The 68200-nt window shown below is 46.1% G+C and overlaps 8 protein-coding genes and 1 long non-coding RNA gene across 14 annotated transcripts; 6 read left to right on the forward strand and 3 right to left on the reverse strand.

Annotated features, from left to right (window-relative positions):
- Positions 1-300: 300 nt before the first annotated feature.
- LOC112876075 (beta-1,3-galactosyltransferase 6-like) lies at positions 301-1428 on the reverse strand. Its single transcript, XM_025940116.1, has one exon. It carries the CDS (start codon positions 1398-1400, stop codon positions 426-428), a length of 975 nt encoding a protein of 324 aa, XP_025795901.1. The 5' UTR covers positions 1401-1428; the 3' UTR covers positions 301-425.
- A 733-nt stretch (positions 1429-2161) lies between these two features.
- Positions 2162-3987, forward strand: LOC112894075 (60S ribosomal protein L35a-1-like). Its single transcript, XM_025961705.1, has 4 exons — positions 2162-2328; positions 2424-2652; positions 2762-2805; positions 3711-3987. The coding sequence occupies exons 1-3, from the start codon at positions 2261-2263 to the stop codon at positions 2801-2803; spliced, it is 339 nt and encodes a 112-aa protein (XP_025817490.1). The 5' UTR covers positions 2162-2260; the 3' UTR covers positions 2804-2805; positions 3711-3987.
- A 637-nt stretch (positions 3988-4624) lies between these two features.
- LOC112878847 (peptidyl-prolyl cis-trans isomerase CYP21-4) lies at positions 4625-8555 on the reverse strand. The gene is made up of 8 exons (XM_025943080.1): positions 8380-8555; positions 7800-8006; positions 7570-7609; positions 7163-7213; positions 6394-6479; positions 5661-5798; positions 5391-5538; positions 4625-4978 (listed from the first exon to the last, which is right to left on the reverse strand). The coding sequence occupies exons 2-8, from the start codon at positions 7949-7951 to the stop codon at positions 4892-4894; spliced, it is 702 nt and encodes a 233-aa protein (XP_025798865.1). The 5' UTR covers positions 7952-8006; positions 8380-8555; the 3' UTR covers positions 4625-4891.
- Positions 8556-11014: 2459 nt separating this feature from the next.
- On the forward strand, positions 11015-19505 carry LOC112901515 (anaphase-promoting complex subunit 4). Of its 2 annotated transcripts, none has more exons than XM_025970449.1 (19): positions 11015-11203; positions 11924-12035; positions 12221-12312; positions 13212-13295; positions 13488-13727; positions 14592-14669; positions 14783-14919; positions 15236-15396; positions 15500-15600; positions 15680-15754; positions 16025-16204; positions 16484-16566; positions 16654-16743; positions 17342-17446; positions 17713-17851; positions 18024-18233; positions 18328-18477; positions 18664-18745; positions 18842-19505. In XM_025970449.1, exons 1-19 carry the CDS (start codon positions 11114-11116, stop codon positions 18952-18954), a joined length of 2322 nt encoding a protein of 773 aa, XP_025826234.1. In that variant the 5' UTR covers positions 11015-11113; the 3' UTR covers positions 18955-19505. The 2 variants fall into 2 exon arrangements, with proteins under 2 accessions (XP_025826234.1, XP_025826241.1); XM_025970456.1 differs by lacking the exon at positions 11015-11203 and adding an exon at positions 12866-12922 and having other exon boundaries at positions 11991-12035.
- Positions 13578-18809, reverse strand: LOC112901531. 2 transcript variants are annotated; one of them, XR_003230319.1, is made up of 4 exons: positions 18611-18809; positions 18313-18471; positions 17689-17789; positions 13578-13713 (listed from the first exon to the last, which is right to left on the reverse strand). It is a non-coding gene; the product is annotated as an uncharacterized LOC112901531 (long non-coding RNA). The 2 variants fall into 2 exon arrangements; XR_003230318.1 differs by lacking the exon at positions 13578-13713 and adding an exon at positions 13920-14204 and having other exon boundaries at positions 18611-18805.
- Positions 19506-19971: 466 nt separating the features above from the next.
- On the forward strand, positions 19972-29268 carry LOC112885334 (RAB6A-GEF complex partner protein 1-like). 4 transcript variants are annotated; one of them, XR_003227224.1, is made up of 23 exons: positions 20119-20364; positions 20453-20601; positions 20696-20777; positions 20906-21321; positions 21678-22107; positions 22213-22436; positions 22741-22936; positions 23028-23170; positions 23240-23414; positions 23517-23570; positions 23747-23923; positions 24499-24611; positions 24717-24899; positions 25516-25573; positions 25833-25892; positions 25989-26030; positions 26113-26243; positions 26318-26453; positions 26537-26614; positions 27238-27354; positions 28297-28359; positions 28440-28791; positions 29014-29268. XR_003227224.1 is itself a non-coding variant. In XM_025950975.1 (22 exons), exons 1-22 carry the CDS (start codon positions 20119-20121, stop codon positions 28539-28541), a joined length of 3375 nt encoding a protein of 1124 aa, XP_025806760.1. In that variant the 5' UTR covers positions 19972-20118; the 3' UTR covers positions 28542-28942. The 4 variants fall into 4 exon arrangements, 2 of the variants coding, with proteins under 2 accessions (XP_025806760.1, XP_025806769.1); XR_003227223.1 differs by having other exon boundaries at positions 28440-28787; XM_025950975.1 differs by lacking the exon at positions 29014-29268 and having other exon boundaries at positions 19972-20364; positions 28440-28942.
- Positions 29269-32418: 3150 nt separating this feature from the next.
- Positions 32419-38689, forward strand: LOC112881670. The gene is made up of 10 exons (XM_025946474.1): positions 32419-32775; positions 33427-35925; positions 36003-36113; positions 36195-36347; positions 36535-36698; positions 36776-36923; positions 37033-37155; positions 37261-37348; positions 37890-38267; positions 38347-38689. The coding sequence occupies exons 2-9, from the start codon at positions 33547-33549 to the stop codon at positions 38054-38056; spliced, it is 3333 nt and encodes a 1110-aa protein (XP_025802259.1). The 5' UTR covers positions 32419-32775; positions 33427-33546; the 3' UTR covers positions 38057-38267; positions 38347-38689.
- Positions 38690-45918: 7229 nt separating this feature from the next.
- LOC112873235 (transcription factor CSA-like) lies at positions 45919-48605 on the forward strand. The gene is made up of 3 exons (XM_025936244.1): positions 45919-46293; positions 47143-47272; positions 47508-48605. Exons 1-3 carry the CDS (start codon positions 46158-46160, stop codon positions 48442-48444), a joined length of 1203 nt encoding a protein of 400 aa, XP_025792029.1. The 5' UTR covers positions 45919-46157; the 3' UTR covers positions 48445-48605.
- Positions 48606-53652: 5047 nt separating this feature from the next.
- On the forward strand, positions 53653-54376 carry LOC112882206 (pathogenesis-related protein PRB1-3-like). Its single transcript, XM_025947204.1, has one exon. It carries the CDS (start codon positions 53680-53682, stop codon positions 54220-54222), a length of 543 nt encoding a protein of 180 aa, XP_025802989.1. The 5' UTR covers positions 53653-53679; the 3' UTR covers positions 54223-54376.
- Positions 54377-68200: the final 13824 nt, after the last annotated feature.

The raw sequence follows: 68200 nt of genomic DNA on the forward strand, positions 1-68200 counted from the left end.
TGGTCTAAAGTTAAGTGATAAACTTTAACACTTATTAGCACTTATATCTCCACTAAAGTTTTAAAGTTTTAGCTAAAGTTTAGCCCACCCATTAGTACTTCTGTTTGGATGAGTTAGTGCTAAAGTTTAACACTTTTAAGCATTATTACCACTTGAATCCAACAGTAACGAGCTAGTTTCTCTGTCAGAGGGTACGCGCAATTGGGTACTATGCATGGCCCACATTGCTGGGGCTGAAGTCGTTGGGCACTTGGGATTATCTTCTAACCGAGCTAGCCCTGAGCCCCTGACAAGTCAATGTAGAGCTCATATTTGTTCACTTCAGAAGCGTGAGCCTCGGATCCAGACATTGGAGGAATTAGACTAGCTAGAATTCTGCAAATGAAAAGAAAGCTAAGTAGTCTAACAATGTATAGATCTCTACTCTACACCCGGTAGATGTTGTTCTCCAAGTCTAGATGGTACATCTTGGAAGGCCTGAGGCCCTGGGTGGCGTTGAAGAAGTGGAGCGTGCGCGCCCACTTGAGGCGGTCCTTGAGCTTGTGCACGGCCACCGTGTCCGCCCTGTGCTCGTGCCGGAAGCAGTTCACATCGGCGTCCATCTCCCTGTCCCAGTAGTCGTACATCCTCGGCTCCTCGTTGTACACGTTCTTGTACCTGCCCCCCTTGCGCAGCCACCCGCCGAAGTTGACGTCCTCCCAGTCGTCGTGGTCGTCCCGGAGCTCCGGCGTCTCCGCGATCCACGCCGCCACGTCCCACGACACGATGTACCCCATCCCGGACATGTACTGCTTCTCCGGCCGCCAGTGGCAGGGCGTCAGATACCCGTGGTACGCGTCGCGCCGCGCCTTGCCCCGCAGCGAGTCTGCCAGCGACGCCACCCGGTAGTAGGTGTCGTCGTCGGTCTTGCCCACGTAGTCGTAGGGCCGGTCCGCGAACAGCCGCGGCACGGCGGAGAAGTAGGCGTAGGTCTTGCCGTCGTTCATGTTCTCCGTGCAGTTGAGCACCAGGATGTCGCCGTGCGCGATGACCTCCAGCGCCACCAGGATGCGGTCCTCCTCCTTGTCGACGGTGCAGAGTACGAAGCGCACGTCCACCACCGCGCGGACGGGCCGCGGCTGCAGGGAGTAGGCCAGCCGCAGGAGCGCGCGACGCTCGTACGCGCCCGGGACGGTCACGATGCCGATGAGCACGCGCAGGTCCACCGCGTCGGCGTCGGCGGCGCCCAGCTGGACCGCCGACGACGTTGTCGTCGACGCCGCGGAGCCATTGTCGCACGATGGCGGCGACGACCCAGCAAACACCTCCGTGAGCTTGAAGTCGTCGGGGAAGACGACGAGGTAGATGGCCGCGAGAAGGATGACAGTGATGAGCACGAGAGAGATGGGACGAGATGCCATCGTTGACTCAGGCTGATTGGTAACTGGCGGTGAGCTCTCTAGCTGCTTTGCCGAGCTGTTAAGCGGGCTAATTAAGTAGGAGATGCACTGCGAGCACCGTGCTTAATTACCGGACAAGGTAGATCAACCGTGGTAATCTTTAAATAAATCACCACTCATGCGAGTATTCTATTTTTGTAGTGATTGGTGGAAATCGATGCCTTGAGCTGTCCACACGCAGCGTTTCTTACTTCAACATGTGACTATAATTGGCTTAGATCTAAGCCCGGTCAGCTCGTGGCTGCCGCCGGTGCAATCGTCTTCGCCGGAGCTCTTCGATCGCATTTATTGCGTCGATCGGGAGCGAGCAGGATCCGAGGAAGGAAACGTGCACTTGTTGACCAGTACCACTCTCTCTCTCTCTCTCTCTGTGTGTGTGTGTTTGTCTTCTTTTGAAGTTTTTAGTCCAAAAAATGCTAATGCATCACAAAATTAACGGGCCAGATTTTTGTCCTTTTTTAGAAGCGCTAGTGTTTTGGCCCATTCGTACTGCCGTTGTACTCGGAGCCTACTACTCAATCCACCACATGGGCCTTACAAATACCCGGCCCATTTACGATACCGGGTCTGAAGTGTAAACCCTAGACGCTAGACCACCATTTCCGCAATAACTCTACTGAATACATCGATCAGGACCGTCGATACATCAACCATCCAATCCCAGCCGTTCACCAGCGAAACTGAATGATACTTAACCCCTGCTAGCGCCGCCTTCTAGGGTTTCTTCCCTTCGTGGCTGCGCCGTCCCCCTCCCCTCCGGCCCTCCCCAGCACTCCACCTCCGAAGCTCTCGGCTCCGGCGGCAGAAGCGGCAGCGGCGAGATGGTGAAGGGGCGCACTGGGCAGCGCGTGAGGCTCTACGTCCGGGGCACCATCCTCGGATACAAGAGGTGAGCTCTCTCTCCCCACCCCGATCGATCGCCCCCAGCTTGCTCCTCCACCGCGCTGTGACTCACGGGATGGTGTCTGGCGGTCGTTGATGCAGGTCCAAGTCGAACCAGTACGAGACCACGTCGCTGGTGCAGATCGAGGGGGTTAACACCAAGGAGGACGTCGCGTGGTACTGCGGCAAGCGGATGGCGTACATCTACAAGGCCAAGACCAAGAGCAGCGACACCCACTACCGCTGCATCTGGGGCAAGGTCACCCGCCCGCACGGCAACTCTGGCGTCGTCCGCGCCAAGTTCAAGTCCAACCTGCCGCCGGAGTCCATGGTGAGCTACTGAGCTGGGCCGCCGTCACCATGTCCATTCAATATTTGTGTTCCTGCTTGGCATTTTTGCGTTCTGAGCTAATTCTGTTGTACTGTTTACGCTGTTGCAGGGGCGCAAGGTCAGGGTCTTCATGTATCCCAGCAGCATCTAAAGGTTAGTATCAATTGCATTTCACTCAACTTTCTGTTATGGATTACCGAGTATGCTGCTTCTGGCCTATAAGCGACACAATGGACTTGTGCTGGATGATTATTTTTTTGTGTGTAGTAGTCGGCTATTATTCATCAATGGTTAACATTGTTATAGTTAAGCGACCTGAGTCTTGTTGAATACCTCGAATCTATCTGGTAGTGACTTCCGTTGTATCCTGAACAGCTTGTATAGTTTGGTAAGGATGTAAATATTCTAAATGATCCTTTCGCTGACAATCGTGCCTTGTGCATAACTGTGATTGAACATCACAAGAAAATATGGTGTCATCCGATATTTATAAATGCAGTGATGAGTTTGTTTTATATAGTTGCACCCTGCCCAATTAGGGATTAGTTGATTATTATTTGGGGTTGTTTTCAAATACGCACCACTGAATAATGAAGCTAACCAACCTCATTTTAAGAGAGCCTTTCATTTTGTATTGCTAAAATTGCATTGGTGCCACATTGTTGGAAAAGGTTTCAAAGAGACAGCTTACAGCTATTTCTATGCCCATGAATAAGACTTGAAAGTCATTGGTGTGGTCACTAACCAAGTGAAAAGCACAATAGCTGGCTTGTTTGGTTAGGATTAAAGACATTTACATTTTGATATTCTTTAATCATATCTTCATCCATTTGTGCCCTCAACTTCACCATTTCCTAGGCAGGACTCTTTCCAGCTAAACCCATTTCCCTGTTTTGTGCTGTATTCTGATTGCTGCACAGAGTTAGAATGACCTTTTTGTCTTTCTTCCATAGTGCATTAGTTTAGTTATTGAATCTGAAGTTCTCAGGAAATGTACTTCCCTGACTATCTGTTCTTGCCATCATTAAATGTTCTAATCCATGTATCTCCCATTGCAGATAATTTCAAGATGGGGAGGATTGTGCTTATCTGCTAGGTTTTATCTTGAGCTAAGAAGTTCCTTGTAAGGGGTCTGTAATCTGTTCAGGTTGAGAGTTAGCAACATGAACTGTCTATTTGAGAACCCTTTGAAGTTCTCCCGGGTTTTGGTGTTGTGGACCACTTAAATCTTATATGGAGTTGAAGTTAGAACTAAGTAATTTGTCATATTTTGTTCGTTGCCCACATTGCATCAGTTGTCTGGGTTCTGAGTCAGAGATGATATACTTCTGTTTTCATGTGCATGCCTAAAAACATTGGCATTGTGGACCAAAAGGCTATGCCTGCACAAGCAAATCATTTGAAATTCAGAAGAACCCAAATTGCACCGCCGCTCATATGAACACCTGATTTGAGGCTGAGGGTCGCAGTACAATAGTATCTTTTTTTTTGTCGAGGGTATTACAATACTGTATCTTAGCAACCGTTGGAGCCATAGCTGCGAGGAGCGGGCGATGTTGAGATGCAGCGGCAACCAACAGGGCCATCTCACCATCTGCATCCAAGGTCCTCCATTTCGTAATCAAAGCACCATTTCCAAATATAAGGACATCCTCGATGAAATGGAATGATACACTTTTCAGATTTCTTCTCTAGTTAGCTTAAGTACGTTCAAACTAGAGTTTCACTTTGTGCTTTTGTGCACATTGCACACTACTTCTAAAGATCTGTAGACATTAAGCTTAACCATATTTCAAGTCTATGACCCACTTGATGTGCATACATAACAAGTTCCACAATTTTGTTCAGCTAAAAGCAACGGCATTGTGATTATATGGAATTGCCCAGATTGATTTCTGAAAGTGGTAGACGGCGCGCGACCATCACAATGGGTCAACGAGATCCTGAGGGGAACTGCTTACGGTAAGTGGGGTAGCTGCACAACATTTATGCTCGCAAGTGACGGCAAAAAACTGCAAAGGTGATGTTTACACACAAATACCGCACGGAACTCATGGAACATGCCGTCACAATCTGCAACTCATGGACGTCCAAAGGAAGGATCCCATCAACAGGCACGGCATCAATACAACAGCAACTCAATGAGACGTATGGACCTTTTCATACTAGTGTACTACAGAGAGTAGGGAGGCAGGTAGTTAAGGTTTTCATATACATGCGCCTGCCAAAAAGTATCAGCTCATGGCTCCTGTTTTAGTATTATATTCATGATGCCTATGGGAGTCTTTGGCTGATAATGCTCATCGGTGTCAACTTCTTCAATCTCCTGTTTGTGTAAACAAGCAGACAAAAACAAAACATAGTAAGTACATGTTAAGTTGATTTTACTGAACTACAATGAAAACATGTAAACAGGCCAGGCACATGCACATGTCGATACTCCATCCGAGATAACCATTTCAACATGCTCAGGCTGATATCATTAGCGCATTGTGTTATATACTTATATCCCCATATAAGTTGGCATATTACAGACATATTGGTATATACAACTTAGAAAACACAAGTTATAAAGTTTCTGGAGAAAATCACAGCCATATTGAACATTTATTACTGGTTCAGTGAGTAAAGGAACCACCGAACACAAAAGGATGACTGGAAATCGGAAAACATGTTCTAATTTAATACTCAAGGCAAACAACTGAAGAAAGTTTCCAGAGAGAATTTCAGATAAGTACCTGAACAATATCTTCTCCCTTGATGACTCGCCCAAATACAACAAGCTTGTCATTCAAATCAGGAATTGGGGCAGTCGTGATAAACAAATCAAATCCTTTGTTATTAGGATTCTTAGCAGTCCCAATCATAAATGCCTCGTGCTTTGGACTGCAAAACCATAGAATGTTTTGTTAATGTTAACTGTTAAGGAAATTGCTACTGTAAAATATCTGGTCTACAAAAACCAAGATCCATGATAGTTTAATATATGCACTATTAAGGAACCAGACCTGAGATCATTCTTCCCACTGGCTTTAGCTTTTTTTATCCATTCTTGGGCAGCTCCATCAAAATCGAAATCACCACCTTGAATCACAAAATTTTTTATGATATGGCGGAATGGCATTCCTTTGAAGTGATTTCTCTTGCTGTGCCACAGGATCAATGTCAGTTGATATACAAAGTGTTAATATATTGATAGTTTATATTGGAAAACCCTTAACTTAGTGGTAGCAATATTTTCACACTAGCATTAAAAACAGCCACGAGTGCATGCCATATCGTTACCTAGTTTATCACTACAACCAAATTTGTTCATAAGTTAATGGCAGATTCAAAATGAGCACATTGACTGCCAATTAATTAACAGTGTTAAGACTTGTTTTCCCTGTGAGGGAGCATGCAACCACTTTCCAAGTTGAATTTTATGCTTCAGATATGACTGTATAAAAATTCTATGCGGATCTTGGTCCAAATTGCTGCAGGCTAGCAGGTATTGTTTGATCCGTCAAATTTAAAAAGGTATACTTTATACCTATAGGCCACGTTGCAGATTTGTAGTTATTGAATATTGATAGTGCATAGATCGACCACTCTCAAATTTTCAAATATTAATTATGCTAAAATTATTTTAACTTCGAATCTTTCAAACTTCTGTGGATTAATCAAATATGGTGAATATGTCACAGCTAAGTTGTTTTTAACCAACAATGTACAGCTATGTTACAAATTTCTGGTGCTTACCACAAGTTGATAAATCTATCCACAACATGAGCAGAAGCATCTTTGTATATTTCTATAGTAATTGGGCCTTTTCCAGTGTTCATTACCTGCAGAAAAAGTTAGGCAGTGGCATTATGCTTCTATCCAAATCAAAGATTGTAACAACCCCAACCCAGGAAAACGGCTCATGCCCACTCTGCACGCTGAGTGGGCCACACCTACACTGCAACCTGCTTACGCTTTCGTCCTCGCTTCGCGTAAAAGGGTTAACCCAAGGTTGCAATGCTTCCTAGAGTTGGCTATTTAAGCTAGCTCATCCCACTCTCAACTTCCCATTTGGGACTATTCTTGAGGTGGGCTGGATGTTACAAAGATGGTCAGCTGCAGTAACTCAGGTGGTAAAAATACTTCATATGTGCAGAGCATTATCACAACAAAAATTTGTATGGTAGCTACTAGTCGCCCCTCAGCAAGTACTATACAACTACCATCTATCTTGCTTGGGCTTCACACACATGGCCATGTCTCTATGCTACAAGAAATTAAGCAAAGTTGTTTTCTTGTGCACAAATTTATACATCCTCAGCAGAACAATATTTGCTTACAGAAATTTCAAAGGGTTATCATGCTTGAAGAAAATAAATCATAACTCGATTCAGCCCAGCAAGTACAATGCACATTTATAGGAAACATAGATCTCCAAGATGTATCCAAGCGATAATTAAATATTAAATCAACACACATGAACTGATCAGAAATTGAGCTGAGAAGAGAGAACAGAAAAACTTACTGCAAATCCCGGTCTACTTGTCATTTTTGAATCATCTGGTCTCACAGCAAGCTTGAAGTCATAAAAATCCACAAGAGAAACAATCATGAGTTTGATCATTTGAAGTACAATGTCCCTTAAATTAATAATACTTTATCAAAATCTTATTAAGTATTCAAGATCTCTTCATTAGCTGTTTCAGTTTGTCGCAAATGAACATAGTCACTTGGATAAGTTAAAACACAGATGGACAATTACGATACCAAGCATATTATCACTAGACAAGATATAAAGTTAGAAAATAATCCAAGGAAAAAAAACAGATAATGCATGTCAGTTACATAAATAAGGTATACCTACTTGGAGTTCGGTAAGCATAAGACAATAGCACAGTTGCATAAAAAAGATTGTGTAGTTGTATAAGGTACCTCAGCTTGATGAAGATCCATTTCAATGTCTTGGGCCGACCTGCAGTTGAACACATCGATTGAGGAATATTGAGTAGTAGTATATATAATTACTTATTGAACAACTACGAAAAAGATTGGCATGAGCATTGTTCATCTCCATGTAGTGTAGTATTGACTAGATTAGGTATGCTCGGGACACCAAACAGCAAAAGAAACAAAAAATGAAGGATGCATGAAAGGACACTAACCTTTGATGCCAATGCCTGTAAGTGGCATAGAGGGATAGCACAACCAAGACGACAATCAGGTTCCATGTGATGATAGTTGAGTAACTGATTCGAGAAGGAGCCTTCTTCGTTTTGCTTTGAATGAGCAATTGCTTGGGCTTTATCCTTGCCATCTGCTACTCGTGCAGGTTAACAGCTCTATCTGGGAACTAAGAAGCTCTCCCTTGTCTAGGAGTTGAAAACATAAAGTTTGAGTGATAGCAAGAGAAGAGAACAAAAAGAAAAACAGCTCGAAATCAATCAGACTATGATCTTCCCAGCAATGCAAAAAAAGGCCACATTTTGAAGAACATGGGAAAGACTGCGTAATTAAGCATGGCTTCGAATAACCCTGTTGCCAGAGATATCTAAAGCACAACGCCAGGGGCGGACCCAGGCACCCAGCATAGGACATGGGTGTACACCCGATAATTTTTTCAAACAAAATCGAAGTTAGTAGGTAATATATTGTAACTAGGTCAGATCCGAATACAAATAGCTTTATTAGGGTTTGGGGTGCTCCGTTTCGCAAAGCGGAAGGGAAGAGAAGGGGCGGGCATACCTGGTGGATGCTCGTCGCCGGCAAAGAACCGGGCGAAGACGTGACGAATGGCGCCGCCGCTTGCCCAGTCGTCGCCGCCTGGAAAGTAAGACCAAGGGAGGAGGGAGACAGGGGAAAGGAGGCAAGAAACAGAGACGACGAGCCTGAGGGGGGAGGGGACCTGGATCAGGGGCAGTGGTAGCTTCCACTGCAACGTCCATGATTCCACCACTCATGCCGTCATGCGTACGTGTTTTTTTTATGTAACATGCATAAGTTATTGTTGAGTAAGCTGTTGCACTTGTACAATTTGAAATGATTGTGTGAATTGTTACCAGCAAACGATATTTCAGCAGTAATTATTCTGCATATATTTTCTAAATTAAGTGGTGATAGGTACCGATATGAATCGGCAAGAGGTGTTCCGATCTACATGAAAGTAGGTTCACGGACAAAGGATAATTCGCTGAGAACAGCGGGTAACTAGTTTTATACCTGATCAAGGTTGGATGCAACCAAGCGACGGGGAGAGACGCACCGAAATCTTGAGGGCTTCGACTCACACAATCCGGAACTAATCCACACAAAACGGTGCAGCCAAACTGGAAACCGTAGAGCACGAAGTAGGGGTCGCCAAAGGGATCTCTTCACAAGTCCAAGAAGAATAAGGAAGAACAAAGGTGTGCAAGGCACTGAGCAGCTCGGTTGCAAAACCGTATAGAATCTCAATTCATCGTACCATCAAAGTTATTTTCTGGTAGCGTATAGGTGATATTTATACTAGGAATAATCCTCCTAGTTGCTTATGAACTGAAGTCACCACGTTAGGAGGTGGAAGGTCAACTGATTGAGGCATTCACGAAGTGGTCTTCAGTCCCCACGGTCTCCTAGATCTTTGCGCAGCTTCAGTAAATTGGGCATTATTCTCTACTTGGAAGTCCAAATGATGTGCCGTTTACTGGGATCGTACTTGACAAGTTTTCCATCCATATATAACTTGTACCATGGAACATGACAGATTAATATAGACTTGTACAGAAGTTGTACCAACATTCTATCCTAAAAAGACTGTTGACCTTCTGAGCGATCTTCACTAAATTGATCATAACATCCTATTGGAAACTCCAAATTGCAAGATGTTGCTTGTATTGGAAAGTAGACTTCATAATCTTTCGAAAGTATGTTCAATGACCTTCATAGCTTTTGGAAATCAAAAGTTACAGCTGTTTCTTTTTTTTTCTGATCTGGTGGTCCGTTTTTGTCCGATCCTGCTTCTTCTCTTCATGCGTATACCTAAGTACAACCAAAGTAGAACACTTAGGTAGTATAATATTCTCATGTATATTGAAGTTAATTTTAGCTAGGAGTGAGTTCACCTTTTTTTGGAGTAGTTTTGTACGGCTATGTGTAATTGGTCATTTATGCACTTGCTTACGTGTAACTTAAGTAACCGCTGACATGCCCTCATCAAGTGGGTAATGTTGTTTATATTGGAATATTTTTACTTGCAAAAGTAGAAACACAAAAAAGCATATACTAAGCAGCAAATTAAGTGCTAGAAAAGAGTATCAAGTAAATTAAAAGCCATTTAATGTTCTTTGTTCCTAATCCCAAGTAGAAGCTTGCAAAGTGTCAAGCATAACAACGTCAAAGGAAATTTTATCTAAAAAAATATGAAGGTTGTTTTGAAAAAAATGATGAAGAAAACATATGGAAAAAAATCAGAGGTTAGCAGTAATACTCGACCAAATGTTCCACCACTGTACTCTAGTCATCAACTCATTATATTGTTTGTAACTAGGAGGGGTATTCAGACGAGTCTTTCTATTAGTAAGTTGTTTCTTGGGTGTTAGGTTGTCTTTTTTTATATTAATTATGCCCTGTCATGAGCTCTCTCGGCACTGCTATCGCCGTCTAAACGAGCCATCCCGGCATGGTATGGTAGGGCCTCGTCGGGGTCTACATTACTGGTCATCGACATAAAGCTTCTGGAGATTTTAGTGTAGTCATGCTCCTCCTCTACACATTGGGGTTCGTATAAAAGTTTCTATTTAAAAATTATGTGTCTTTTGTGCTAAGGGCAATATTTATCTGTGAATATACTTTTTAATAGTGTTTGTGCATGTATAGAATCAACATTTTCGCGGGGGGCCCATATTTATTCAATGATTTAGTTTATATGCTTTGATCTAAAACTACAGCCTGCATTCTTTTAAAATCAAATACCAAGATTCAATTCTCACTTTATTTTTCTTTCTTCATATTTATTTTCTTTTTTGGCTGGAAGCTAGGGAAGTTTGTTTGTGTTTGACTTTGGACTTCAATCTGTTAGTCAAGATATAATTTCAGTAACAAACTCAAGAGTGCAAGTGCCTGCTTGACCGGCAAGCTTATGCTTATCTAGGATATGTCATTCGATGAGCTTTATTGATCTGAAAGAATAGTAACATCGTTCATCAACATATTTTTTGAATAAAAATCTTCCTTAGAAAGCTCGTAATTAGCTATCTGGTTGGATAACAGCATGGGAGCCTCGTTGAGGCCTATTGATAAATGTTGCTGGGGAACACGACAGTGGGCCGTAAACACTGGGCTTTATATTGGTCCGACCATATCGCCGACAGCCTGCTTTTGGCCCAAACTCTGCTACTCTTGGTCTCCCGGACCCCGTCTGGGTGCCGTCCAGGCTCGCCGTCGCCATTTGTTCCTCCTTCGCGCCCGCCCGCTCAAAATCCCCCACCTGCATCAACCGAGCATGGCGGAGGAGCAGATGGAGGAGGCGTCCACGGCAGCGGCGGAGGCCACGCCGTTCCAGCTCCAGTTCGACAAGCCCATCCCGTTCCAGGTTTCGTCTCGTCTCCGCTCCCTCCCCTGCCTCTCCTCTCTGCATAGCCAAACTCAGTGTGCGCGAGCGCGTGGCGATGCTTAACCAACAGTTTCAACCCGTACCATGTCTTCGAAATAGTGCGCCGTCGCTTTGTTTCAGGCAGTCAAGGGTAATGCCTAGTTCACGAGAAAGCGCGGCTGGATCGGGTAGGTCCTCGGGCTGCGGCAACTAGCGTTTCGTGCGTGCCAACTGTTTGCTAGAATTCCTGTGAGATTACACCGATCTTACTGTCACTGCGCGGGTTGAGAGAGGGATGCTTCTGGGGTTTGGTGGAAGTTGGTTGGTGTGGTCTGAACTCTAGAGGAGTCGTGAGGAGCCATTTTACTGGTATGGAGCACTGATTTCAGCTTTGAATGCTAATTTTTGTTGGCAAGTATACTTTCAGTGACTGTAATGTTTGCCCCATCGTCATGCTTGATCTGTCTCATTTCTCATATATCCCGTTCATTATTCAGTACTTAGTAATCCTTCAGTAACAGAGAAGTTAATAGCAAGTGCACATACCAGACAGTTGCTGATGCTGAATTTCATTTCCTGTCACTTTGTGTACATTTCTGTAGTCCATAATCGATCGAGGACATCGAAATTCAAATTTTCCATTGTTTCTTTGTTCCTGTTTATTAATTTATGCTAAACGAGGCATTAGGTACTGATGTGCCCATGTTTCACTACTCGTAGATAAAAATGGCAGCATGGAATCCAGAGAAGGATCTGCTTGCTATGGTTACTGATGACTCCAAGGTTCTCCTCCATCGCTTCAATTGGCAAAGGCTATGGACAATCTCTCCAGGTTGCTCCACGGCGCTTGTTTTATCTCTCTCCATTTGCCTCCTTCTACTTATCTTTTCAATCAGAGTACACACAATGTCAGTGCATATTCTTTTCCTGTATACCATTGTAATCTGTAGTTAAAGTGGTTATATCTGCTTTGAATGTTCAAAAGGTAGTGAGAACTGAGATATTTTAATTTTTCAGGGAAGTGCATCACATCTATTTGCTGGAGCCCTGATGGTAAAATAATAGCACTTGGAACAGAAGATGGTTTGGTGCTTTTGCATGATGTTGAGGTGTGCATGTGGATGATAAATGGAATCTCTTGGTCCTTTTTGTGTCTTATATGGACATTCGTTCATACTTCATAAAAACCTGATCCAGCCATCTATTTGCCCTTTACAAACGAACTATTAGCAGACAATTTGGGGGACACAGACTCCAAGGAATTCTTGCCCAACTATGTTTCTAATGGAGGCATTTGAATACACTCCTCGAAGAATAATATGTGTTGGCTATACTGATTGTGTTCGCCACACAGGATCACCCAATCACATACACTTGGGGCTCTTGCAGCAGCCACTACTTGATCATCTATACAGATTATCAAGACCTCACTTTTTTCTCTTTGTGTTCTCTTGAAATGAAACATTCCCTTTTTTTGAAGATGCTCTCTGTGTATATTGCATCCTCTGCAGGGCTAGTTTGTTCTCGCTCCAGCTAGCCATGCACTGCGTATATTGCAAGGAGCTTTTACAAATCTACTGCCTCATTCAACAAATAGTCAGCAATAGGCAACCCCTAATCTTTTCTTTGACCACCTTTCACTGACTAGTTTTCTTTTCATAGGATGAAAGCATTGGAAAAATGATTTGATTGACACTATAACTCTGCCTACATGGAGAGGTAGTGGTGATTGATTGGCACTATAATCACAGGGCAATCTATCCAGTTTTGTTGAATTTTCTCAAATTCTTATTAATGCTGAAATCATTGGCAGTGTTTGTTGTAATATCTTATACTCCCTACCAGTTTTGATTGAGTACAAGATCTATTTATGTTTGGAATTCTGTTCAGCTTCCATTTTTAGTTACTCTTGAATATAAAATTCTCTCATGCTACCAAGATCTACTTGTTACTTTTCTTTTACATTGTCACTTTGTGCATCTATAACTGAAAGGAAAGCTTATTGCAGAACGGGAAGATGCTAAGAACTATAAAGTCCCACGATGTTGCCGTTGTATGTTTGAACTGGGCAGAAGATGATCTACTATCAAGGGTACACTATTGCCTTTCTCATATTGTTGTTATGTATATATAATACCATCCCATTTTAAATGTCATAGAGTAACCCATGCTACATATAGTCGTGAAATGTTCAGTTCATCCATGAATTCAGCTCTAGTTAAAATTAATTCAACTCTCTACTGAAAAGTTCTCATTACTGAGTCTTCTGCTATTTTTTTTTCAGCCTGACAAGGATGAGTTTTTACCCTATGAAGACCGCACCGCACGTTTCTTTCCTCCTGCTCCTGTGATGCCTAGGATAGGTGGATTAAGTTCTGGAGATACTGGTCTTGCGGATGAAAATGAAGAAGCCATTCCACAATTTTGTAGTGCTTCCTGTCAGCGTTTTAACATCCTATGCAGTGGTGGTACAGATGGTTGTGTTTGCTTCAGCATTTTTGGAATATTTCCTGTTGGAAAGATAGTAAGTAAATGACTGAGACTCAGTGTTGGAATATTTTTGGAATAGTCAGTGCTCTCCCTAATTTGAACTCAATAAAAAATAATGTCATGCACGCTTTCTCCTGATTCCAACGTTTCCTGTTATCAGTCCCTGAGACCTTTGTACCGTAACAGGAAACATGATACAAACAACATGGAACAGTTCTTCCGGCAAGCTTTTCTACAAAATTACATTCATACTGTAGGTGTGCATTATACAGTTGAACAGTTCTAGTGCATCGTTTTTGCTTACTATTCTTTCTATTCAGTCATGCTATACCATGGGGACAAGACAGTTACATATTTTTTTTGTTATTGTCATGCTTTGAAGTTGGCAACTTGGCATCCAGAAATATTTTGTTAGGATGCCCATTTTAAGCAAAGCAAGCTGAAATTCTGCTCTAAAGTCTTTTAGGCTTGATTATTGTTATCAATGGCTGACCCACCATACATCTGTGTCCTGCAAAACCAACAAGTGTTTGGTGTCATCATATATAATGCTTACGCAGCTACGCTCTTCTGGAAACATGTAATCACTATTCAGTATTAAGTATTTAAACTTTGAACTTATTCACAAAATGCTGGAAACATCCCTGATTGTTGTCAATGATGCATTTTCTTATCATGTATGATTCATCTTCTTTTCCATGTGTGCACAAGCTGGTGGTGTAACATGGTAGGAGTAGTGACGTTTCACATCTTTTATTCATTTAGCTTTTATCCAACGGCTGTCTGTATGGACATTTCAACCGCTGCTGCCTAATTCTTTTGTGTTATTTTTTTATGAATATTCTTTATCTTGTTCAAGGCTCTATGAATCAGTAGCTTTATGCCTTTGACATTTCAGAACATAAATAAGATTCCAATCAATGTTGAATCCTCTGGAAAAAATAATTATCAACTCCAGGATGCTTCAGTAAGCAAGGTAATTAATTCTTAGTATCCAATGCACATCTTAATCTTCTACATATGAGATGCTGTGTACTTCCGTTTAAGAAAAAAAGAGATTCTGTGAACTTATTTTTTTTCTTATAGCAGGTCTCTTTATCAAGAAACCTCCAGAAATTGGTTGTTCTGTGCTACGGAAAGTTGATTGACACTGAAAACCTTTCTCACAACTGTGAAATTGCTGGATTACATTGTCTCTACCTAGATACATCTATCTTTTTCAACCGGTAATGGCATAACCGTTTCATTGAATTTTACTTGCTTGTTCAGAAACCATATATCATTGTTGTATGCTGACTTCTAAACTAAGATCCACATTTAGCGCTAGAATTACCTATCTTTTGATGGGCTCATTCAGTCGCTTTACAAACCACAATTCAGCTCTGTGTAGACAGGTGCAAATATTCATTACTAAAAACATACCAAAAATATTTTGTTACTAATTTTTTGTAAAGGATCTTAACTCTTGTTCTGTGTGTCAACTTTTGCTTATTATTGTCATGTACTAAAATTTGTATTTTACCATCCATAAATGCTGTAAAGAAAAAATGAGCTGCATCAGGTGTCCCAACAAGCATCGAGTATTCAAGATCTGGTTGAAGTTGTCCGTGCTTCCATATCTTTGATATCCAAACAATGGTCAAGTACCATGAATTTATTTCATGAGAAATTTAATACCTTGCCCAATCTGATAGCTGCACATGGTATGATTGGTTTCTCTTGAACCATAGCCATCAGGAAATCCACACCTTCATTCTGTCTCCACAATTGGAAGTTTCTAACATGAAAATTTCTATCTACTTACAGGAGCGGAATCTAGTTCTGAGGATGAATTTCTAAGCCTTTTGTTTGGGACACGAACAAGTCCAGCACTTCACCAATTTTTAGCGAGTTCACTTGGCGAAGCAGTAATTGTTGCTACTACCACAATTCTGTAGCTTATTTTCTGAGTCAATCTGCCTAAATTGCCATTTCATATGTGGGTAGGGTCTCAAGAGGATAGCCAAGGCTGTTGACAGTGCTGGAAGAGAAATTCGTGGCGTTGTCAGTGAGCATCTTCAGGTCAACCACTACCTACTGATGCCACAGAAATATGCACTTGGACTATTGTTTTCTAGTTTGATTCGCTTCGCAGTGACACTGTAGAGTTTTCTTAGTGTTTTACTAGTTAGGGATGCTTAACTGGATTTTTTTGCATGTAAATATAGCTAGTTATGTGGTTCCCTAAATTCATGGTCATCTCATTTTGCTGGACTACCATGTATTTATGAGTACCTTTTATCTTGTTTCTATTAAAAAGTTGAACGTCTTATTTATATTCTTTCTTCACAGCCTGCTGTCGAGATTATTTCATTCAGACTCGCAGAATTAAGAGGCCTTGCAAGATGGCGTTCACGGTTTCAAATTATCGGGTTAGATGAAAAGCTTGTGGATGGTGTAACTGAAAGTATAGGGATGTTAGTTGTTCAAGTTGAGCGCTTTTCAAGGGTTGCAGCTACTGTTCTTTATCTGGTACTTTTTATTATCCTTCTGCATATTTCAATACATCCATTTGGACTTGGCTTTTTTCTCCTTTGAAAATGAAGCTCCTGCATCCTACCTAAAAAATGATCAATTTCTTTTGATGTTCAGAGTATGCTAAATAGTAGCATCCTATTCACTGTGTTTATTAGATTATTAGGCTGAACGAATATTCCTGTTAGTTTCTTATATGCATTTATGGCTAGTTGTAATTTTATTTTGTTGAGGATTTATTCTATAGTAACTACCATTTATTAATATTTTTCCCAGTTTCAAAACTTCTTCACCTGGGTTTTAAAGTGTGTTAAGATATTACTAAATGAACCAACTGATCAAGTTCCAGCAGCAAACAGGTTAGCCTTTTACTTTCTGTATTCCCTTGATTCATAAATCATGGATCAATATTTTGTTATTTATTATCAGGGTCTATCCTTTTGTAGTGAACTTGTGGTGATTTTTCTGAAGTTCCTCCTTGATAAGGATCCAATCAAACAGCTACTTGAAGCAGACGAGAGAATTGAGTGTGATATGTAAGTGGCATGCCACGCTCTGACTTCTACTTGCTGTGTAAAAATTATTATTAAGCACTATTAAAAAAACTCAACCACGGGGGAAGACTACCCCCCCCCCCCCCCCGGCTTTGTTCTAAGAAGGTGCCATGCTTTGAACCCGGGTCCTTGGCTTATTAAGTATTATTCACCCATTGTTTTTTATAAGATACCTTGTCACGCACAAGATGTCAAAACCTTCAGTTGGTTAAATATACATATGCACGTTGTTATGCCATGGCATGATTGGCATACTGTACCATGAATTTTATAAATGCCAGTTAACTCACAGGAATTACTTCTGAAATTGACTATTTTAGTGTTCTTGTTTACACTTGCTGTCTTGGTGTTGGAAAACGCATTGTTCTCTGAGGTGAGTTATTGAAGATCTTGGGATATATGATCTATGAATACTGTGTCCAAACCAGCAAAAGTGATCAAAAGTTACTCAATCACATGGAGCTGTTGTTTGCTCTTATATTGTCCTTTTGTCATCATTATTTAATTTAATTAACTTTCTTTTGTGATGATGCTTTTCTGGTTTCCTGTATTTCTTATTTTGTCCAACATGGTTTTTCAGGGATTCTGCAAGACATGTTGAGCAACTAGTAGTTTTTGGAGGATTTACAGACACTCAATTTTTGGAAAGGAGTTTAGTAAAACAATTCAATCAATTGGAAGATAGGTGAATCATTTGATCACTTAAAAAATCTGTATCAATTATATGTTTTACATTTGCTTTAGATTGATATTCCATCTACCTGAACTATTTTGGTTAAATTGTTTGTCATTTGACCATTCAATATTTTTATCAGTCAAGTCTTTGTATTTTTCACTTTCACAGAATAAATAATTTCAATTATGTTACTTGTTGCTTAAACATAGCTGATCCTTGCCTTTGCTAAGCATTGTTTATGCTGCACTTACCATTTCTGTTGTCATCCACTTCAGCTTGAAGGAGGCTTTCTTGATGCCGTTTACCACTATCTCTTCGCAAATACACTGTCAAGGATTGCTTCCTCTATACCCTGTTACGTCATCAGATACCTTTTCATTAACATGTACACCGACATCGATATCATTCTATAAGGTTCATGTTCTCTTCAGTGATTTTTGACAAGTGTGTTTGCATCATGGTCATAAAGTAAATCATACTCATTATTTGCTACTGTACCTGTCTGTAGCTCCTGTACACACCTTGCATTAATTCAATGATGCTGTTGTTCTTCATAATTTTTACCCATCATTACTTTAAAAAACAGGATGAAGATTCACAACATGAGGAATCCTCACATAACTGGACTGATTATGTATGCTTCAAGATACCTGATGGATCATTAAATGAAAGAAATTGCATCGGTGTGATAAAGGACTCCGGTAACTGTTGTACTGCTCTCAGCATGTCGTCACTTTCAGGTTTTCTATTGCATATGCCTGACGAATATGAGTGTGTTGACCTATCGCTTTATAAGGTACTACCTGTTGTTTGTATTTAGACAATATTCCAGTTTTTGTACAGTACTTAGCATAGCTTACAAAAATATTGTTTACCCATTTTTAAAACAGGACAACCAAGTAGTTTTACTACTTAGTGAAAGGTCTCATTCTGATAGCCCTGGAAGATCTTGGATGGTGATGCTGCAGACACAGAACCTTTCCTTTACGCCGCTCTCAGGAACATTCCCCACAAATATTTACAGTCTGCAAAAACTGGTGGTAATAATTATTGTAAATGTTTATTCTATGTTTGATCTTATGGCATGTACTTCATTTCATAGCAGCTATCCTTACAATGTATAGGGAACAACTTATTTTATGCCATTGTACTCATTATGTTACTTAACCATACCTTTTATGTTAAATGGTAATATCTTGGCTTCTTTCCTGTCATGACCCTTGTAGGCACTGGATCTTCAATTGGACACAGATTATGGGAAAGTTCGTAGCATACCTCACACCGTATCTACTCCACTTGCAGTCAGTGGTATGTCGATCATGAACTTTCTGTATAGGAATCTTAATTGTTATTGCATTACGGTGTGACACACCTGGCGCTTGCTTCTCGGATTGTTTTATGCAGCATCAAGAGGAGTTGCATGTGTCTTTTCATCTCGGAGGCATGCCTTGGTTTATATCCTTGACGAGGATGAGGACGAGGACGAGGATGGGGATGAAGTTTCTGATATGGAGTGATTGTTATCCAATTCGCGGCAGCTTGACCTCAGACATTTCAGCGAATGTCATCATACGGCATTAAGCTGGAAAAACAATGAAACAGCATTGTCTGCTGGCCTTCCTGTGGTGGAGGCAGGAGCAGGGAGTTAGCAATATATACGGAAACTAACTTGGCCTCTAGTTTTCACGACAAATCACTAAAGCAGTGCAAGCTCTGGTTCTGAAGCTACATCAGCGTGGTGGCAGGTCAGAATGTGCTGCCGCTTTTGGGGCTGAAACTGTCAGCTGTATGGGTGGGCTCTGCAAGTTGGACTTGATCGTGGTTATCTGCAAAGCGAGCTTTGATGTGAAATGGTTTCGCAATATCTTTATTTATATCCGTTGCCCCGTGTCTGATCGTGTTGTGTTACAAATGTTGGTGTAACGCTAACGTGCAAAAGAGTTTATCTTACTAATCTTGATGTTTACAAGGGCTGATATGTCAAACGAGGACATTTTTTGTAGAATCAATTTTTGCACCGTTCGAATTGCTTTGATTTGGAAACATATTAAGTGCAAACATTTTTCTTGGCTCCAGTATGCTAATTTACTTGTACGCCTGTAGTTCCAGCACCGTATACCATCGGTTGATTTATAACCATGTTTGCCTTGTAATTTTGTTTTGGCGATTGATGGTAATACTATCGATTACGGTCTCGTGTACATCGACATAATCTTGTACAAATGACTAGATTAGTTAGCTGGCACGTGACGTCATGATTTGCCGTGCCAACCGTCACGTTGTACCAAAGCTGATATTCTTGTAGCGTGCTTTACTGAAGCACCACAATCTATCTATATCTAGATCGTACCGGATCGGACGCAAAGGCAGTCAGCACTCAGCAGTAGCACTCGTGCAACAGTTTCAGTCTGCTCAATGGTGTCTTGCCAATTTCAAAAATAAAATAAAATAATGGTGTATGGCCCACGACGCTAAGTGCTAACCCGCCATCTGATCTGATCTTGAACTCCGAATCAAAGATTTAAAACTGCCGAAAAAAGAGAAAAATAAAGCCAAAAAAACTGCTGCATCGCCCGCATCGCACCGGTCACCAGTCCCCCCCTTTCGTTCCCAGATCTCCCCGCGCCGCATCTCGCCCGCCACCGGCGAGGGGGCGCGCGCCGGCTGCCGCCACCGCCGCGATGTACCTGGCGTACGGGTGGCCGCAGTCGATCCCGCTGGACCCGGACGACTCGGACCGCGTGGTCCTCCTCCGCGTCCTCGGGCGCCTCCTCCTCGCCGTCTGCCCCGCCTCGCTCCACCTCTGGTCCGCCGCGCAGCACCGGGTCCGCCTCGCCCGCTTCGACCGCTCCCCGGACTCCCTCGCCGCCCACGGCCAGAACGCGCACGCCGTGTGGAGTCCCGACGCCAAGACCGTCGCCGTCCTGGTCAGCCCGCCTCTCTCCCTCTCCTCGCTCGCTCGGGCCTGCGCACTCCGAGCGCAGCAGCTCACCGTGTTTGTATCTCTGTGTGTAGACCTCCTCCTTCTACCTCCACATATACAGGGTTCAGCTTTCAGGGAAGCCACTGATCGTCGGTGGCAAGCAGCTCCCGGGGCTTTGCCTGGCCAGTATATCCCTAATCATCACCGAGAAGGTTCCTCTCGCCAATGGTGTTGCTATAACGTACTGTGTTCCCTTCTCCTTGGTCTTCATTTACAAAATGAGGTTTACCACTCTTGCAGAGGAGCTGACTTGTAAGTTTGATGCGGTGTTGCAGGAGCAATTTCGTATGTGACAGCAAGAGCATGCTCCTCGGACTATCCAATGGGCATGTGCAGGTCGTGTCCTGGAATGCTGAGGTACATGGAAATGCATGCTACTTTTGTTTCTCGTAAGTTACTTATTATTAGGTGCGAAATAGTTCTGCCGTACTTTCTTCCTACTTGCTATGCTAAGTGCTGTCTATGTCTTTGTTGTTGCTTGCCAGTTCTCAGACAGCTTCAAGCTTGGTTGCTCTGTGTGTTCGTCTGAGAAACCTACTGCTGTCGTAGATGCGTTGGTGTTTGATCCTCCCAGTTTACGAGAAAACTCTAATGCAAGGCCTGCTCCTTGCTGCACAGGCAATTCTTCTATCGTCCATGTTGAGTTGTCAGTGAAGCTAAGGTTGCTGGTTGCCTTGTACTCAGGCTGTCACATTGCCCTCTGTACTGTTGGTAAGAAGGGATTAAAGCAGCCTGGGAGCATCAGAGTGGAGAGCTGGTTGAACACTGATGATGCGATGTGTACTTCTGTGGCTTCTGAGCAACAGATTCTTTCTGTCGGATGCAGTAGAGGTGTTGTTGAATTATATGATCTAGCTGAGAATATGCGTCATATACGAACGATTTCGTTGTATGATTGGGGGTAAGTCTCATATCAAATTTGTTTTACACAAACTAGTAGGACCTGTAGTGGTTTTTACATGGATACTTCTGACTGCCTGCCTAAAATTTCTGGTTGTTGATTACAAATTCTTGCTAAGTTGTGAGAAAATCCTGCCAGGCAGGTTGTTTGGATAAAAGACTTCATGCCATCCTGTGTTTAGGATTGATCATTTCATTTTTCCTGGAGTTATCGAATGCTTAGTATTTAATGAACCTTCTGTTGTTAAAGGTGTAATAACCATGTCAATTTACTCAGCACTACTTTTTGGTTATTCTATTGAAGCTGAGACATAACTGCTCTTTTTTCCTTCTTCCCTTTGGGTACAATATTTGTAGGTATTCAGTGGAAGATACTGGTCCTGTTGCCTGTATATCTTGGACACCTGACAATTGTGCTTTTGCAGTTGGATGGAAATTTAGGGGACTTACTGTATGGTCTGTGTCTGGATGTCGATTGATGTGTACTATTCGTCAAACTGGATCAAATTCCGCCTCTTCTCCAATGGTGAAACCTAGCGCTCTAAAATTTGAGCCTCTAATGGGAGGGACATCACACATTCAATGGGATGATAATGGATATAAGTTATTTGCTGTTGAAGAAAGCTTGTCAGAAAGGGTTCTTGCTTTCTCATTTGCCAAATGTTGCCTAAACAGAGGACTTTCAGGCGCAACGTATTCCCACCAGGTTCTTTATGGAGATGATCGAATCCTTTTGGTGCAACCGGATGATGCTGATGAACTGAAGCTATTGCATCTTAATGTTCCAGTTAAGTATTAGTTTCATATCCTTTGATTTATTGAGAGGTAAACAAGCTGTAAAATATGCTGTTTGATGATGCATGTTGTAATAATATATTATTTTTCGAAGCAGGTTTCCTACATTTCCCAGAACTGGCCAGTTCTACATGTAGTAGCAAGCAATGATGGTATGTACTTGGCAGTTGCTGGTTCTCATGGGCTAGTGCTGTATGATCTGCGAAATAAAAGGTGGCGTTTTTTTGGTGATGTTACACAAGAGCAAAAGATCCAATGCAAAGGCCTATTGTGGCTTGGAAAAATTGTTATTGTATGCAACTATGTTGAATCATCAAACACGTGAGTTCTCACTTTCATACCATCTTTGTTGCTATTCGTGTCTTGTAACTGCCTCGAAGGCTTGCCTTTTCTGGTTAAACATGGGATGCAGCTGTCTATATGGGTGTTTCTTGCATTGGACTATGTTTCCGGAAATACTAAATGAACAGTGGTTTTCTGCTTATATGTCAAAGTGTCGTATTCGATATTTCATTTTTTCCTTGGTGCTCCGACGCCTTTCTAATTATGATATATTTTTTCTTCACTATGAATTGTTATTTGACATTTGCCGATACCTGTGACATGTTTCTTTCTTTTGTCTCAGGTACGAGCTTCTCTTTTTTCCAAGATATCATCTTGATTATAGCTCCTTACTCTACCGGAAACCACTGCTTGGAAGGCCAATTGTCATGGATGTTTTCCAGGATTACATATTAGTTACCTACAGTCCATTTGATGTGCATATATTCCATGTGGTGATATTGGGAGAATTGTCACCTGCTAGCAATCCGGTTTTACAGGTAAGGTTCTTTATGAACAATTTGCAATCTCAATTAAGAATGTTTGCCAAATTCTCTCCATAAGTAGATAATTTTCATTCTTTATGAACAGCTTTCAACAGTGCGAGAACTTTCAATCATGAGTCCAAAGAGCCCACCTGTTTCAATGCGCTTCATTCCCGAACAACATGACAAAGGGGTGCTGAAACAGGATACTAATGGATCTTCTGGTTTTTCATCCGAGCAACCATCAAGGTACTTTTTACCCTAGATGTCACTCAATCCTTTTCTCCTTGGTTTTTATTGGGTTTGTTATGATATCAGATGTTTGATCTTGCGGACCAATGGTGAACTTTCTGTGCTGGACATGGATGATGGACACGAACACGCACTCACAAATTCAGTTGAACTCTTTTGGGTCACTTGTTCGCAATTTGAAGAGAAGGGTAGTCTTATTAAAGAGGTTTCATGGCTTGACTATGGTCATCGGGGCATGCAGGTTAGATTTAATCTTATTTTCTTGTACATATTTACTCCACCATAGGTTGATAGTTATTTTTCAAATGTCCCTTTGTACCCTTTTACACAAAGCTGGTTGCAGGTATGGTACCCATCGCATGGAGCAGATCCTTTTAAGCAAGAAGATTTCTTGCAGGTATAAGTTTCTATCTCAAGCTAGTTGTGAATCTATTGAGTTTTCTCACCTCCCTTTTGTGGAACTTATTGCAGTCATAATGTCTTCATACTCTACTCTCCTTTTCCTTTTACGTTGAAGACCATTTGATTATGATATTAAAAGATAGTTGTACATGTTCTCATGTGATTTTGTAGCTGGATCCTGAGCTTGAGTTTGATCGTGAGGTGTATCCTCTTGGTCTTCTTCCAAATGTTGGTGTGGTCGTTGGTGTTTCTCAAAGAATGTCCTTCTCAACTGCTGAGTTTCCATGCTTTGAGCCTTCACCTCAAGCCCAAACAATATTGCATTGCTTATTACGACATCTACTTCAGGTAAAATCTCCTTTCAATTGTTGATTATATCTCACATTTTCATTTGTATTCTAAGATGTTGTTTATTTAGAGAGAACATAGTCGGTTTTACAGAAGGCACCTCCCCCTCCCCCTCATCTGTGGCTTAATGTCTAAATAAAAAGTCATTTTTGAAGTGGATATACAATTCTGATTCCTGGATTCGTTAAAAAAGTTAGCAATTGTGCCGCTCCTTTGGAACTTGCTAGGCCTAATGAAGGAATATGCTTCTTATTCAAAAAAGTTTCTAAGCATGAGAAAACAGTATACATGAGAAATGTGCGATATGTGCATTGCTTTGTGTAAGAAAGTTTTAATTTTCTTATGTATAGAAATTTGTTTCAGGCTATTTCATCTGTGTTGAATTATGTAGCACGACTATTTTCTTTGGCTCCTGATTGGCTGGGTCCAATTTTTTGGAAAATTTATTACATCATGAAATTCTGTACCCGATGGTGCTATCATGAGCTAATCGCATCAAGTTTTGTTTTAACTATTGGCATAAAATCATTTCCTGATGCCTATAAGTTAACTCCTATGTGAATTGTTTAAACTAGAGGGACAAGATTGAAGAAGCTTTGCGCTTGGCGAATTTGTCAGCAGAAAAACCTCACTTTTCACACTGTTTAGAGTGGCTTCTGTTTACCGTATTTGATGCAGATATATCAAGGTATTTTGTTTCTAGCTTGCTATGTTAACAAAGGCTGACATTGCTAGCTTGTACTCTGGTAAGTTCTTTTTGCCGAAATATCATAACACTATGTTTTAATTACAGGCCAAGTGCTTCAAAAAAACAGGTTCCACAAAAAGTTGATTATCCAAAGAAATCTCTTCTCGAGAAGACATGTGACCTACTGCGGAATTTTCCTGAATATATGGATGTTGTAGTCAGTGTTGCTAGGAAAACAGATGGTCGACACTGGGCTGATCTTTTCTCTGCAGCTGGACGATCCACAGAGTAAGTTTTCAGCCCTTCTATTTGAACTATGCATATTCGTAAAATTCAAATTTCCAAAAGATAATGTTCTTTGAATTCCTCCAGTTGGTCTCCTGATTTTAGCGATTACTATAGACAGTATCAGCATGTCCAATTTCATTAATACATATGAGGTGTGCCTGTATTTTGCATGTAGTTACACTGCCCAACTCAGTTCCGATTCACACCATCTCACTGATTCTATGTTGATTCTGTTCACTTGCGCCCGAGAGGTTGTTAAGGCTAGTCATTATGGGTTACTCTTGTAGTAAAAGAATCGCAGTTGTAATAGTCACTGCTGCGAAACTAGAGAACTGCCTGGTTTCTTTTGTTTGAGAGGACAGTGGATGCATTTATTTTCTGTTGTCTGTCGGTTTTCATCTACTTCTTTGTCATGCTATATGCATGTGTATGAGTTCTAACATTACTGGCAGCCGCTCATTTTATTGATATACCTGGGTGCAAGCAGGGTTTTGTATCCTTGAATAGGCCTAACTTGAAATTACTAAGACACGTTCTTTATTAACTGACAGTGTTTGTTTGCAAAGATTTCAAATCAAATACTTATGCTCTTAGTACAACCAATCTTTTGTGATAGGATGTTTGAGGAATGCTTCCAACGGAGATGGTACAGGACTGCTGCTTGCTACATACTGGTATGTAACTGCTGCAACCTGTCATGGTAATCCCTTTTAGAATGTTCGGAGTGCTATCGAATGCATATAATAGTGCTGCTGTGCTATTGATACTGCACTTTCAACTCTCATTTTTATTACTTGCATTAACTGGGTCAAATATGTATAGTTTGATTGTTGTAGTTTATGCATTAAGAGAACATTATTGTTAATTTGTTATTATGGCATTTTTGTCACTGATTTCTGCTAGAACTAGCATTGAAAATGTTTGCAATTATAGGTCATTGCTAAGCTGGAGGGCCCTGCAGTCAGTCAGTACTGTGCACTCCGTTTGCTTCAAGTAATTCTCTTACCTTCACCATGAGGTGGTTGTAGTCTGGACATTAGTTGGCCCTCAGATGTTCCAGCTCTAACTTCTGTGATTGTTGTTTTCCAGGCTACACTTGATGAATCTTTGTATGAGCTTGCTGGGGAGTTGGTAGGCTTCTTGTGCTATATGTTGTCTCTTTTCTAAAAATAATATACTGCAGAGGAATAAAGCAGTACCTTCATGTACTTAGGTTCGCTTCTTGCTAAGATCTGGAAGAGATTTTGAGAATGCAACCGCAGACTCTGAGAAGCTCTCTCCAAGATTTCTTGGCTATTTTCTATTCCGTTCACCATATAAGCGGCAATCTTCTGATTTGAAAAGGTACACTCTGTACTTGATGCCTTACCAATTTTTATTTTTGGAAATCTCTCATATGTTATTCCTTGTTCCGACAGCAACTCAATGAAAGAACTTAGTCCACATATTGCCTCTGTTATGAACATTCTAGAGAGCCATGCTAGCTATTTGATGTCTGGCAAGGAGCTTTCTAAACTTGTTGCTTTTGTCAAAGGGACACAATTTGATCTTGTGGTGAGATTTTCATCATTCATCAGCACAGCAGATCTTAATGTTCAGAACCATATGTAATCGATCTACATTGTAACATAATGCAGGAGTATCTTCAACGAGAAAGACTAGGGTCTGCTCGGCTGGAGAATTTTGCATCTGCACTTGAACTGATTGGACAAAAGGTTTTGGTCTATTGGTCACAAAGTTATTATGATTTCTTCTGCTTATTGTTATAAATGGTACCGGTGCATCTGTAGTAATTTTTCTTCACAACCAAACAGCTGGCCTCTTGTATGCATAGACGTGCATATTTCTCAAAATTTTGTTATACCTGAAAGATGAAACTCCTCGATATTATTATGTTCAAAATAAATCAGATTTTTATGACGTCACTTACTGAATGAAACTGCCAGTATGCTATTAATGTTCTCTCTCTTTGATAATTTTGCAATTGAGTTCCTTTCTCCTAGAATTTCTACTATCTTGGTTGTGGCTTCATAATCCACAGAATGAAATGTACATCATAATGTTTTATGAACCTAAGCAAGTTTTCCTGCTGTGAATCTGTTTATTTCATATAGAGATGCTAAGTATAGCAAATCACTTACTAACATCGAACTGATAAAGGGACTGATATTACATGATTCAAGGGGGCAGGCGTGGATTGTAAATTTGTTTTACTTTGATTGTTTCGCATGCCCCTTTGGTTGATTTATGTGTCCTAGATGAAAAGAAACTTTTTTTGGTTTCCATCTGCTGCATGAAACTTGTTTCTCATGCACATGTTGGTATTCTGAGATGACAGCTCCAAATGGACACACTCCAAAGCCGGCTTGATGCTGAGTTCCTTCTAGCTCATATGTGTTCAGTCAAATTTAAGGAATGGATCGTGGTGCTAGCTACTTTATTGCGACGTGCAGAGGTAAAACTTGTAGAGTTCTATTATTTTACATACTGTTAATTTTTTGGTCTATCTAGACGCTGGACTACCTCCACTCCTTTACAGAAGACCCAACGATTCCATATATACTAATAGAATTTCGGTATCCACCACAAGCTACATTAGAGTTCACTTTTCCCTCACTTCTTACTCCATGTGGGCACTAGCAGATTGGTGGATGGTGGTTAGATGGGGAGGACTGGAGGAGGGGATGGGTTGAGGTAAAATGGTGAGGTATTGATGGGGTGCTTGCAGGATGGGAGATAGGATTGATGGTGATGGAGGTCGGTAGTGGCAGGAGGCTGTATTGTTGCATGTGGTGTTACCAATCATTTGAAATGATTCAGTCATATGCTATCCGTGCAGAACCTTTAGTGATGCAGTGTTCCTGTACCATTGAGGTCCTGCTTGGGTTAGGGGTATTTCTTGGGAAAACTTTGGATTTGACTGGAATTTCCTAGTGAAATACCCGTCACCGAAGCACCCCCTGCATAATTCATCTAATTCAACCAGGAAAAAGAAAAAGAAATAATAGACTTTGTACATGTCACTTTAGGAAAAAGAAAAAGGAAAGGAACTGTAGCAGGACACTGTCATTTGAAAGTGTTCCCAATAAATTTCTAGATGACAATTATCAGCTTCCGCGAATATGGTCCTTGCATTTTATATTTGCCGACCACATGCTAGTTCCTTTCAGGGTGTGTGCGCTATACCAATCTGTGGAGCTATCTTATCTTAAAACAGTGACGCTGATGTATTTGATGTTGTCCTTGGGATTGGATAAGTCATGCTATACCAATCCGTGTAGCAATTCTTGTTTTTTAATTTAGTTTTTGAAGGTATAACTATTTTGGGAGGTTTCTCTTGATGTGAAATTGAGCAAAAATACTCATCCTTGCTGCTGTGATATTTTTATTTCCTTAGGTTTTGGTGGATCTCTTTCGGCACGATTTGCGATTGTGGAAAGCATATAGCGTTACTCTACAGGTTAGCAGCCAATGATGTTTTTTTTTCTTGTTGGATTTTGAACTTTTTCAGTGTCACTAATGCTTGCAAACATTTTGCAGTCACATGATGTATTCAGAGAATATCTCGATCTTCTTAATATGTTGGAGGAGCAGCTTTCGTCTGTCTCTGATGTTACATTGCAAAATGGACCATTGTCTTGAATGCTGAACGAGACTGATTGAAAAAACCCATCAAATGTGACATTTAGCCTTGTGCTAATTTAACACATACAGTTAGATGAGAACAGTGCGGGAAATCTGATGTAAATAGAAATTATTCAGGGGTTTTCCCTTCGAACAACACCCTAGAGGCTATGGCAGCTTTTTGTGCAGTGATCTGCTGAGCACCCATATTGTTGTATCATTAGTTTGTTGAAGCGGAGTTGAGTGTGCATTCTTCGCCTTTCTGTAAGTATGTGCTGCACTCCTAACACTGTAAAGCATATACCAATTATGAGCGATGAGTTGTTCTTTCTGTAACGTAGGATCGTGTTTAAAGCTTATTACACCTGATGGGTGTAAACTTGAGATATCATTAAAACTGGCAGTATCAGGTTCTTTTAGTTGCATTTTGACATGCCATTCTGGTATATGTATTATTTTGGCCAATTAATGGAAATACCTTAACCTGCAGGAGGAATTCATGCAGATGGGGTTGTCATCCCTTGTCCTTCGGCAGGTTAGTAAACTGTAACCCGGAGGGAAGCCATCGTTTGAAGTATTTCTACAGTTATAGGAAATGTGTTTTTGTTATACACTTATTACAGTAGGTATACATAGCGGTGTATTTTTTTATTTACTTTTTTCAGCATCCTGTACATTTATTTACAGTGCGTGCACATTGCAAGCCCGTCCGAATATACCTGAATGAGTACTCTATTAGTCTCTACAAGATGCTCCAGTGTGTACGAAACTTGAAAGGGTATACACGTTGCCTATCACTATCATATTTACTGCTGTCGCAGTATACAGTACACCGCCCTCTGGTGTGTCATGGTCAGGATCATCCTGCGTTGAATGAATAGTCGCCAACATGGGCAGCACACACCGGTGTAGCCATGTGGGGCCGCTGATACCTGGAAGAGTGAAGTCGGAGTGTGCACTGCACGCCGCCCTGAAGCCTGGGCAGCTGCCCTTTGACAAGTAGTTTGGTGGTTCTCTCCTGTCACGACTGACCGTGCCGTCAGGGCTCCGAGTGATCGCCGCGTTGGCTGCGCAATTTGTTCGCGGACTTTCTTTGCGGTTGGGCTTGGCCACTTGCCACTTCCCTGTCGTGGACTCGTGAAGGCCATTGCGCGGTTGCGACGTCTCAGGTTCTTTTCCTGACACCACCAGAAACCGGTAATTCCCATCGCATAGGCAAGCTGATGGCGAGCGCCGAAGGCAGCGGTGAACTGGGCCGTGCATTGCCCATCTACATCGAGTGGGCGGCATTGCAACGTTTGCTACCGCCACATCCCACATGGGAAGGGCCGATCTGTAAAGTGGAGGTACTGGCAGTGGCGAGCAAAGACGCAGACGCAACTGGCCACTCCCATTCTTGTGCTAGTAGCCTAGCAGTCAGTTCGTCTATGACGCGTGAGCCCTTTCCAGCCGTCGATTGGAGCATCTTTCGTCCCGGCCACTCGCCCATCGAGCCGTCGCTATCGTCCCCCTGGACTGACACCCGGTCGATGGAGCCGTCAAACGTGGACGAACCACAGTCCTGAGGACCGGGAGTCCGGGACCCGAGGGGGGCGCGCGTGTGACAGATGATCGCAACGCCACCGCGGAGGAAGGCCGAAAGCAAAAAAGACTCCGCGGTGTGGTGGGGGCAGGCACGGCCAAACCGCCGGCCCAGGCCAATCTGCGACGCGACACCCCACGGCCGGCCTGCTATTCCTGGACAAAGAGACGCACGATGCGACCGACCAGTAGCGGCAGGCAATCCCGAACTGGAGCGGCGGGCGTGGCCCCGCCTTCACGTGCCGCCACATGCGGCTCCGCCCGAACTCGCCGCGCGCCGTGGCGAGCAGAGCGCCACCGGTTCCAGCTCCACCCACCTGGGCAGCCTGGCCTTGCCGCCCCGGCTCCAAGCACCCGGAGGCCGCTGCCCGCAGGTCGCATGTGGTGGTGTGGTGGCGCGGCGCCCCGGTCGCCGCCGCGACCCTTCTGACGGGGAGCGCCCCCGTGCCGTGCCGCTGCCCGGTCTCCGTGCGAACTGGACCCGCATGGTTCTCGTGCCGTGACCTCGTGCGGCGCCGCTGGTGCTGGCGGGCACGCGCCTGCCCGACTTGCGGCTCCGCGAAGGCAACTGGGGCGCAGGGCCACACGCGGATGCTGCCGCGGCAGGCAGGCAGGCAGGCTCGAGAGCCGCACGGTTGGGTGCCGCCCGAAAGAGGTATGGCAGGCAGGGTAGCCCGGCCTGTAGGAGCGGCCGTTGGGGGAGGAAGTGATTTGCTTGGGAGATGCAACCTTCCTTGTCGCGTGCTGCGCAGGGGCCGCGGCGAGAAAGCAATGCCCGGAGGCGGCAACGGCTGCGTGGCATCGACTTCTGATTCCCCCCCCCCCCCCCTCTTTTTGAGTTTTTTCTCCAAAAAAAATAAATTGGTGGATGATGCAGCAATCCTGGCTGGGGTCCTTGATGTACGTGCCATAAATCCTTGTACCATGTGATGAGGATTGTTGAACATACACGGAATGATTTTTTTACTTCTTTTTTTGGGGGGGGGTACGTGTCGATGATCGGTGAGATCGACAAAAAAGGTGCACAACTGGAGTGCTCCATGGTTTGTAGAGTGTTTCAGTTTAGGATCATATGGCTTTTCACGGGACCAAAACTAGACCGAGGACAATGACTGCACTTGCTCTTGTTTTTAGGAAAAAGAAAAGGATGCTCTTTTGTGCTACTAGCTTTCTTTCATAAACGTTTCAAAAAAAGAAGAAGCTTTCTTTCGTAATGGATGAACCGAGGGTGTAACTGCCTTGCTCTTGTTTGCAGGGGGGAAAAATGCTCTTTTGTAGCAGCTTTTTTTTTGGGCAAGGATGATCGTGTAAATGATAGTGCAAATACATTTCTAGGAGAGGATGGAATAAGTGCATTCTGATGTGTAGCACATCTCGTGGGGACATCTTGTTCTGTTCCACTACGGTACTAGAAACTTTATAAATAAACCGATATAAACAAACAGACAGGAGCTAATTAGAACGTTGTCATCTCTTCTTATCCCCAGCGACTCATGCTGCATATTTGCCATGCTGATACATGCAACCTCCACTGGAAGACCAAAGTCTATCCAGTGACGTATACCCTGAAACGTACGACAGAATGGAAGTAGGTTAGACCACACCTTATTGTTGTCATTAGTGCAAATAAAGTGATTCCCTTTTGCCCTTTTCGACACAGACCGGTGATCAAAGAGCGATGATAGGTTGAAGATGGCTGATTAACACATTAATTCTACCGGCTCAAAAGATCTGAAAGCTGCTACCGACTCTCTGGCGGTGGACGCGGATCAATGCTCGCTGTGCTTCCAAAAAATCCTCCTAAAGAATATATTCTTTTCCGCGGACTGAGAGGTTCATATGGGTTTTGATTCTCTCTTTGGAGCATCTTGCCGATGCTTGTCATCTCCTTCTGCATTATTGGCGAGACTTTGGCTTGATCTTTCACTTTTTCTTTTTCTTGTTGGAATATGTCGAGTATCGAGCGCTGACGACCTACAGTGACTCACCGCCGTCTCTCAAAAGTCACGTGTCACCAAACTTAACCGATGCAGTGTAAGAATATGAAGAGTGGTTGAAAATGATACGAGATATATTAGAGAGGCTGAGGCACCATGTCATGCGGCTAACGGCCACGGTTGGACGGAACACTAATGACACATCGCCGTACGTGACTCGTTTCCTACGTGTGTGCCCAGCCGCCCAGGGAACGACGAGCCCCCGTCGCCAGGCTGTGACATGCCCTGCCACCGTGCCGTCGCGAGATAAATCCAGAGGAGGGGAGCCGCCTCCCGCCCGCAGCCGCGTGTCCGCCCCTGCCACTGCCAGCCTCCCCCCACCTCTCGACCCCACCCCACCCGACCCGGGAGGGAGCCGCACACCCGCACGCGCACGGCGCCGCACAGCCCCCGCCTCCCCCGCCCCCGCACCACCCCTCGAGCCGACGAGCCCCGGCACCCAATGGCGGCGGCCTTCATCGCCCTGGCGTCCGCGTGACATGATCCCTAGCCCCGTTGGGGTGGGAATATCCGCGCGCGCCCGAATCGCACCCCCCAAGCCACCCCAATCCTAGCCTCCCCACCGCGAATCCTTCCTCCGTCTCTCTCCTCCTCCTCCACCGCCTCCAGGCGCGGGCGCGGCCGGCGGCCGCAGTTGGTTGCTCGAGCTCGCGTGGCCCGGGATCGCTGGACAGGTGCTCTACCCCCCTCGCTCTTCACTATCTCGTGGTTTCTCTGAATTGCTTTCTGCTTATGATTGTTCTGTTTCGGTTTGCTTGCGCGTTTGTTCGTCTTGCACTTCCCTTTGCTTCGGGGGAAGAAAATAGGGAGGAGTCGTTTCTGATACGGGGGTGGCGGTTTGAGATTTTTGCGGGAGGGGCGAGAGATTCGCGGGGGGGATCGTGACGCCTTCTCCAAGCATGCAGTTTCGCAGCTCTAAGGCGAAATTGCTGGAGCTCTCGTTCAATGGTTTTGGGATCTAACCTCAGGCCTTTGATTTCAGCATGCGCCAGCCTTGCGCTTCTTAGAAAAAAGTTCGGCTTGTTGTTTCTTACGTATCTGGATTAGGAATTTAGGTTCACCAGGTGCGGGCTTTCCCTTTTCAACAGCAGATGACTTCTGCGTTTTGGGAATCTCATTGGTTGCCCTTTTAATGGAAAGACGTTGGAGAATTGGCTCTCTCGTAGTGGTAGGATTATCTAAGGTGATATGGGTGGACATGCCAAGTCTGGGAATTGTGCAATTTGGTGAGATGTAGATTAGTTACCTGTGTGTTGGGAAATGCGCACTTTCTGTTGCCTTCCTTTAATGCCTTCATAATTGTTTTCTTATCTTTCTTTCAACAGGAAGGGGCTAATCGGAGCTGTGCATAGGGCTTTCTGGATTTGAGTCGTGTCATATTCTCAGACTCACAGCTGATCCAGTGATCCTAACCACGCCAGCTTGATCAGAGTCTCACACTGAGTATGGCGCCTCCTGCTGCCGCACCGGGTGGCTCTGAGGCTGAGGGGGCTCCACGCATGGCTAAATTCCTCTGCAGCTTTGGAGGCAGTATCCTTCCCCGCCCACTTGATGGCTGTCTTCGATATGTCGGTGGTGATACTCGGATCGTCATGCTGCCACGTGATATATCGTATGCTGACCTAGCGGCGCGGATGAGAGAGCTTTACAAGGACGCTGATATCATCAAATATCAGCAACCTGATGAGGATCTAGATGCGCTGGTCTCGGTTGTGAATGATGACGATGTGGTGAACATGATGGAGGAGTATGACAAGGTCATTGCATCAGGGGAGGTTTTCACCCGGCTCAGGATCTTCTTATTTTCTCAGAATTTGGATGATGATGCTGCATCAGCGGTTGTGCATTACAATGTAGATGAGCGAGAAACTGAGAGAAGATATGTTGATGCACTCAATAGCCTTGGTGATGTTAACACGCCTTCCTCCCCTGTATCAGTGGAGCAGCTTTTTGGAATTGTAGGCAATGACTCTGGAATTCCTGATTTTGCTGGCTTGAGGCATTTGAATGTTCCTCGTCCATCACAAAGTCAGAGTTACGGAGAAATGGATTCTCCTTGGAGCCCTGCGTACATCTCACCTGGCCAGTATGCAGTGCATGATCCTAGGGATTTTCCCATTTCACCATCATCTGCAAGGTTTCAAGTCGGAGCGGAGGATTTTGATGAGAGGATTCCTGATGATTTTGTAAGGCAGTCACCAAAATATCGTCATTATGAGCCTCAGTCACCACCACACGTGGATAATTTAGTCTGGCTTCCACCTGGTGCTGTAATTCAGCAAAATGCAGGCTTTCCTGGTAATTTGAGCCGTTCCAACAACTTTTTGGATGGAAACAGTGTATCCGATCATTGCCGTTCACCATTCCACAAGGGTCAAGGTTCAGTGACTGATCCTCGCTATATGGATCCTCGTTGGACTCGCACTGTCCAACAACATTTTGACCAACCAAGCAAGACTAGTGAATACCCTGGTCACCCTTCTAATTCTTGTTCAAATTGCTGCCGCCCTGGTGAGCATTATGTGGGAGGTCAAGATGTTAGAATGGAAAATGGTGTCTATGTCAAAGAGCAAAATGGTGGTCATGCTCCCATGTTTTATAACGAGTCACATTCACATGAAAGAGTTCGGCATGCACATACCAGCCAAAGTCATCAACGGTATGAGGATCCAAGGCTGCATCTTCCTGGTAATGGTAGAGTGATTGAGTCATACATTGTTGATACCAGCTCTGTGAATTCTGCATTTGCACCAAACAAAGTATATGAAATACATTCAGCATCTCTTGGCCGTTCTAGCCATGAAAGTCCTCACTACTTCCATGGTAGTAGTGAGTTCATAAATGATGCTTATCACAACCAGCAAGTTGGAGGCAGTGGACCATATTTGCAGCCAGCAGGGTTTGAAGAATCCCCTGGTCAGCATTACAACCACTCTTCGACATATGGTGCAGATTCCTTTTACCAAATGCAACAGAATTTGCCACCCATTCAATCTCTGAGGAGGAGAGCGAGCAGTCCTGTTCACGCTGCCTCACCATATGATTCTCCACACCTGCCAATGCCAAATGGGAGCATTAACACCAACTTTGTTAGAAATACAGGTGATGTTAGTCCGAGGATACCAGGTCAACCTGCATATGATCGAATGCCAAACCCATGGGCTCCTCCCAATGGCAGCATACCATACAGAGTTGTTGGGCATGATGTTCCTGTTGCCATGGAAAACACTAGTGCTCTTGGTCCTAGGTCTAATCCAATTACTGCTCAATATGTTCAACCTTTCATTGCCCCTGAATCAATCCAGCATCAACACGGAGCTCCATCGAGGGACGTGAACCCTGAAAGAGCATATGCTGAACACATGCCATCATCATATGTTGATGGCAGAGTAGCTGTTTCTGCATTGCCCCTTGCTGATCAATCATCCAAGTTGGATACTAAGACAATGAAGAAACCAGGTCCAGAGGTTGATAGCTCTACTCAAACTGTGAATGAAGGAGCTCCTTTGCACGCTGTGGACGAACCAAGTACTCTACCCCACCATGTTGGAGCTGTACGTGAAGTTGATCCTAAGCTGGGGAAACCAACTGAGCATGAAAGCAGAACAAAGCAACACGAAACTGGGGCGACAGCACTGCAGGAACGTGGGGACATTTCAGAGGATAGGTTAAATTTCCTTCCTGAGTTGATTGTCTCTGTTAAAAAGGCTGCACTGGAAGATGCGACTCAGACACATATAGCCAAATCAGATGCTAATGCTGCTGTTGCACCTGTTCCTGATGATGACGATAATAGAAAGAAGTTGGATGTGGCAACTGCTGGTGTAAGTAATGCTTCAAAGTTGTGCACATTAACTACCAAACTACCATCGCTCTCCACTGAAATTCTTTTGTTCTGCAGAATACAGATGCAAATCAGGATTCTGATTTGCATGGAAGCAATGATCAGCAGAAGAGCTCCAAGATTGAGTCTACCACTGCTGAAGCTGAAGCTTTGTCTAAAGGACTACAGGTGTGTTTGCTGATCTCTTTGTGTGTAGCACTGTTCGAATTTTACCTTATGTTCCATTTATACTGTGTCTGGATCATGCAGACTATAAACAATGATGATTTGGAGGAAATTAGAGAGCTTGGTTCAGGTACTTATGGGGCGGTCTACCATGGTAAATGGAGGGGATGTGATGTTGCCATTAAAAGAATAAAAGCGAGTTGCTTTGCTGGAAGACCGTCTGAGAGAGAGCGTTTGGTATGTTTCATTTTCTTGTTAGTTCCTTCTACTTTAGAAACTTCATGATGTTTGCCCTCACCTGTACAGTATTAATAGCTTCCTCACAGTCATTTGTAGTATTTTCTAAACAATTTTTGGTCTATCCAGCTAGACACTTACGTTTCTCTGCAAGATGATTCTAGTTGAGCTTTATCTGATTTTGCAGATTGCGGATTTCTGGAAAGAAGCCCAGATCCTAAGCTCACTTCATCATCCAAATGTGGTTTCATTTTATGGTGTAGTTCGTGATGGTCCAGATGGAAGCTTAGCAACAGTTACTGAGTTTATGGTCAATGGGTCTCTCAAGCAGTTCCTGAGGAAAAAAGACAGGTACTGTTGTTTAATACAAGAATAGTTGGTTCATTTATTTCTCCTATATCGAACTCTAAAATAAAGCAATTGTGCAGGACAATTGATCGCCGGAAGCGAGTAATATTAGCCATGGATGCTGCATTTGGCATGGAGTATTTGCATGGGAAGAATATAGTCCATTTCGACCTGAAGTGTGAGAATCTACTCGTGAACATGAGGGATCCACAGCGTCCAATCTGCAAGGTTTGGTCCGCAACTTTTCCCCTTGCTATCTTATCTTTTTTGGGGAACTCATGTTGCCATGGTGGATATCGTATCTTGACTTTTCCCCAATTCAATACCTTCTGATCAGATCGGTGATCTCGGACTATCAAAGGTTAAACAACATACTTTGGTATCTGGTGGTGTTAGAGGAACCTTACCATGGATGGCACCAGAGCTTCTGAGTGGGAAAAGTAATATGGTGTCAGAGAAGGTAAAACTGCCTTTTCTTGTAAGCATGTTTGATAGACCATAGTAAACAATAAACAATACTCCATTTTTTTGTGTGTTGACAAAAAACTATTTTTATATCTTGTAGATTGATGTCTATTCATTTGGTATTGTCATGTGGGAGCTGCTTACTGGGGAAGAGCCATACTCTGATATGCGCGCTGCTGAAATTATTGGTAATGTCCAAAGTTCCCTATAGTAGCGTAGAATGCTATGCCTTGATCCCTTATGACTCTTTCCGCCATATTTTAACCTTCGTTTAGGTGTATATTAGTTATAATGGCTTGTTGACTTCAGAACTGGGAACAGATGTTCAGTGAAAGTTTTCTTTCTTCTTGTCCGGATGCAGCTTTGAAAAAGTCTTTAGGCCAAACTAATAGAAAATGGGTCACTTATAAGCCCCCAGATGTCTTGAGTAATAAAGGCTAGATTATGCATTTAGTGTTGAACCTTGAATTGGAACTGCAGCTTCAACAAGCATGAAGGTTGTGTACATCCATTTGCAGGATTTGATGACTCTCCCTGTGAGTAGTAAAATTGGATGAGTCAATGACAAGATAGTAACTTTGGACTTGTCCTGCAGTTACTATCATATTCAGTACTGATTTACTATAGAGGGAATTTATGATATGCATCTGAATATGTAGCCATGAATATATTGCATATGCTTCGTATTAATATGTCACTGAAGTGATTTAATTGCATGCCATTTTCCAGGGGGCATCGTGAACGATTCTCTACGTCCTCAAATACCCTCATGGTGTGATCCTGAGTGGAAGGCGTTGATGGAAAGCTGCTGGTCCAGTGATCCAACTGGGAGACCGTCCTTCACTGATATATCTCAAAGGTTGAGGAAAATGGCTGCTGCGATGAATGTGAAGTAAAGGCTCAGAAGCCCCTAAAGGGATCGTGTGTGTGTTCCCACATCCAATATATGATTACAAGAGGAAGGCAAAGTTTAAACCGGGTTATATGGAGTAATTTTTTTTTCAAACGTCTTGGCAGCATCTCAGTTTACCCTACTCCAAGTGATAATTTTATTAAGTGCTTCGTGGAAGAAAAGTTTTGTCATGGAAATTCCAAAGCATGCTTAATGTGAGTTGGCAATTTCTTGGGTTTCTTTCTTCCTTATATAACTATTAGTAGAAACTGACATTTCGCTTTCTTATTTCAGGAACTTTTTATCCTGGAGTAATCAGCTATCATTTTGCCTGCCCCCTTAACAGTTTGCTATATAGGGTATCAACTTGATGGGAACTGTTGGACTGTAATGTAAATAAGTTTTGTTTTGCTTTATCCGGCTGGCACATGTTAGATGTGCACAGTAATAGGCACGGTTCAAAGGTGGACACAGCTATCTTTTTCCCCCCTACAGATTGTGTCCCTGGAGAGATGGAACGAACTCGAATAGATATCCTTGGTCAGATTGTACATAGTTTATGAATAAGGGTTCTGTATTGTTTTTTCTGTATATATCATCATTATTTCCAGTTTGAACTCACATGCTTATTTACATCCCGGGTGTCACCTCATGGTGCAAATATACTCGCCTGTCTTGTTTGGAAGTTTTGTATTGGGCGGAAGGGCACTCGGCCCAACCCCTAATTATTGCAAGGAAAATGAGCTAATTTTCATGTCAATCCTAATCGGTGGGGTCACATTTTGTCTGTCTAAACAGAGCCTTGGATCTACTATGTTGCTTGCATGCCATTGCTGTGGTGGTGACTGGTGAGTGATATGCTTCATTTGCTGCCATTTTCAATGCAATTTGACTCTGTTTCATAGAGAGGCGCTTCTTGGGATAGACAGATCCCACTTTTTCTTTTGTGGTGCTTATAGTTTCAGACATAATGGAGAAGAGGGTGTTTAGGTAGCTCTGCTCCATGAATGTCTCGGCAGTGTGATGCCTGTCTCTTCGAACATTCTGAGATTCTCATTCGCTGTCTTCACGTACCTGCCCAGTTTTTCTCTTCTCCTCTTCTCTGTAGGGTACCTGATTACAGTTTGATTAACAAGGATAATTTCACCACCTTGACTATATAACTATATCCTGGCCAAAACTACAGTGTAACCTATTGTCAGTAGGTAACCTGTTTTGATCTGCATTATTGTTCAGAGTTCCTTGCACCTTCTCTCTTCCCAGTCATACTCTGAGCTTAACTTGACCTTGCAGGCACACGTTGACATCAATTTGGAACTCACTGTTCCTTATTATCTTTATCAACTATATATAATATACCAGCATCTGGGCTATTTTAGGCCAAGCATGATTCATATGGGGTACTTTAGGGTAGACGTGCTTTTCTCCTGTCAGTTCATCAACACTGCTTCACTGATTAGCCTAGCTTTCCGAGGACGACCTGTCTAACAAAGAACAAGATAAACTCCAACTTGCTCACCAAACCGCACAATTAGCTACTACTAACACTAAATTATTTCAGCACTAAATTGCACCCAAAGTCAAACGCATAAACAAATGACGCGAGCCGCAATTCGTCTTCCTTCTTCGTTCTCTTCTCCGTGTTGCGTTGCGCTGCTGGATCAATGAACAACTCATGCATGGACGGATTGATGAACTGAATGCTTTGTTCCTGCTTGAGGTATGCCTGCCATGGTTTGTGCGCTTAGGTGACAAGCCAAAAGCTCCCCGGCCGGGACAGAGAAGAGGGGATTGTATCATCGTGTGGAGAATCATTGAGAGACGGCACAGTAGGTGCGACACGGTTTGGCCTCTTCTTCAGAGTTCAGGAAACACACCAGCTAGGCTCGTTAGGGTTCGTGCAGGAGCATATAGAAATGGATAACTGATTGGCCAGCTGATTGATTGAAATTCATTGATTGTTTGGTTGTTGTTTGTGTTCGTTTGATCGTTGCGGTGATGTTTCGCACGCCTGCATTGCCAGGTATAAAGCAAAGTGATCTCACGCTTGCAGAATTAAAATGTGAAGGATGGATCCTCTTAGGTATGGAGCTGTCTGGATGCCGGATATGAAACTTGACAGAAATGACAGCGCCAGAGGTGGCCAAGCTCGCTTACCACCGCAACACGGTTCTCCGATCTCGTGTGATGACTTCATGGATCATGAGTCATGGCTAGGGTTTTAGATACTGGAATTGGACTAGTTCCAGGAGTTTGGTAAAGTTGTAGCTCCTAGCAGTTTCCAGCAGGCATCGGCAAATTTGCAAATATTCATCCTACACTGTCGGTACATGCAGACAGGGGTACCTCCTGCTAGAATGTTCAGACCCTTAGCGTATCACCATACGTGATTTCTGCCTAGCCTCCTGGGGTGACGTGGCATATGGCCCAGGCCTGACGGCTGGGACCATGGTCTCTGGACCCTCCCCGAGCTCTCTGAGGTCCAGGACCTCCGCATGCCACGGAAGGCAAGGGAGCTCTCGGGTAGCCCACGCGGACCATCACAGGCCAGACCGCTCCAACTGGCCTTGGAGGCCCGGACCCCCCTCCCCCCGGGGAGGGGTCCGGTGCCGCCACGTGCCGCCCCTGCGGGGGGAGCGGAGCTGGCCCTGCCACGTGCCTGTGGCAGGAGGCTCTTCGCGGGTCTCCAGCCCACCTACCAGCATTTAATGCGGTAGTTGGGCCGGGCGTGCCCAAGTTAAAAAGTGTGGCCTGCCCTGACACGCGGGGCAGGTAGGCTGACACCACGGTAAGCCCGTCTGTTTCCGAGGCGGCGCGTCGTATCACCGTTACAGTGCACCAGCGGCGTGCAGTCCCGTCACAGCGCCGCGCACGGCGTAATGATGGGCTGTAACAGGAGAGCCGAGGCGTGCGCTGCAACAGTGCGCGCGGAGGCAACGGAGCGGCGAGACAGCGCTGCTTCTTCGCCTGACAGGTTCCCACCCAACAGTGGCAGCACAGCACCACTGTTGGGTAACACTGACAGCGGTCACTGTGTCTACAGGACGGCACACGACCGTATCCGGGCTGTGGATACGCACGAAATCTTTCCAACCGAGAAGGCTGCGACAGGGGGCTAGAGAAGGAGATCTCCATATCACTTAGAGTAGGACCCTGTTGGCCGGACCCACCTGTCGGGATCCCGTACAGTGTAAACACCCCCCTTGAACTATGAAAGGGAGAGTGTACTCGTTAGAAGGGGGCGCAGACAAGTTCCAGGTTGCACACACACAAGCTGAGGCTGCTTTCCATTCGGGCTCACGCAGCCAATACAACACCAAAGTGGACGTAGAGTATTACGCTCCGGCAGCCCGAACCACTCTAAATCTTCGTGTCCTTCCTGCGTTCATCTGTCCACCGATCGAGCGCTCCTAAGTCTCCTCCAAACTCATCCTTAACTAGGATTAGGCGGGTGCTTTCCGCCACCCGGCTGGAGAATTCCTCCGACAAACACTCTCTTTTAATTTGTCTGGTGTTTATATTTATATATTCCCACTGCAGTTTAAACTGTTAAAGAACATACTATATTACTGTATCTACTCCAAGATTTCTGGTTCTGCACTGTAAATCGCAATGTTACAATCCACAACTAGGATTTGAAAATTCTGCCTGATCCTGCAGGTTTCCTCATTTCCCCTTGTCTGCTCCTGGTTCAGACTTGAGATTCAGAAAACCCGGAATTGAATAGTGAGCCATAGGTTGGATCTGTTCCCTTGGTCGCATCTGAAAAGACAGAATTCGACACGGCGGCAAGCTAGAGAGCCCCAGGCTTTTCTCCTCTGTGTTACGCTAATCGACCCTTGGCTCCTGTCCTGGCAACGCAAGGCAACCAGAGGAATCTCCAACCCCAGCTGAGATTTCTCCGGCCAGCACGGCTCCGTCGCGACACATGCCACCAACCACCCTGCTTTCTAGGGTGGCAGCGGCGGCCACGCCTCGCCATAGCCTGATGATCTCTCCTGTCCTTTGCCATTCGCGTCGCTGGGCAGCGCAAAAGGCCTCGCGCTCTGAAGAAACCAGCGGATTCATCAGGCCTGCTGCAAGCCCTGACGTCAAGCGCGGTTTACACCGCGCCCCAGCAGGTGTTGCGCAGGAGCAGCTGACACGAAACCGGCAACAAGTGCAGCGGCAATTCAGGGGGCAGAACGCACGGTGGTCACGCGCTGTCTTAGGATTCAGATTTCAGAGCCGATCGCGATCGAGACGGCCGGAGATGATGGTGAGGTAACAGTAACGACAGTGCCGAGCTCCTTTTGATTTGTTCCTGCCGTGCTAGCAACCGGTCAAATCAAAAAGATGAGCTTCAGGCTGAAGCAATTAGCGTCACTAACTCTTCCTGTTCCAGCGTTAAGAAATATCTCGCCGGTTAAATCCGGCACTGTGCACAGACAGTGAGATGGAAGCAGGATGCTTGTCATGCCATGACCATTTGCCAGTGATATCACATGAATGGAAGAACCCTAACGGCGGTAGGGCTCCCGGCTTGACGTCCCGTCCAGTCGCCCTGCTGTTTGTCGGGGCAAAAAATTTTGAGATCGGTTGGGGAAACGGATTGACAGGTGATGGGTGCAGTGGGCCTTTGTTGATCTGAAGGGGTGTGTGGGATTTCGGTCGCCTGCATGCCTGACGTTCAACGCAGACGGCACGGAACAAAACTTGGCCGCGAGCTGTCCGATCAAGGGCTAGCATAGCATATATGTATAGCCTTTTTATCCACCTCTTGCCGCACGAATCTCGACGCATGAATCTCCCTTGGATCAGGGCTAGCTAGTTTGTGGTTGTTTGTTCTGTGCTAGAACGGCTAAGGGTTATGCGAATACCGTTTAGATGTTACGGAATTCAGACACTTTAGTTGATCGGATAGGGGTAGAAAATTGTGTGTCAATGTGGCAAAAGAAAAGGGAAAAAAAAGAATCAGGCCGCCCCTTTGATTGGTTTTACCTACCTTATGATTAAGTTATTATAGAGGAGAGCAGCATGCATGGTTCATGTACTTTGCTTTGGGGTACAGCCTCTTAGGTCAAGTACTATGCATATGCATTCAAATGCTAGGCTCCAATGAGGCTCACCAAAGGATATCCAGTTATTCCCACTGCCTTTTGCAACTTTTTCCCTTGTGCTCCTCTCCTTTCCAATTCTCCCTCCAAGATTTAAGACTGCTTTAACTCATTTCATGTTGCTGATGCATGCCAGGCAATGCAAGGAATGCAAAGGGCCATGGGAATATGACCCTGCAGGAAATGACAATCAGGAAAATACCAAATGACTCCCCAATCCTTTCTCCTTGCTACCCTATGGGGGCTGCATATTTAATTTAAGCCACCCTGCTTTGGGTTAATAATTAAGTCTATCCTGTGGACTTGAGGAGGATTAACTTGGATCCGCCTTTTGGGAAAGGTGATGGCTCACTTGCTCTGTCATGGCAAGTTTGTCGGTCACTGAAAGTGGGGCCACTGACCTCTGATTGAGTGGTGTGTGCCCCACTAGTCGGCGGGTAATCAACACTTCTTTGTTACTTGCTGGTTTGTTAACCCGGAAAATTATAAGGTCAATGGATTATTGAAGTTTTGGCGCCAATGTGGTTACCTTCAGTGTAAAGTGTCTTTGCCATTAATTCCCCAACTTAACATCTTCCTGTTTGGAGCTATCTCCTGGTGCATAAATTAGGAGGGGCACATTGGCCACTTGTCTGCATGGCAGTGAGTGACCAGAGCTGCTAATTCAAACACAGGTAGCTAGAGAGAGGGGGGACTAGTCAGCTGCCTGTGGCTAGCTTGGCATTGTAAATTTGTATACTTAATCCCTGGTGTTCCTCCAATTCCAGTCACTTGGATGGTTGTTGGTGATGGTTTTGTATGCATCACTGTCCAATGATCATAGGTAGTTAGAGTTGTTGGATATCACTGTAAATCTGGATGGTTACTTGCAGCCAACCTTAGCTTGGAACAGCTTACAAGGCATTGAAATTGTTAATCATTTAATTTTTAATATGTAGCTAGTAGTATACTGGAACTCCAAATAGATAAATGTGTGTAGCATTTAATAGATGAACAAAATTTCCAAGACAGTTAGGTGGTGCAAGAAGAAAACAAGCATGTGGAGGCATGGAGGACTGGGAGAACTGAAGATGGTCAAAACAAATTAAAAAAGTACATGCATGCATGAACCGAGACCAGCAATCTGAAGCTGAAAACTGAAGATGTTAGCAGTATATACTATTTATGCAACTGGTTATGGCCATGCCTTCGGTTACAGTTACCCACAACACACAGTGGTAGCTAGCTAGAGGTAGCCTCATCTGGTGACCCAGTCATCCACGCTTCTTTTGGTCTTTCAGTTACGCTTGCCACTTTTGATACGTGACTCTCTTCCTTTGAATTTGTGTGTTCACCGTCTCTTGTCTACTGCTTCCATCTCTCTGCTGCTTTTTCCTGGTACAATCTCTGAACCTCACTTCGCCTCAATCTGCGCGACTGTGCGTGGATGTATGTATGAAGTGAAGAAGAACAGTTCATCCATGACGAACCGGTCGGACTGTGCTTTCTTGATCCACACACGCAGTGACGCGAACGATCGAGATGTACATCGAGCAGGCTTCTATGACCAGATCGCGATAACTTTTCTGTAAATCCTGTATAATAGTAGCGTTTCCTCTCTGTAGCAACACGTAGACACGGTTTCAGAATTCAGACACAACATGTATAGAGCTAGCTGGTGATGAGCTCATTGCATCGCATACGTGTTTGGTACCTTCAGTACAGTGCTTAGTGAACAATGAAACATCCAGTAGCTTTAGTCCGGCTACTTGACTGCTATGGTCAACGCGCTGTTTGAAACAGTAACTGGCCGAGCCAACGCAATTTCAAACCTGGTGCCCTCAAAGTCTTTGCCCATGGGCAGTCCAGCCCATGCGACATCTGATGCCGCGCTTAGAATAACCGAAAAGGGAAGCTTTTCTCTGCCTAGACCTGCAGGGGTCGTCAGGGATGTTAGGCCTGAAAGTCTGAAGGCTCATATGATCCCGGCATAGCTGCTTGGACGCTAAAGGCCAGGGACTCAGGGGAGCTGCATGCGCACAGTGAAAACTTGGTGTGTTCAGCCGACGTTGTCAATGGCGGATTTGATCGCTGGGCAATAAACAAATGCGGGGGGAAAGGTAGGCGGGGCAGGGAGGGAGAAAGCAGCAGGCGCCGTTCAAAGAGTTCTGTCTCACGCCAAAGGATCGGCTGCGGATCCAGGCTCTGTACATGCTTTTGCATTGGCTCATCGTCTGTAGATGGCTCGCTGAATTCAGGTTCAAAGGCCTTGGTTCATCATAACTTTGTAAAATGATTTACCTTACAAAGAAAAACTCTGTAAAATTAGCCTCTTTCATATAGTAGAGAGAGGAGGAGATCGAGGTTTTAAATACCCGGCTATAGCTTAGGAAGGGCAGCCGCTATAGCATTTAACCCGTTAAAACTAGCTATAGCCTGCTAAATATCGGCTATAACCTGCTAAACGTTGTAACGGTAGTCCTGCCGTTAAACGCCTTGGCCAGCGATTTAGAGTCATGGATCTTACCACTCTGCTCGGCAGCTAGGTAGCACACACTCCGATTGTGGACAGAAGATCCTGGCGAGTGCATGGGAGGGATCGGGGGCCCGTTAATCCCTTGGAGACGGATGGAACAATGATATGCTCCGAGAGAGCCAACCGTCTCATCGATCGCGAGGAGGCAACAGCGTCACTCAACTCCCATGTTTTTCTCTCCCGGTGTCCTCCCCTCCCCGCGCCCGCGGCTATAAAGCTCGGCACCACCTTCCTGGCCTCTTCCGGACTCGCACCCCGGCTCGGCCACTCACATCAACACCACCTGCCTGCCTGCCTAGCTACGCCTCCATATCCGCCTGCCTGGCTGACTCATCAGTTCTTCTCTCTCCGATCGATCTCCCCTAGCTGTAATTTCTGATCACGCGAGAGATTGGCGAGCAAGATCAAGAGCAGGTTTAACTTCTGAGATCTAGCTAGCTAGCTCGCTCGCTTGGGAGACTAGCTAGAAGAGGATCGAGAGCTAGCTGCTAGCCATGGGGAGAGCGCCGTGCTGCGACAAGGCGAGCGTGAAGAAGGGGCCGTGGTCGCCGGAGGAGGACGCCAAGCTCAAGGCCTACATCGAGGAGCACGGCACCGGCGGCAACTGGATCGCGCTGCCGCAGAAGATTGGTATGTATGTTCGCCTGGTCGGTCGATCGCTTGGTGTTTTCAATTTGGTTGCGCACTTCATCCCGTTATCTCTTTGGTTGCTTCTGATCCGTGTGCTACTGCCTATCTCCATGGACTGGTCCTGTCATGCATGGTGCAACATGAATATGGATGCAGTAGCTGATAGCTAGGTAGCTGGTGGTCTTTGTATTCATTCGATTTAGAGCCAAACTTTTTCAAAAGATGAATACCTGCCTCGCTCTGCATACCGACTGATCCTATCGATGCATGCTGTTCCTCATGCCCCTTTATATTAATTTCCCCCACCCTTGAACCAGATCCAAAAGACTTTTCTAGTATCATATGTATGCCCTGATTGATCTTTTTTTTCATTCATGTATCATCAAAGGTTTTGATGAGAGGAGATGACGATGTTCCATCGTGTATGGATTGATCTATTGTTTGTCGTGGTGTGAGAGATCTAGCTAGAGAGTATCAATCAAATTGGTAAAGAAGAAAAGGCCATTTCCCTTTCTCAATTAAGAAATACGTACGGGAAACAAACATGATAATTACATGAAATCAAAACAAACGAGTAGCTAGGTCTCGATATTCTTCCGACCTGGATAGTATCTTTCCTATATGCCAGCTAGAATTTGTTTTCTGTATACATAGGTTGTCGATTGGTAGTATATTCTTCTACTGAGGTTCTGTCCCTGTACTAGTACCTATATATATATTGGTAGTATAGTACTATGGCAATCATTTTTCTCTTGTTTCCATTATTTTGCTTTCTGAATGAACTGATGGTTGCTTGTTACTTTGATCTAATTTGAATTAACTGAGGTAAATGAACATGATTCGTTGCAGGGCTGAAGAGATGCGGGAAAAGCTGCAGGCTGAGATGGCTCAACTATCTGAGGCCAAACATTAAGCATGGTGACTTCACAGAAGAAGAGGAGCATATCATTTGCAGCCTCTACATTAGCATCGGAAGCAGGTAACAATCAGCTAACATAATTACCAAACTGCATCTCATGTCGGCATGTGTAGTTGTTTATACAACCTCTGCCTCTGCACATAGTTTCCTTCTTTCTCTGAACAAATTTGATCAGAGATCCTTAGCTTCGTTAGAAAAGAAGACTAAGCTACTAGATCATATCCCATGCATAAGCACGGCATACAACAATAACCTGTTGGCTAAGTACCTGCTGCTCATCATCGTTCGTATTCAGGTGGTCCATCATTGCAGCGCAGCTGCCGGGACGAACGGACAACGACATCAAGAACTACTGGAACACCAAGCTGAAGAAGAAGCTCCTCGGCAAGCGCGCGCCGTCCCGCCGCGCGAGGCCGAACCAGGCGGATCCCTACCTCGCCGCAGCGGGCGGCAACATGTGCAGCACCAGCGGCGGCGTCAACAACGGCAGCAGCGCCACGGCGGCCACGCCGCAAGCCCTAAGCGCGTCGGCGCTCGAGCGCATCCAGCTCCACATGCGCCTCCAAGCAGGCCTCTACGGCGCGTTCGGCTGCGCCACTAACAACGACAACGCCGCCGCGGCCGCGGCCGCGGCCGCGCCACAGTGGCCGAAGCACGAGACGCTGCTTCAGACGAACAAGCTGCTCCAGGGTTCGCTGCCGACCGATGCCGTGGCGACGACAGTCAGCGTGCAGCAGCCCCAGCATTTGGTCGACCAGACCGGCCTCGCAGCCGGCGCCGGTGCGGCAGCCATCGAAGCCGAGCACCAGCTCAGCTCTGCCGCCGGCGCAACCTACATGGCGCCGCCGGGGAGTTTCGAGCGGCCCAAGCTAGGGTTTTACTCGGCACCCGCCGAGGCCGAGGCCGCCAGTGCAGAGATGACCCCAAGCCCGATGGTGGGCGTCTACGGCGCCGGCGGCTTCGGACCCCACCACGACGAGCTCTACGACTTCCTGTACAGCAAGTACGGATCTCTCGGCGGCGGCGTGGCGCAGGGCGGGCATGCGCATATCCCGCCGCTGACGGAGCTGCAGTGCCCGGACGCCGCCGCCGCCGCCGTCGGCGCCGACGAGAAGTTCTCGACGTGGGCCGCGTCCTGCGACTACGGCACGGCGGCCGGTGGCCATCAGCTCCATGGGAACCCCATCAGTAGCAGCCTGCAGGATTACGTGCTGGGCGGCTACGATCAATGATACTAGGGCTAGTTTTTGCCGTGTTGTATTATACATCCAATCCAATTCATAGTTGGTAATTAATTCGGTATGTGTATGCTTGATTCTCGATCGTTGAGGTTAAAACTTACTTGTTCATATATATACTTGTACTGTATGTGAATGGAATGTTGAGTCAAAAATACTGGTTTAATCGCCATATCCATATACTTGTGTACGATCATCTATTGCATCTCCGATGTGTCACTGAGAGTCTGAAACCAAGCTGCTTGTTCTTTCTTGACGTTTCAGAACCTCTCCCCAATGGCCTCCGATCCGCGGGCGTCGAAGGTTCCCCGGCGCTCTCCCCCGGTCGTGGTTTAATTTGGAGGACACCGAGTGATCCCGATCGGCGTTCCAAACAATGACCAGACCAGAGCTCGCATGGCATCTATCGGAGCGGTCGTCGCGGCGGCGCGCGGAGGCCACAGAGATGCGCGTGTGAGAGCTGCGGGACAGCGGGAGCGTGGCGTGTGGGTGTGCCCCGCGGGTCTCGGCGTGTCCGCCGCGACCCGCGAGCGAGGAGGCCGCGGTCACCGCGGGTTCGGTTCGGCGCCGGATGCCAACCAATCTGCCGAAACTAGTAGCTGGCTGGCCGCTGGACCCGCAGCACACGGCACACCCACTGGAAAGTACACGCTTTTTTTTTTGAGCAGAAAACTGGAAAGCACACTTGCTCGAGTCGTTGAGTCTACGGGCGGCCCACGCTGTTGCTCCAGCAGGCTTACTACGTATACGGCCCGCGCAATAGAGCCCAAGTTTACATCAGGCCCATTTGATCACTGGGCCAGGCTCTGAAACCGGACACGGCGGGGATCGTCGTCGTTTCTTTCGAATTTTTTTCTTTAAAAAAAACTAGGGCGTGCAGTTCATGTCCGTGCTGCTCTCTGATAGTCAAAAACCAGTACCAGGTGAGGCCTCAAAGCTTCTTCTACGTCGTCACATTTTGTACTATACCATTTATTCAACGCCGCCACCCCAGCCCTTCGGATGGAAAGAACAAACAATCGCCCCCCTGAACTGAAATGCTCAAATTCACGTGTGCTACCTGTATGCTACTGTTCGACACTGAATCATTGATATCCCTTCCAGTTCCATCACAGGCACCGGGTGCCCTCTTGATGTCCTCAAAAGTTCATCCACACCAGCACCAAAGACTGAAGAACAACCATTGATTATCTTCGATCTGTTTTTTTTTAAGATCCGGACAGATTGCCGGCATATATTAATAAGAGGAAGAGAGTTTTACATGCATAAGCTGCGCAAAAACCAGCCCCCAGATGAACAGACCGATCATCCAGGCAAAGCACTAAGCTGACTACTCACAAACCAGCGAAGCAACAAGAGCGGAGAGGGCTGCCAGTGCCCAGTTCGCTGCCTCATCCCGCATGACAGCGAACAGACTAGCGACTAGCTACGGAACACACGCTGATTTCGCTCCTTCCAAATGGTCCAAAGCACTAGGATGGCCAACGTATGCAGCGCCGGTGCATTTGGCGTTGTCGGCTGAAAAAGTTTAGAGAACGAGTCGATCACCGAACTGGTAGTGCTCCAGTTCGCCGGAAGCAACACCGCACTGTTGGACCAGCCCCCCACCCTTGTGCCAAAGCTCGATCGCCACCGGGCACTCCAGGAAGAGGTGCTGAGCAGTCTCGAGGTTTCGCTCGCATAAAGCACGGAAATAGTTATTCGGCCATTCCCGCAGCAAAAGACGATCCGCCGTGAGCCGTCCATATCTTCGATCTGTCAGTATGTAGCTCAAGAACAAAAAAAATGTAGAGCCCGAGCGAATGAGGATCAAGTTAAACCAGCATTGGCGCTTTGCAGGCACAACGGCGAGCACCTACGCCGCCGCAGCAGACACGCCATGCAGGGCATACAGTGCAAACCGGCCAGGCGACGCCAGCAAACGAGACCGTGAGCAATCGGAGGCCATTGCATTTGAATGAGCTGACCGGAGCTAGCAGACGAGAAGCGGCGGAGACGGCCGTGTGGTGGTCTGGCTTAAGCGCGGCGGGAGGCAGGAGCCCTGTGCAAAACGATAAAACGCCCCGTCGCACCCACTCCATCCAGCAACCCGAGGCAGCTCCACCGCTATCCTAGGGCACCGCCGTACAGGGCTACATCTCCACTCGGCGGCGACTGGCGTCCCTCACTGTCACTGGTCACCATCGCTAGCCACCGCGTGTGGGCGACACTCCGGCGATCTCCAGGCGAGCTACAGCCACCGGCTGTGAGGGTAGCACGCGCACTTGAACCTGACAGAGGAAAGCGCGGGACTACTGGCGGCAGGGCTAGCACCGGCGGCGCGCGGGGCCCCGCCGGGTTCCTCATTATCGCCGGTCCGGAAACATTTTCAGAAACCCCCTGATTTGGATCACGATTAATAATCTCGATCCAAATTAAGGTGTTATATGTAAATATCCCATAATATATATACATATAACCCCTAAATCGGATCGCGATCAGTAATCGCGATCCGAATATTTTCAATTAGGACCCTAGATTTTTCATTCAGCCCCTGGTCGGTGTCCGTTGCTGCTGCCGCCCGTCCGCCGCCATCCTCCCCGCCGGATCAAGGATGCCCGCCCCTTCCATCAATCCCTGATCTCAACCACGCAGCAAGGACCTGAGGGTGGCGCGCGATTAGCCGCAGTCTCGGGCTCACGCGACAGGACCTGAGAGCTATGGTGGCGCCGCCCGCGCGCCATGGCGTTGTCCGGCGGTTCGTTCTGTTCCAGGAACTGCAGTGGATACCTGACCACGGCGAGAGGTTCCGGTGTATCCGACCAGAAGACGTCTCGCATGCGCTGCGCGACGGCCTGGCCGGTTCGATTTCCTCGAGCTAGACTGGGACGGCGGCGTTGATGCGGCGTGTCGGACGTGCGCGCAAGCCGCGGCATCGCGCGCCCCCAGCACGCAGCGTCTAAGTGTGCTGCCGCGCTCCGGCGAGCCCGCCGGCCGATTACACTATCAACCTCGTTGATCGTTGCTTCGAGTACATCTCGACCCCTGGACACGCCCGGTGCCCGTGGCGACGAGGAGATGGCCGCCTTGCTTCCCGGGTGAGGCGAGTGCAGGCTCGACGCATCGCCCGCCCCCGGCCGGTGCGGCTCCGTCTTGCGCGGTTTGAAACGGGTAGTTACGCTGTTGCGTTCAGGTTTATTGTGGTTGCTGAAAGGATCTCTCGTCTTGAGAGACAAGGGTGACTTTAGATTCAGACGTCGCAGTTCAGAACTCCGGACTCTCGCCTTGGCGCACGTCGTCCTCCGCTCGATCGGCTAGGGAACCCCGGACACGGCAGCTCAGGAGTCGGGAAGGTCGCCGACGTGCTGGCCCTGGCCGGCGACTAATTATTCCCTCGACGCGCGGTGCTCACCTGGAGGCGTCAATGCCGCGAGCACGTAGTGAACTCGCCCGGCCAGCCGTCTGGCAGGCAACCGCGCAGGCAGCAGCAGAGGCGCTGAGGGAGCCCCCGCCCAGGGTCGGGGGTGGACGGTATTTCATTTACCGTCCACTCCTTGGTCCCTGGCAGCCGTCAGATCGGGCATGTACGGTCCAGATTCGGGAGCAATGGCCACCTGACTTGGTCGTTTTTTCTGCCTGGACGGCATGGATCGCGCGACGGCGCGAGCATGGCGAAGCGAGCGGCGACCCTGCGCGCTGCCGGAAGGCTCCCGGCAGTCTCGCTCTCGCCGCCGCTCCGTTCTCTGGCACGGCGGAACGCGTGCTGCCGCGACCTCGCGCGCCGCTATCTAATGTGCCTGGTGAGCGGCGCCGTCGCCATGGGCTCTCATGCTGCCGGCGGAACGACCGCGCGCGGGGAGAACAGGGGCGTCCCTGACGCCTGCGGCGCTGGGAACGACCGGGTAGGCCTCATCGGCAGCCGGCGTGGCGCCGTGAATGCCTGGTCAGTGTGGGCACATGACCGGCGCGCTTGCGTGGTCGATTGATGAGAAGCTCTCCCTGGGTGCTCAGCATGACGAACCGATTGATGATTCAGTCATGTCAAGAAGCAGCAGTCATGACTACGAAATCAGAACACTACGGCGAGTATCCTCGCCGTGCTGCCTCCTTGCTCATGCCCTGCATGTTCAGCGGCTGCCTCAGAACCACCATTGGGTTGGGGAGGAGACCGGGGGGCAAAAGGAGCTCGAGGCTCTTCTTGTTGTTCTTATTCTTTTAACCTGAGCTAATTGTATGCTACTGTCCGACACTGAATCACTGATATCCCTTCCAGTTCCATCACTGATATCCTCTCAAAAAATATATATATCCCTTCCAGTTCCATCACCGGCACGGGGTGTCCTCGCGGAGCGGCGCAGCAATCGCCGGCCGGCCGTGTAGTGTGCTAGCCACTGTGCAAAACGAGAACACGTTCCCACTCCATCCAGTAATGACTAAACCGTGGCAGGTCTACCGCCGTCCAGGACTGCATCTCCACTCGGCGGCGAGTGGTGTTCCTCATTGATCACCATCTCTAGCCACCGTCGCCCGATGCTCCGGCGATCTCCGGACGAGTTGCAGTCACCGGCGGTGCGGGTGGGGCGCACGAGTGAACCTGAAGGAGGCAAGCGTGGGACTCGGGCGTCTGAGGGGCGGCACGCGGGACCTCGCCGGCGGCCACGTCGCTGCCCCGGTATATTTTTCAAAAGCTGCCCTGATTTGGATCGTGATTAATAATCACTCGCAATCCGAGATTTTTCTATATCCTTCTCCTTTTAGTTTGAATCGCGACTATTAATCGCGATCCGAATATTTACAATTAGAACTCCATCTTTTGCATACAGCCCACTGGTCCGTGTCCGTTGGTGCTACCGCCCGTCCGCCGCCGTCCTCCCCGCCGGAATTGAGGAGCCCTGTCCCGCCCATCAATCCCCGATCTCACCCACGCAACAAGGACCTGAGGGCGCCGCGCGATTTGCCGCAGTCTCGGGCGCATGCGATGGGGCCGGGCGGGCATGGCGCGAACAACAAGCTCACACTGAACATGGACGCACATACTATCGTTCCGCGTGGACCTTATCTGCCTCCAATTTCTTTGCCAACCTCATCACCGAACATGACCACCACTCATGCCATTGCATCTTCACCCGAAACAAGAAGCTCTCCTACGCAAAAGCTCGTATAAATACGACCCCATTCATCAGGTAAATCGCAAGAAGGTCAACCACACCACCTGAAGTGATCAAAAGCTAGCTAGCTAGCCAGCTAGCAATGCCGCCTCGCCGCTTCCCCTTCGTGGCCGCGGCCACCGCCGCCGCGCTCCTACTCGTCGTCACCCTCCTCCTGGCCGGCGCGACCGCGGCCGACGAAGCCGCCGCGCGCGGCAGGAGGAGCCCGGCGTCCAGCTTCCTTGACCCGCACAACGCCGCGCGGCGCGCGGTCGGGCTGCGGCCGCTGCGGTGGGACGAGGGGCTGGCGGCGTACGCGCGGCGGTACGCGGCGGCGCGGAGCAGCGACTGCGCGCTGGTCCACTCGCACGGACCCTACGGGGAGAACCTCTTCCGCGGGAGCGGCGGCGCCGGGTGGACCCCCGCCGACGTGGTGAGCGCCTGGGTCCGGGAGCGGGCGCTCTACGACCCGCGCGCCAACGCCTGCCGCGGCGCGCCCGGCGCGTGCGGGCACTACACGCAGATCGTGTGGCGCAGCACCACGGCGGTCGGGTGCGCGCTCGTGACCTGCGGCGGCGGCCGCGCCACGTTCGGGGTCTGCAGCTACAACCCGCCCGGCAACTACGTGGGCATGAGGCCCTACTGATCGGTCGATGGAAAAGGCGTGCGCGTTACGTGGAGCTCCTCGCGTCCGCCATGTCTCGACGTGGAGAGGCATGCACTGCAGCGTTGATCATGTCATACGGATTACGGAGAAAGGTTAATTTGTGTCAATTTTTCTTACGGTGATCTCGCGATTACAGTGGATCCCCTCATTTTTACTGTTTCATCATTCTTTTGCTTTGGTTCGGTGATACATAAATGGATAAATAGATAAAATAAAAGGCGGTTTTAATGGTACTTTCATGCAAGCCAATGCAAAGAGTTCATGCTGGGATGGAAAACTACACAACAGACAGACAAGCTTGCCCACCCCATCAACAGAATTGACCTGCAGGCCAGTCTGCATGACATTGACATGCCATCTCAAATTCTCAATTGCTCCCTTGCCGATCGCCGCCGTTTAAAGCTCGACCGGCCCAACGAACTGATCTGCACCGACCAACCATACGTTCATGTTCCCTTCAATTCCGCTGTTTCTGCTGCACAAGTCGCGCGCACTTGGGCAACGCAAATCAAGCAAGCCCAGCTAGCGAGCTAGCCAGAATTTCTCAGATGTTGATGTCAGTGCTGATGGAAATCTTTCCTGTAGCTGCAGGCAACAGTCCCTCCCCCTCTTTTGCATTTTCTTCTTCTTTGCTGCAATGCTGCTGCCCTTGCCGTAATCTGAGGTAAATTATTGTGCTCGATTGGTTTCTTACAAAACTCAAAGCACCCATAGTCCTAGGTTAACTGAACATACTACAAGCCAAAAAAAAATGATACAACTTGGAGCATTTGAGACACTAATTAGACTGTTTTCTTCTATTAATCGACGCGCACTCTTTCAGGGGCCGGCAATAGTTTAATAATTTGCTACTTGCTAATCATATACTGGTATGGTAGTGAGTAGTACTCCGTAGGTGGGATAATGGCGTGATAATGCTCACACTCAGCATTCCGCAACTCCTTCCCTGCTAAAACCTGAACAATTTAAATTCTATAAGCACCCAGCAGGCATTGAGCTGTCTTCTCCTAACCCTGCAACCATATCTTCCAAATGATCTGTATTAATTCTACTATCATAAGAGCATATGGCAAGCACTTGTGCACAAGCTAGCAGCACCAGCTGCAGAAGAATGTCAAATTTGTCATACTCGTGCCCTGTGCAGGTGCAACTAGGGCAGGGGTCGTCGGCGCCAAAAGTCTTCATCAACTCCCTTTGTTCCGGCGCATATTGGGCGGCGGCGTCTCTTGACAGACAGTGATTGGCACGTTTGTGTTCAGTAGGTACATACCAAACGGAAGCCTTCCAGCAGCCATATGATCGCTGTAACCTGGCTCGATACTTCTGGCTATTCGGTAGGTCTGGTTTCTGAATAACGAAGTGCCTGTCTAGCTCTTAAAGAAGTGGCATGTTTTGATGCAAATGGAACGTTGTGATTACTTGAGAAACAGGGTCAGATGCTCATGGTCTTTTTACCATGGCTACCTTATTGACCTCTGATTGTGTAAAGTTTCTGCTGGGAATTCAAACTGAGCATGACAGAGGGGCAAAAAAAGTTCAGGCAAGTCAAATGATAGAGCACAGTAGACAAATCAAGATAAATTAAATTTGCGTACGAGTAGTGTTCTGTTAGATCGCTGCAGCCACGTTGCAATTGTTTTCAGGCATGAAAACTGCTTTAATTTATTTATTTGTTGACGCTGTGGATCACGGAGCGCCGCATCACTGTTTTGACAACAAAGCTGAGTTGTAAAGAGGGCCTCTTTTGATGACCAAACGATCTGGCGTCAGTATTACAGGTCTCGATCGAGCTATAATAAGCCATCGGCTCATCATGGTTCCCGCCGCGGATGAAGCGCCTTCAAATTTTCCAGCAATTTTCAGTGGTTCCTTACTTTTCCTTCTTTTTACATGCGAACGACTCCCCAAAAATGAATGGTCTCTTTTTAGGAACAGAGACTGACATTCTGAATTTGTGGCGGCAGTTTGACCTTGCCATTGACGAATCCTAACACCTACCGCGACTGTAAATCTGATAGAGTTCCTGCTGTTAATACTTAGAGATCGACTAAGTGCTAGAAGTGCTAGATGGCTCGGTGATTAGCTAAATAAAGATGGTACTTAGGACTAACCGAGAGTGAAACAGAGAGAGGGAGAGAGAGATATATGTCGTACCTCCGGTCGATGAGCCGGATTCGCCATTGTTGGCCATGGTGGAGATGAAACCGAGCCGGAGTCGAGGCCGAGGATGGGATTGCGGCGGCGATGCGGTGCGGAGGCGGCGGTGCTTTCCGTCGCTTCAGCGCCCCTTAGATCGGATTGGGCTAGGGTTTTTGGTGGGGCTACAGGCAACGCGGTGAACCTCGTTCCTTTTATTTTGGCGCTGCGTGACGGGGGCCCACATGCCATTGGCTTGGCTGTGCGCCCCCGATCAGGGCGCGTAACGGACTCCGGATCGGTCGTTGGACCGATCCGGGATGAGATCAAACTAACATTCTCCCCTTTGATCTCAACTCACTTTCTTCTTACGTCCGATTTCATTCAGATCAGTGCATTGAGCATGCCTCGTCTCAACAATTATTACTGTTGGATTAACAGCCACAACGCACTTTTCTGTTTGAAACAGAACCTTACTTTTGAGCCCATACTTTCCAGGAATCATAGGCTTTCCCGTAAACCCATGCCGGCTAAGTGTTCTCTGAACACATTGGGTGGTAAGCCTTTTGTGAGCGGATCCGCTAACATCTTCTTTGTGCTCAAATACTCAAGACTGATTGTATGATCCTGGATTTGCTCTTTAACAACGTAAAACTTTATGTCAATGTGTTTGGCAGCTCCACTTGACTTGTTGTTATGAGCGTAAAATACTGCAGGCTCATTGTCGCAGTACATTTTTAGTGGTTTTTCTATGCTGTCAACCACTCTTAATTCAGGTATGAATTTCTTTAGCCATTTAACCTGCCCCGATGCCTCGTAACAAGCTATAAATTCTGCATACATCGTAGATGATGCAGTGACTGTCTGTTTGGAGCTTTTCCACGATATAGCACCACCTGCGAGAGTGAACACATAGCCTGACGTGGATTTTCTGTCATCCTTATCTCCCGCAAAGTCTGAGTCTGAATAACCCTCTATCACTAGAGGTTCAGATCTCCTGTATGTTAGTATGAGGTCTTTCGTTCCTTGCACATAACGCAAGGCTTTCTTAACCATTTTCTAGTGTTCTATCCCTGGATTACTCTGGAATCTGCCAAGTACCCCGGTGACAAATGCTAAGTCAGGGCGCGTACATACTTGAGCATACTGTAGGCTTCCGACAGCTGAAGCATATGGTACCGCTTTCATCTGATCGATTTCATACTGATTTCTGGTACACTGAAATTTCCCATAACTATCGCCCTTGACTATAGGAGCAGGTGTTGGCTTACTCGCATGCATACCGTACTTCTTTAGTACCTTTTCTAGGTATGCTTTCTGCGATAATCCTAAAACCCCCTTGCTTCTTTCTCGGTAAATCTCAATTCCTAAAACGAATGAGGCTTCACCTAAATCTTTCATATCTAACCTTGAGGACAAGAATTTCTTTGTCTCCAATAGCAGATCAATATCACTGCTAGCAAGCAGAATATTATCCACATACAGAATAAGGAAAATGAATTTTCTATTCTTAAACTTTGCGTAAATGCAGTTGTCCTCCTCATTCTCTTTGAAACCAAACTTTCTTACGGTTTCATCGAATTTCAAATACCACTGTCCGGAGGCTTGCTTTAATCCATAAATGTATTTCTTTAGACGACATCCCATCTTTTCTTTTCCTTCCACGATAAAACCTTTTGGCTGTGCCATGTAAATATTCTCATAAAGGTCCCCGTTGAGGAATACCGTCTTTACATCCATCTGATGTAACTCTAAATTATAATGTGCCACTAACGCCATTATAATTCTGAAGGAATCCTTGCATGAAACAGGAGAAAATGTTTCATTATAATCTATCCCTTCTCTTTGCGTGAAACCTTTCGCCACAAGTCGCGCTTTATATCTTTCAATATTCCCTTTGGAGTCACATTTTGTCTTGTAGACCCATTTACAGCCTACTGTTTTGGCTCCTTTAGGAATTTCTTCTAGATCCTAAACATCGTTGGTACTCATCGATTTCATTTCATCTTTCATGGCTTCCAACCATTCAGATGAATGAACGCTTCTCATGGCTTCTTCAAATGAAGTGGGGTCACCCTCCATCTGAATTTCCTCGCTATTATAGATTTCATAATCATTCGAAATAGCGGGCTTTCTTGTTCTTTGAGACCTTCTCGGTGTCTCAGCTATCGGCATCTCTTCTACCTGGGCCTGCTGTTGCTCCCCCTCATGTGGGGCTACCGGTTCTGTCGGATCCTGAAGGACAGGTTCCTGATTTTGATTCGTCGCTGCAGCTAACTAACAACAGGTGCAGACACCGTAGGTGGAGCATGTAGGATCAAGAACACCGACTAGAGGGGGGGTGAATAGGCGGTTTAAAACTAAAACCAACAACACTAGAGAAATTTAATTAGTATCAAAAGAGAATCCTATGTCATGCTACTACTATCTCTAGAGAGGTTTGCAACCTAGGGTGACAAGATACAATTCAAGCTCTAGTAAAGTAAATTGCTCAAAATAAATACAACGATTAAGGTGAGCAAGAGAGATAACCAAGCTTGACACACAAATTTATCCCGTGGTGTCGATGACTTGCCGGTCAACCCTAATCCACGTTGAGGTGGATTCCAAGAATCAACCGCTCCTCTATCAAGAACCTCTTGATCTTGAGCCGGCTAGAAACAAGGAACCGCTCCACACCTCGATTTCACTAGAGTTTCTCTTCACCACTCCGGTGAGGTGAGCACAAAACCTCTCACAACCGAAATCGGGGCTTCTTAACAATCTCCTTCAAGAAGCTCCACGAAATCACCTTCTCCAAGCCGTCTAGGGAGCGGCAACTCCTAAGAGTAACAAGCCAATGATCCTTTCTTGAAGATTCCCTAGTGCCACAAAGCTCAAACTTTTGATGCAATGCACTAGGAAGCACTCTCACTCTCAAAAATGCAAATCCTTAGCAAGTGTGTGAGAGAGAGGGATGTCTTAGCTCTAGAGGGTCAAGAATGCAGTCCAAATGGCCAAGAGAGAGACCCAAAGGCCGGGCATTGGGTATATATAGACATCCCATCAAAAGCTAGCCGTTACAGTCTTTTCTGCGAGATCGCGGACCGTCCGGTTTTAAAAACCGGACCGTCCGCCGTTATAAACCAGAGAGTCAGAGAGCATTAAATGCGTGTCAGAATTAGCCGTTACAGCCCTGGCGGACCGTCCGCGCCCAAAAGGCGGACCGTCCGCGGTTAAGAGTTCCACAACTCCAGAGACAAGACAGTCTCTGGAACAGACCTGAAATTAGCCAGCGGACCGTCCGCCCCCAAAGAGCGGACCGTCCGCAGTTCATCCTAGAAGAACAGGCAGAGACAGCAATGTTTCTGGATCAAGTTATCAGAGAGCCTGCGGACCATCCGCGCCCCAGCGGCGGACCGTCCGCGGACCAGACCATATAGACAGACCAGAGAACACCCTTTCTGGAACGAAAGTGAGTTAGAGTGGCGGACCGTCCGCCCAAGAGAGCCGGACCGTCCGCCGGCCACAAGAGATTCCCACTAAACCTTCTGTAACGGAAGCGGACCGTCCGCACCCAAGGGGCGGACCGTCCGCGCTTAAGTAGACAGCTCTCAAACTTGTTCTTTTTCAAAACCCGACAAAGCGTAGTTAGCCCTCATGCATCCACTTAGATATTTTGAGCAAAATGGCACTAGAGACCCGTCAAGCACGAGTACATGACCCCTCTTGATAGTACGGCTATCTATCCAACAAATCCGGTCACTTTTCATCCACTAAACACCTTGTGACCGGTGAAATTCAAAAGATCCTATTTTATACCTTTGCCTTGAGCCCAAGCTTTGCTCATCGTCTCCACAAATCCACACGTTCACAAATAAGTCTCATTCATCCGTGGATTAACCTATCCTCATTTTCTCAAAAAAATTATTAATCCACAAATCGTTATCATTAATTACCAAAACTCGAATTAGGGGCCTAGATGCTTTCAGAGCAGCAACAGGCAACACGAAAAATGAATCCTGGATCATCGGAGTAGGTACAAAAACCCGCTTCTCCTCAAGGTCAATCTTTCGAGGTACCGTGCTCCCCCTCATCATCTGATCCTTCAAAAAGACAGCGTTTCTCGTTTTTACGAACTTTGTATATCCATTAAGACAGTAGAAACGATAACCCTTCGACTTTTCTGAATAGCCAATAAAATGGCAACTTACTGTCTTAGGGTCTAACTTTCCAATACTTGGATTAAATAATTTCGCCTCAGCTGGACAGCCCCATACATGTAATAATTTAGTGTGGATTTTCTCCCTGTCCATAACTCATACGGTGTTCTAGGCACCGACTTACTCGGTACGCGATTAAGAATATGAATAGCGGTTTTTAACACCTCCATCCATAAATTAATCGGTAACGTGGAGTAGCTTAGCATACTTCTCGCCATATCCATTAAGGTACGGTTACATCTTTCTGCAACTCCATTTTGCTGAGGCTCGACCAGTGTAGAGTACTGAGCTACTATTCCATTTTCCTGTAGAAACCTTGCAAAGGGTCCAGGAATTTGGCCATACGGGGTGTGTCGACCGTAGTACTCACCTCCACGGTCAGATCTTACTACTTTTATCTTAAGATTTTGCTGATTTTCTACTTCAGCTTTAAAAATCTTGAATTTATCTAATGCTTCTGATCTTTCTTTAATTGGATAAATATAGCCACAACGCGAATAATCATCTGTAAACGTTATAAACGAATCATAACCGTCTACAGATTTTATGGGAAATGGGTCACAGATATCTGTGTGCACTATCTCCAAAACCCCTGAACTGCGTTTGGCTCCTTTCTTTATTTTCTTAACGTACTTTCCGTTAACGCAATCGATGCAATGTTCTTCATCTGAAAAATCTAACGGATGGAGAATATTTTCTTTAATTAATCTCTCAATTCTCCCCCTCGAAATATGGCCTAAACGACAGTGCCATAATTTCGCTGAATTGTCGTTATCGCATCGTTTGCGCTTATTACTTGCGTCGTTAGTTGTATGTTCAATACTCGTAGTATTGTTAACAGAATTCACAGTCTCATGCATAGGTAACATATAAAATTTGTCTTGTCGGATGGCAAGATCAACACACTGACTATTAAATTGAATCTCACATTGTTCTTTGCCAAAATGGCAATCATAACCATCATCTGTCAAACATGATACTGAAATTAAATTTCTAGACAAAGAGGGTACATAAAGAACATTATGTAACTGGAATCTAAAGCCGTTCTCTAATTCTAACGTGAGTTGACAAACTGCTTCAACGTCGGCTCTAACTCCATTGGCAACTTTCAGCCATCTATCCCCTCTTTGCACCATTGTCCTTGTACTTATACCCTGCAAGGAATTAGCAACATGAACAGTTGCACCTGAGTCAATCCACCAAGTAGATTTAGAATAACTTACGTACAGGGTCTCATCTATAAATGTGATAACATCCTCACCTTTCTTAATTAAATGCTTTAGAAAGTCTGGGCAGTCTTTTTTGTAGTGTCCTGTCTTGTGACACCACATACATTGATCTTTCTCAATGTGCGGTTGATCTTTCTTTGCCCCCTTGCCTGGGTGAGTCGAAGAAGAAGAAGAAGTGGAACCTCGTTTGAACTGAGGTTTCCCTTGTGGCCTCGTGTATTTATCAGAAGAGTTGTTTCTGTTGTTGTGCCTAACATAGTTGAGCGTGTCACCATGCGAGGCCTTAAGTCTTTCCTCTTCTTGCACGCACATAGCGATGAGCTTCTCTAGATCCCATGTCTCTGGGCTGATGTTGTAGTTAACAACAAAGGTTTCAAACTCTTTTGGCAGGGAAGCCAGAACCAAATGGACAACGAAAGCATGAGGAAGCTCTATATCCATAGGTTTGAGTTTAGATGCCATGTTGCTCATCTTCAGTATGTGCTCCCTCACACCACCACCAGTGTACTTGTCATTTACTAACCTCTGAATCAGAGTTTGCGCATAAGCTTTTGAAGAGCCAACAAATTGACTCTCAACTTTCTTCAAGTACTCAACTGCGGTGGCGCAATCTGGGATTGCTCCCCTGATACTGTCTATAATGGAACTCTTGATGACCATCAAACACTTTCTGTTGGAAGAGTTCCATTTTGCTCTCTCAAGGCCATACTTCATTTGAACATTTGCATGTTCTCTTTGGCGAGCTTGCCAAGCGGCAGAGCTCTCATCCGGGTCCCTCACCAGTTCCCCGGGACTAACGAGACACAGTGAGGTGATAGCTAAGTCAATATCGGACAGTGCGAGAGCCACTTCTAGCTTCTGTGCCCATATCCCGTAGTTGGAACCATCCAACGGCGGTATAGCATTAATGAAAGTCATTGCATTAGATCCTGAAATTTAAATCAAGAAAGGTGAGAACTGCTTTATAAAACAATAATTGCATATCTCAATTCAACGTTGGTCAATATTAAGACATACAAATAACTGGCTGCATTAATTCTAAATCACCGTTGGGCAAAATGAGAACAAATGCATGGAAACTTACTGAAAAATTATAATACTGCTATTATCAACGTTGGTCAGAAAATAACAATATTATAACGGAAGAAAACATAAAACTGACTCCTTTAATTATAATGTCCCGTTGGTTCTAAAATAATTAAAGAATAGAAGTTAATTAAATTTGCAGCGGAAAAATTAAACTATGCTTACTTTCAGAAACTTTCTGACTCACTATCTCTCTGTAGAATTTATCACGTTGGTGCAAAATAAAATAGAGGTGAAACCATGCAAGAAATGGCTAAAGGGTTTGTGAAAAAATTACTTAATTGGAAAATCTACTGTTCATCTCGTCCAGCCCACATGGTGGCCCATCACGGCAGCTCGGCCTGCTCGCCTCGGCTCGCTCAGCCCGCCTGGACTCTAGGCCCAAAAACTGACGGTTGGGCTGCCGAATCGGCCCAGCTCGTGCCCCTATCAATTCCCCGCGTCAATCTCGTCCATTGAACGCGATCTGACGGCTCTCCGTCTAGATCAGGGAAATAAAAGGGTTGTTTCATTGGGAAACCCTAACCCTAGGGTTTTCTTCCTCTCTCTCTCCCGACATGACGGTGCCCGCGCTGCTGGTGAGACGCACGCCGGCGCGCCATCCTGTCCAGCCTTCGGGCCAGCTGTGGCAGAACCAACCTGAATTATACCGGCTCAAGTACGTGAGTCCACTCCCGAGGGCTCCAACGTGCTTCAAACGGTATAATCTCTTGGCCTGTCGGGTAACGTCCCGATAAACCACCGATACACAGGATCAAATAAGGTTACCTCACACGAAGGTGAGTCCAGAGATACAATCACCATCACATTTTACATCACAGAGGAAATTACGTTACAAGGGTTTCCAAAAGAGGTGTCACACCCGATTTATAAGAACATAAATCGAGCAATCATATATGCGCCAGGATCAAGTCACGCATATATACAACAGATTATCAAGATATCACAACACATGTCACGAATAATATTAATATAAATCGTAGATAAATCAATAAATGAATTATTTTATTACAACCGAATCAAGAATCGGTTCAAGAGTTGCGGAAGCGTAAAAGAGATACATGAAGAGCTGGGCGCCACAGGGACGTCGACTGGGAGACAAACGCCTAGAAGTCGTCGAAGCCGCTGACGTAGTCCTCCATGTTGCCGGGCACTGAGCAGCAGTCGAAGATATCCGAAATAGAACAGAAGAGTAGAGAGGCAAGTGTGAGTACAAACTAGTACTCAACAAGTATAACACAAACTATGAGGCTCTAGGCTGGCTGACTCAACTGCATTAGCTTTTAATCTTGGCAAATTTTATTAAAGCTAATTACTACAAGTGGATGAATTACCATAACCCAAATTGCATAAGAAATTAATCAGTATTAATTAAGAACTACTGAGAACCACCCAACCAAAACCACCCGGGGAATCTCCCTCGTCAAAGGTTGATAACCCCACTAATCAGACGGAGGATCTGGGCCGCTCATGACTGTGAGCACAGCTGATATATCAGTTTTACACTCTCGAGAGGTTGCACAACTTTACCCACAAGTCGTGGGCTACGCTAGTTGTTCATCACACTTCCTTAGGTGAGATGGCTAGCAAGCACACTACGAGACCGTTACAAAGGATCACGTTGGTAAGGTGTAACCGCTAAGGATTCTGGATCAGCGACGATGGGGCCCACCTCCGGGGGTACAAGACACACAGCACAGACCAAGCCGGAGGAGCAGGGACCATTGAAGCTTACCACCCCTCTTGCCCACGCAGGTAAGTTACTCCCGAACCAAAATGACCTAATTAATAAGTCAAGACCGTCCCATACCAGTCTTGTGGTTGCGCGGTTGTCCCAGGTTGTCGCTCTATGAACCGGTCCTTATGGAGAGTGGCCAACCAAGCACTAAGCACCGTGCTGGCCCCCTAAACCATGTTTCTAACAAAAACATCTTTTAAGGACGCACAAACCACTCAAGCACACAGCACAGAGGGTCGGCTCCAGAATTAAGTTGCATATAACCATTAACAAATTAATTAAAAAGGACCAAGTGTGGTATAGCGCAGCAACCTAGCACAACTAACCACAATGCAACCCAAAGGACATATATATAGGATATAAAGTGGCTAGGAAATCCTTATAGGCATACAGAATTTAAATGCAGTATGAAATTGTACTTAAAAGTGATAGGAGTTTCATGCTATACTTGCCTTCCTCGTACTCTCCCGGCTGCTGCTCGAACTGCTCGGAAGACGGCTGCTCCTGATACTGGTCCAAAGGCTCCGCGTCTACTCACGATCATCAAGCATAGTCCACACATACACACATGCACAACAATAGCAAACTATAAGAAAACAGTACACCAATACAATGGAACAGCACATAAAACTAGCCTAAAACTATTCTACGCGTTATAACGATCGCGTGGATATAAAGAACACCTAAAACGGAGCTAAAACGCGAAAACTACGCTTGAAACAAGATCCAGGGACCTATTTGTAAGAAAAACAGAGCAACCAGGGGTTTCTGGACAAAACCCAGGGACCTAAACGTAATTAAAGCCTAGATCTAGGGGCTAGCATGAGAAAAACCCAAGATATGGACTGCGGGTTCAAAATACCGGAAGCTCAGGGGTCTAAACGAGAAGAAAAGGACCTAACCGTAATTATTTTTGAACTACGGGTGGACTGCGGGTTGATTCCAAGAAAACTCAGGGGCTCTTTAACAAAACTGCCACAGCTGAAGGGGTACGCGGCTTCTAATAAAGGCGGTTGGATCTAAATCGAACGGTTCGAACGCATTCCGGTTCGGACGGTCCGATCTGAACAGCGGAGTTCGGACCGGTCCGATCTGGACAGAGGGGTCCGGACGGTCCGATCTGGATCGGACTGGTCCGATCTGATGGGTTCGCGGGGACGGCGGTTATGCACGGCGGCTCGGGCAAAGGACAACGCCGGCGAGCGGTGTTCTGGCGCTACGGTTAGCTAATGCCTACGACTTCTGGTGCAACAGGACCAGGGCGCGAAGGGGAAGCTCACCGAGGGGTTTAGATCGACTAGGGGCGGCGCAGGGGTGCTGGCGACGACGACGGCGGCGGAGCACGGACAGAGATAGGCGGCGCTCGTGGGGAAGACAGCTGCGGGCGCCCTCCGAGCGTCGGGTTTCCTCGGATCGACCCGTGAAGGTCCTGTGAAGACGTTGAGGGGATCAGGACGACCGGGGAACCATCGGCGGGGAGCAATCGCAGCGGAGGAAAATCTCACCGTCGGCGGTCTCGGGTCGAATTCCGGCCGTTGCTCAGGCCGAAGGCGAGGGTGGGATCCTCGGAATGCTCCCTGGCGGCGGGGCGAAGATGTTGCGGGCCTTGACCGGGGCTAGAGCGCGGTGGAGCAGCGGGTCCGCGACGGAGCAGAGGCGCCGAGCGGCGGAGCAGAGTGGTTGCGGTGCCGGGCGTCGATAGCGGCGGCGGGGACTAGGGTTAGGGTTCTGAGGGGCGTGGGGCCGCTACTTGTAGGGCGGCGGCGCTACTCTGGGCGTGCGGGCCCGGATAAGGAAGCTCGCCGGAGATCTCGGGGGAAGTTGAGCGCCGGGGAAGAAGGAGGAGAGGGGGAAGGGGCCGACAGGTGGGGTCAGGCTGAGGGAATGACTGAGAAAAGAACGGGAATAACCGAGGAAAGAACGAGAATGACTGAGAAAAGAAGGAATGACTGAGAATATAAGGAATGACTGAGAACAGCAGGAATGACTGAGAGAAAGGAAGGAATGACTGAGAAAGGAAAGGAATTACTGAGAAAGGAAAGTATGACTGAGAATAGAAAGACTACGGGAGTGACTGAGAAAAGAGAAAGACTGACTCACTTTCCTGTTTCCACTCAAATCTATTGGAATTCAGTTCGAATTTGAATTCAACTTGTATGCACTCAACCAAATGAAACTTATGCACCAGCATGAATGCACAAACACTTTAATCCTATGATAAATTTTATTTTCCCGTGTTATAAATTTCTTTTAAATGCAGGATAAATTAGAAAAACCTTGAAAATTTTATTTGAGCCAAAATAAATTCCTTAAAATTTGGGAAAATTACATTAGGGTGTTACAAACCTACCCCCCTTACAGGAATCTCGTCCCGAGATTCGGATAGGCTAGCTAGCAAAGAGATCGGGATATGTCTTCCTCAGCTCGTCTTCTCGCTCCCAAGTAGCCTCATCCTCCGTGTGATGACTCCACTGAATACGGCACATCTTGATCTTCTTGTTTCGGGTAACCCTCTCAGATGTCTCCAGAATCTTCACCGGATGCTCGATGTAGGTCAGATCTTCCTGCACATCCAACCCCTCTATCGGTGCTTGCTCTTCTGGCACTCTCAAGCACTTCTTCAGCTGAGACACGTGAAACACATCGTGCACCCCTGAGAGATTGAGTGGCAACTCCAGACGATATGCCACCTCACCTTTCCGTTCCAACACCTTGAACGGACCAATGTATCGAGGAGCTAGCTTCCCTCGTACATTAAACCTGCGGATTCCTCTCATCGGCGAGACCTTCAGATATACATGATCACCCACTGCAAAGGTCAAATCTCGACGACGAACATCCGCATAGCTCTTCTGACGAGTCTGAGCGACCCTCAGATTCTCTCGCACCTGCTGCACCAGCTGTTCGGCCTCCTCAACAATATCCGGACCAAACACCTGCCTCTCACCAATCTGATCCCAATACAGCGGAGTCCTGCATTTCCGACCATACAGAGCTTCAAACGGGGATTTCTTCAGACTGGCCTGATAACTGTTATTATAAGAAAACTCTGCATATGGCAGGCATTTATCCCAGCTGGTACCATACTGAATAGCACAGGCCCGAAGCATATCCTCCAACACTTGGTTGGTTCGCTCTGTCTGCCCATCTGTCTGAGGATGATAAGCGGTACTGAAGCGCAGCTTCGTATCCAACGAATCATGCAACTGCTCCCAGAACCGTGAAGTGAACTGAGATCCTCGATCAGATATAATCTTCTTCGGAACACCATGCAGACAGACAATCCTGGAGATGTACAACTCTGCGAGTCTAGCACCGGAGTAAGTAGTGTTCACCGGGATGAAGTGAGCAACCTTCGTCAACCGATCCACTACTACCCATATGGAGTTGTACCCTTTCTGAGTACGAGGCAAGCCAACAATGAAGTCCATAGTGATTTCCTCCCATTTCCACTCTGGAATCTTCAACGGCTGCAATAACCCTGCTGGCCTCTGATGCTCTGCCTTGACACGCTGACAAGTGTCGCAGATAGCCACGTACTCCGCAACGGAACGCTTCATACCATA

The sequence above is a fragment of the Panicum hallii genome, chromosome 1 (genome assembly GCF_002211085.1).
Source record: "Panicum hallii strain FIL2 chromosome 1, PHallii_v3.1, whole genome shotgun sequence".
NCBI lineage: Eukaryota > Viridiplantae > Streptophyta > Magnoliopsida > Poales > Poaceae > Panicum > Panicum hallii.

Coding starts and splice junctions, on each gene's coding strand:
- LOC112901515 (XM_025970449.1), top strand. CDS start 11,114: ATGGCGGAGGAGCAGATGGAGGAGGCGTCCACGGCAGCGGCGGAGGCC. Junction 13,728..14,591: donor TATTTCCTGTTGGAAAGATA/GTAAGTAAATGA, acceptor TTGACATTTCAG/AACATAAATAAGATTCCAAT. Junction 15,601..15,679: donor CGAGTTCACTTGGCGAAGCA/GTAATTGTTGCT, acceptor ATATGTGGGTAG/GGTCTCAAGAGGATAGCCAA.
- LOC112881670 (XM_025946474.1), top strand. CDS start 33,547: ATGGCGCCTCCTGCTGCCGCACCGGGTGGCTCTGAGGCTGAGGGGGCT. Junction 35,926..36,002: donor TGGATGTGGCAACTGCTGGT/GTAAGTAATGCT, acceptor TTTGTTCTGCAG/AATACAGATGCAAATCAGGA. Junction 36,348..36,534: donor CGTCTGAGAGAGAGCGTTTG/GTATGTTTCATT, acceptor CTGATTTTGCAG/ATTGCGGATTTCTGGAAAGA.
- LOC112885334 (XM_025950975.1), top strand. CDS start 20,119: ATGTACCTGGCGTACGGGTGGCCGCAGTCGATCCCGCTGGACCCGGAC. Junction 22,108..22,212: donor TATTGCATCTTAATGTTCCA/GTTAAGTATTAG, acceptor TTTTCGAAGCAG/GTTTCCTACATTTCCCAGAA. Junction 25,893..25,988: donor GTGCACTCCGTTTGCTTCAA/GTAATTCTCTTA, acceptor GTTGTTTTCCAG/GCTACACTTGATGAATCTTT.
- LOC112882206 (XM_025947204.1), top strand. CDS start 53,680: ATGCCGCCTCGCCGCTTCCCCTTCGTGGCCGCGGCCACCGCCGCCGCG.
- LOC112878847 (XM_025943080.1), bottom strand. CDS start 7,951: ATGGCAAGGATAAAGCCCAAGCAATTGCTCATTCAAAGCAAAACGAAG. Junction 5,799..6,393: donor GATAGATTTATCAACTTGTG/GTAAGCACCAGA, acceptor CCTGTGGCACAG/CAAGAGAAATCACTTCAAAG. Junction 5,539..5,660: donor AGTGGGAAGAATGATCTCAG/GTCTGGTTCCTT, acceptor ATGGTTTTGCAG/TCCAAAGCACGAGGCATTTA.
- LOC112894075 (XM_025961705.1), top strand. CDS start 2,261: ATGGTGAAGGGGCGCACTGGGCAGCGCGTGAGGCTCTACGTCCGGGGC. Junction 2,329..2,423: donor ACCATCCTCGGATACAAGAG/GTGAGCTCTCTC, acceptor TCGTTGATGCAG/GTCCAAGTCGAACCAGTACG. Junction 2,653..2,761: donor ACCTGCCGCCGGAGTCCATG/GTGAGCTACTGA, acceptor ACGCTGTTGCAG/GGGCGCAAGGTCAGGGTCTT.
- LOC112873235 (XM_025936244.1), top strand. CDS start 46,158: ATGGGGAGAGCGCCGTGCTGCGACAAGGCGAGCGTGAAGAAGGGGCCG. Junction 46,294..47,142: donor CGCGCTGCCGCAGAAGATTG/GTATGTATGTTC, acceptor GATTCGTTGCAG/GGCTGAAGAGATGCGGGAAA. Junction 47,273..47,507: donor TACATTAGCATCGGAAGCAG/GTAACAATCAGC, acceptor GTTCGTATTCAG/GTGGTCCATCATTGCAGCGC.
- LOC112876075 (XM_025940116.1), bottom strand. CDS start 1,400: ATGGCATCTCGTCCCATCTCTCTCGTGCTCATCACTGTCATCCTTCTC.